This window comes from Folsomia candida, unplaced genomic scaffold (assembly GCF_002217175.1).
Source record: "Folsomia candida strain VU population unplaced genomic scaffold, ASM221717v1 Fcan01_Sc029, whole genome shotgun sequence".
In the NCBI taxonomy this organism is placed as follows: Eukaryota; Metazoa; Arthropoda; class Collembola; order Entomobryomorpha; family Isotomidae; genus Folsomia; species Folsomia candida.
The window spans coordinates 265,182-337,270 of NW_019091221.1; the positions used below are offsets into that span (position 1 = coordinate 265,182).

The 72,089-nt window shown below is 37.5% G+C and overlaps 5 protein-coding genes across 5 annotated transcripts in view; 3 read left to right on the forward strand and 2 right to left on the reverse strand.

Moving 5' to 3' along the window:
- Window positions 1-16,916: 16,916 nt before the first annotated feature.
- On the forward strand, window positions 16,917-17,876 carry LOC118439013. Its single transcript, XM_035860020.1, has 2 exons — window positions 16,917-16,995; window positions 17,082-17,876. Exon 2 carries the CDS (start codon window positions 17,084-17,086, stop codon window positions 17,549-17,551), a length of 468 nt encoding a protein of 155 aa, XP_035715913.1. The 5' UTR covers window positions 16,917-16,995; window positions 17,082-17,083; the 3' UTR covers window positions 17,552-17,876.
- Window positions 17,877-20,217: 2,341 nt separating this feature from the next.
- LOC118438996 lies at window positions 20,218-21,612 on the reverse strand. The gene is made up of 4 exons (XM_035859991.1): window positions 21,325-21,612; window positions 21,132-21,228; window positions 20,620-20,702; window positions 20,218-20,548 (listed from the first exon to the last, which is right to left on the reverse strand). The coding sequence occupies exons 1-4, from the start codon at window positions 21,376-21,378 to the stop codon at window positions 20,300-20,302; spliced, it is 483 nt and encodes a 160-aa protein (XP_035715884.1). The 5' UTR covers window positions 21,379-21,612; the 3' UTR covers window positions 20,218-20,299.
- Window positions 21,613-48,320: 26,708 nt separating this feature from the next.
- On the forward strand, window positions 48,321-53,214 carry LOC110860065 (dynamin). Its single transcript, XM_035859950.1, has 8 exons — window positions 48,321-48,393; window positions 48,752-48,985; window positions 49,515-49,675; window positions 50,019-50,156; window positions 50,218-50,483; window positions 51,149-51,770; window positions 52,772-52,936; window positions 53,012-53,214. Exons 1-8 carry the CDS (start codon window positions 48,321-48,323, stop codon window positions 53,135-53,137), a joined length of 1,785 nt encoding a protein of 594 aa, XP_035715843.1. The 3' UTR covers window positions 53,138-53,214.
- A 10,936-nt stretch (window positions 53,215-64,150) lies between these two features.
- LOC110860066 (trypsin) lies at window positions 64,151-65,457 on the reverse strand. The gene is made up of 2 exons (XM_022109131.2): window positions 65,292-65,457; window positions 64,151-65,220 (listed from the first exon to the last, which is right to left on the reverse strand). Exons 1-2 carry the CDS (start codon window positions 65,448-65,450, stop codon window positions 64,474-64,476), a joined length of 906 nt encoding a protein of 301 aa, XP_021964823.1. The 5' UTR covers window positions 65,451-65,457; the 3' UTR covers window positions 64,151-64,473.
- A 4,291-nt stretch (window positions 65,458-69,748) lies between these two features.
- Window positions 69,749-72,089, forward strand: part of LOC118438963 — a 3,077-nt gene continuing 736 nt past the window's right edge. Inside the window, exons 1-5 of the mRNA XM_035859941.1 lie at window positions 69,749-70,247; window positions 70,349-70,447; window positions 71,044-71,479; window positions 71,549-71,677; window positions 71,766-72,005. Coding sequence (XP_035715834.1) covers window positions 69,815-70,247; window positions 70,349-70,447; window positions 71,044-71,479; window positions 71,549-71,677; window positions 71,766-72,005 — 1,337 coding nt within the window. The 5' untranslated portion in view covers window positions 69,749-69,814. The remainder of the gene's footprint in view (window positions 70,248-70,348; window positions 70,448-71,043; window positions 71,480-71,548; window positions 71,678-71,765; window positions 72,006-72,089) is intronic.

The following is a 72,089-nucleotide window of genomic DNA, read 5'->3' on the forward strand; positions in this document are numbered from 1 at the left end:
CCAATGCAGGAGATGGAAGTGGAAATGCAAAAATATTTTGGTCCATTTAAATTGCTTCTTTATCTGGCAGGTACTGTTTCACTTTTTGTTAATTTCTGGTGTTTTTCTACTACCACATGATGTACACTGCATACATATATCTCGCTGACCTCGAATTCGTCGATTTTGAGTCGGTTTACAGTCACTCTTTGTGAATAACCCTCTCAGGAAAGCGTTTTCGCTACCACTTTAGGTTTTGACGTATGATGCTTCTTCATTTTTTAAACAAAATTTTTGAAAAAAATTAGGAATACAAGATGATCGGTTTGTTGACAACATATGCAAATTTCGACGAATTCCGTCAACCCATACAAATTTTAGAGCCATACTTAAGTGGTCTTTTTTCGCCCGTTCAGCCTCTGTACATTACAATTTAATTCCATAACTAAATAGGCATATAATGTTGTATAACCGACCAATTCAGTATACATACCCAATGGAAATCGTAATCAGTACAAGCCTGGTTATCGTTCAGTTCTTCTCAAGATAAAGAATAAACACGGCAGAACGTTTCGCTTAAAATTAATTTGTGCAGAAATGTTTATTAAATTTTAATCATTATATGTAAGCTCTGTAGATTTGGGTTAGCTATACATGCCTTTTCAATACGTTTCTTCAAGTGTTCAAATTACACAATTTAATGCAAAGCCAGCAATATTGTTACGTATGTACCATATGAAAAGTATATAAGTTCGGATATTTAAATGAAAAATATATATGAACCCATCAGCTGTGCAGAATAATATTTTTTAAATATTTGAAAACACTTGGGTAAAATATGACAAATCAACTTCTTCCAGTCTTTGCGAAGAGTGCATACATATATTTGATGACTTGCGATTTCGAGTATATGAATGAATACCGGAATCACTTTAAAATTTCGATTTAGATAAGATGCTATGATATATCTATGGATAAGATGTTTGTAGAGCTGATTTTTTACAACGGTCCAAGTCTGGCGTTTCTACTCCGCCCCCCTCGCGGAGTGGGATGAGCTCAAACTTTATAAAAATAGGGGTTTTCTGCGATTTTTAGCTTAAAGGCAGATGAATATTTTTCAGAACAGTTTTCGTCAAAAGTTTCCTAATTTGTTTTCCCTACAACCTTTTGAAATTCTTAAAACGGGTCACGATTTTGGACTTTTTTAGGATTTTGGACTTTTTCTCAAATGACTCTAACATGTCCGGGAACTCTACCAACTTATGCTAAACAACATACAATTACGAAATTTAATGGTTTGGGGTCCACCAGATTTGCGATATGCGTGAGAATGAGAATCTGAAATTCTCCAGAATTTAACATTGCAAAATATTGGGAGCTAACATGTTTGTATACCAAGATGTCCTGCCATTAAATATTTGTTAATGTTTGGCATGATGTCAAATAAAATGCTACATACATATGCCAATATTCGCAACAAGTTGAAGTTGTCGGGCTGTGAATACATCGTCACACGGTGAACTTTTTTCACATTAAAAATTAAGAAATCTCAACCACGTCCAGACTCTGCAATTAAGTGCACGTGTACCAAAAATAATTCCAGACCGTAATTAATCTGGTAATGTGAGGATCAAGGTTTTACTTTTACACTCTGCAACTTTTGTCCTAGCCAAGTTACAAATATGAGGGAAATTTGTGTTATTACCCGTTTTTTAAATAAGCAATATTTTGCATGCACCGGAGTTACAGTAATGTCCGGAATTTCGAAAGACAGAAAAAATTGATTTTTTAAGGTTGACGCAAATTGTAGAGCTGATTTTTGTGGGTACAACGGTATCCCTAATTTAGTTCAACTCTGCCCCGTACTTCAGGGGGAGGGGCAGAAAGTATACAAATACAACATCAATGGCTGTCGTATTTATACAAAGTTGTGAAACGAAACTTAACAGGACATGACGTGTCGCATGAAAGACGTCACGTTATCTTCTCGAACTTGTCATAAATTAAATGCACCCCATTGTTATTTAAAAAAACACTACACTTAAATATTTCCTATTTCCCATTTAAGTAAATCGAAAACAATGCGTAATAATTTCTCATGTATGAGTAAGAATTAAATAATTCGACAAGCAGATCCGCCGACTATTTCAAAAGTGGAAATACTCTATTGCATTATGTTCCCCACATGAAAAGAATTAAAACTTGCCAATTTTTTCGGGCGCCAAAATTTCCCTTGGGGGGTTATGAGAATAATGGGAGATTTATATGGTGCACATAGGGCACAGCATAGCTATGGGACGGGTTGATGAAATTTTAAAAACAAAATTTTGTTAGACTCTCTGGATCAGTACACCGATAGGTTTTTCGAACCGAGTTGGAATTCCGACTTTCAGGGGTTTTTCGCAGCGACGCAAGATTGACTCAAAAATTGGTTTTTCGCTATGAAGAAAAAGTATGACGAAATGTTCATACGTTAGCGTTTCACCAATTTTTACTACGTTGCAAATTATTAGTAGTAGAATAAAGGTTAAATTACCCAAAAAGTTGAAATCGACCTGCGTGACCGTTTCCGGAGATCCAAAGGTCACAATGTCAAAGGTCACATTGCCCGATAAATGGGGTATCGTTGGAAAGGTATTGGCGAGAGGATTCAGAATATGTATACCTTGTGGGGTCTGAAATCACTCCCCGCAAACATAGAGCCAGAAGAATATTTTTGAGTTTTTCCCATGCATGCTTCCGTGTTAGCTCCCAATCCACTGCAGTGTTAAATTCTGGACAACTGTCGATTTTCGCTCGTTTGCCTCTAGACTTGCAGGGAGTGATTTCTGACCCCACAAAGTATACATATTCTGAATCCTCTCGCCAATACCTTTCCAACGATACCCCATTTATCGGGCAATGTGACCTTTGACATTGTGACCTTTGGATCTCCGGAAAAGGTCACGCAGGTCGATTTCAACTTTTTGGGTAATTTAACCTTTATTCTACTACTAATAATTTGCAACGTAGTAAAAATTGGTGAAACGCTAACGTATGAACATTTCGTCATACTTTTTCTTCATAGCGAAAAACCAATTTTTGAGTCAATCTTGCGTCGCTGCGAAAAACCCCTGAAAGTCGGAATTCCAACTCGGTTCGAAAAACCTATCGGTGTACTGATCCAGAGAGTCTAACAAAATTTTGTTTTTAAAATTTCATCAACCCGTCCCATAGCTATGCTGTGCCCTATGTGCACCATATAAATCTCCCATTATTCTCATAACCCCCCAAGGGAAATTTTGGCGCCCGAAAAAATTGGCAAGTTTTAATTCTTTTCATGTGGGGAACATAATGCAATAGAGTATTTCCACTTTTGAAATAGTCGGCGGATCTGCTTGTCGAATCATTTAATTCTTACTCGTATACGAATAAACTTGAACTCATGGAAAATGCAAATATGTACATGGACAATTTCCAAATCTTGTAAATGTTTGCATGTTTGTAAATTCTATTATCATTCATGAGTTCATGTTAATTCGCGAACTCCACATAGATATTTACAACTTGGGATTAGATAACTTTAGAGCAAAAAAGTCACTTCCTTTAGTGGCTGCTTACTGAATTTCGGTTTAGATAATCACATTTGTATAAAAAATATCCAAACTCCATGTTGATGCGACTTTTGGTGGACTCACAATGAAGGGATATGTGTAATGGGTCCCTCAGAGGTACCCTTGACATGTGGATTTTTCTAGCACGTTTTTTCCCATTATTTGGACATACTTCACTTGCTAATGTTAAAAATTATAAAAATGTAAATACAAATGCTTCAGGGAGTCCATAGCAGAAAAATGTCCTCATATATTCATATTGCTCATTACTACATAACTACGTGACAAATATCGCAGAAGAATTTGCGTCACATTCTTCCTTGTTTTCCGACCAGACTGAACATTTATAAGATTCACACATTTATCGGTTGAAGATGCATTTACTAAGGAGGGGAACCTCACTAGTTGCCACCCACAGATCTCGATGCCCTTTGGATATGTTGGAGCACCCCATGAGTGAACAACAACCCCCAAGTGGTTTGATAGCATGGCCACATTTGCGCTCGCCACACCCACTTATGGTTAATCTAACAAAACCGCAGCATTTTCTTGGTTCGAGGTTATGTGGCGCATGATGCAATGCTTATAAGCATTGGAACTTTGATTGTCAGCCATTCATGCAATTCTCCATGGATTTTCAAAATTAAACATGTTTTGGAAACATCTGACCCTTCCCTACAATATATAATTTCAAATTTTTAAAATTTGACCTACGTGACCTGAAATCAAGGTCACAAGGTCAAAAAATGAGAATATTTGCAAAGTCCTTAAAAATGTGACTTCGCAAATTTGATTCGAAATTTAAAAGTCAGGCAACTCAGGGGAGTGGCAAAACATTACCCTCCGGTCATTCTAAAAATTGTGGGTGTGGCAGGGGGCGTGGGAAAATTGAATCAGGTTTAATTTATTAGAGTTTTAACACCTGGGAGCGTTAGAAATATCAGTATCCAATCAGGTCACCCCCCTCAACAATGGTTACATTATCACATTAAAATCTTCAATCCCCACCCACAGGGGGTGTGCCCATCAACGTTTTTGTGGTTAATCAACTTAAGTACATTGCGCGACACAAATAATTTATTGTAACGGAATGGCGACCCCAATGGTCACCTGATATCGCAAAAAAATACACCGAGGTTAAAATCTTGAATCCCCACCCACAAGGGGTGTGGTTATCAGCGGTTTTGCTATCTTTTAGAGAAAGCATGTCGTGTGACATATCGTTTTGACCAGAAACATGAGGGCAACTTAAAAATAGAATTAAAGTTACCAAAACCACACCCCCAGGTGGGTGTGGCTTTTAGCGCTTTTGCCATCTTGTCGAGAAAGCATGTCGTGTGACATATCGTTTTGGCCAGAAACATGAGGGCAACTTAAAAATAGTATCGATGCTACCAAAACCACACCCCCTGGTGGGTGTGGCCTTCTGTGCTTTTGCCATCTTTTCGAGAAAGCATGTCGTGTGACATATGGTTTTGGCCAGAAACATGAGGGCAACTTAAAAAATAGTATCGATGTTACCCAAACCACACCCCCTGGTGGGTGTGGCCTTCTGTGCTTTTGCCATCTTTTCGAGAAAGCATGTCGTGTGACATATCGTTTTGACCAGAAACATGAGGGTAACTTAAAAATAGTATCGATGTTACCCAAACCACACCCCCAGGTGGGTGTAACTTTTAGCGCTTTTGCCATCTTGTCGAGAAAGCATGTCGTGTGACATATCGTTTTGACCAGAAACATGAGGGCAACTTAAAAATAGAATTGAAGTTACCAAAACTACACACCCTGGTGGGTGTGGCCTTCAGTGCTTTTGCTATCTTTTCGAGAAAGCATGTCGTGTGACATATCGTTTTGACCAGAAACATAAGAACAACTTAATCATAGAATCGAATTTACCCAAACCACACCCCCCAGTTGGTGTGGCTTTTAGCGATTTCGCCATCTTTTCGAGAAAGCATGTCGTGTGACATATCGTTTTGACCAGAAACATGAGGGCAACTTAAAAATAGAATTGAAGTTACCAAAACCACACCCCCAGGTGGGTGTGGCTTTTAGCGCTTTTGCCATCTTGTCGAGAAAGCATGTCGTGTGACATATCGTTTTGACCAGAAACATGAGGGCAACTTAAAAATAGAATTAAAGTTACCAAAACCACACCCCCAGGTGGGTGTGGCTTTTAGCGCTTTTGCCATCTTGTCGAGAAAGCATGTCGTGTGACATATCGTTTTGACCAGAAACATGAGGGCAACTTAAAAATAGAATTGAAGTTACCAAAACCACACCCCCAGGTGGGTGTGGCTTTTAGCGCTTTTGCCATCTTTTCGAGAAAGCATGTCGTGTGACATATCGTTTTGACCAGAAACATGAGGGTAACTTAAAAATAGTATCGATGTTACCCAAACCACACCCCCAGGTGGGTGTAGCTTTTAGCGCTTTTGCCATCTTGTCGAGAAAGCATGTCGTGTGACATATCGTTTTGGCCAGAAACATGAGGGCAACTTAAAAATAGTATCGATGCTACCAAAACCACACCCCTGGTGGGTTTGGCCTTCAGTGCTTTTGCCATCTTTTCGAGAAAGCATGTCGTGTGACATATCGTTTTGGCCAGAAACATGAGGGCAACTTAAAAAATAGTATCGATGTTACCCAAACCACACCCCCAGGTGGGTGTAGCTTTTAGCGCTTTTGCCATCTTGTCGAGAAAGCATGTCGTGTGACATATCGTTTTGACCAGAAACATGAGGGCAACTTAAAAATAGAATTGAAGTTACCAAAACTACACACCCTGGTGGGTGTGGCCTTCAGTGCTTTTGCTATCTTTTCGAGAAAGCATGTCGTGTGACATATCGTTTTGACCAGAAACATAAGAACAACTTAATCATAGAATCGAATTTACCCAAACCACACCCCCCAGTTGGTGTGGCTTTTAGCGATTTCGCCATCTTTTCGAGAAAGCATGTCGTGTGACATATCGTTTTGACCAGAAACATGAGGGCAACTTAAAAATAGTATCGATGCTACCAAAACCACACCCCCTGGTGGGTGTGGCCTTCTGTGCTTTTGCCATCTTTTCGAGAAAGCATGTCGTGTGACATATCGTTTTGGCCAGAAACATGAGGGCAACTTAAAAATAGTATCGATGCTACCAAAACCACACCCCCTGGTGGGTGTGGCCTTCAGTGCTTTTGCCATCTTTTCGAGAAAGCATGTCTTGTGACATATCGTTTTGACCAGAAACATGAGAACAACTTAATCATAGAATCGAATTTACCTAAACCACACCCCCAGGTGGGTGTGGCTTTCAACGCTTTTGGTAGCAACTAATAACATAGGTCATGTGATACGAATAATTTATCGGAATGGAATGGGGACCTCGATGATTACCTCCTATCGCATACAAACCACACCCCCAGGTGGGTGTGGTTTGTACATATGCAATCACTCAAAAAATCATTGGAAAAATCAAGGAATTCAAGGAATTCGGTACTATGATAAATGTGTACAAGTTTAGACATGCCATAATTTAAAAAAAATTACAAATTGAACAACATTCCACGATTTTACAATTAAAACAATTTGGGTGAATAGTTATTGTAGAAATTCGTGTTAAGTGGAAAATTGATATTAATTTCCCAACGTTTTGATAAATTTCGGTAATAGTCGTCAGCTTATATATTTATATATAAGCTTATAATATATTTATATACTAAGAATAATATTACTATTTAGAAATTTAACTTAAATCATATGTTTAAACCGGCAGAGGTAAATCTCGCCGATTGCATGCCGGTAGTACTTAACTCGCCGCCGAAAAACCGTGCAAAATAGGCACCGCAGACAACTCACTCCGGGTTAACCTCTTGAGAGGATCCCATTAAAATTTACTTTCAAAAATTTGCTTTCAAGTTAACACTATCAATTACACGTTCATACTACTGAAGTTGAACGATCTGCGAAATGTTATTCAGAAACGCGACGTGTAGCATCGAAACCTGGGCCGCGACGCGAAATGTTTGTTTAAATGCGCCCCGCCCACAAGAGCATGCAAATTTACGCCCAATTTTGGGTGGGGTTATTAGGAATTGGATGTGATCCTTTACAGTATAGGCGGGAAGTCTTTCCACCCTCATAATTTTTTCACTTAAAGTCTTATATTTCTCGAGAAGCTTGAGGAAATGAACTACAATTTTGCACAATTACTTATCATGATGCAAGGTTTTCGGAACCATACTTTGGATAACGGCGTGGCACAGGAAACGACAGGGTGAAATTATATGCAAAATTCCGACTGGAAAAAAGTCTTTCTACCTTTTAACATTTTCGTTGTTTTTGTGTAATTCTTAAAAACATTCTTGAAAATTGTTCTCCACCCAGTACGGGATATATCATTCTTTAAAAAATAACGCTTGTATCATGTTCAAATTATTGGTTGTGATCAATATAAGCTCATAATGAGAGGAAATCGCCTTGTCACAGATCTTGGGCAAGACGTCGTAAGATTTCGTGAGGAGGGGTTTCGATACCAAACGATTTACAATAAACTACTCGTGAAGAAGTACATAGTTGGCAGAATAGTCCAAAAATACAAAAAGATTTGTACGGCGACGAAATTCCTAGCTTATGGACCGCCAAGCATTACGGCCCCAAGGATCGATCACGCCATCCTCTCCTCAATTCAGCTAAACCCTCGGCGGCAGCACCAAAAACTAACTGGAAACGAAGGAAGACTACGACCTTCAAATTTCTGTGCGAACTGTAAAGAATTAAGTAGAATAAGTTGGATTTGAAGACCCAGCAGTGCGGAAAAACTTTTATTTCCTAGGCCCATATGACCAAGGGTATGAAATTGGCTAAAAAGTATCGAAATTGATACATTCAAGACTGGAAATGTACAACATGGAGCGACTAGACCAAGACCAACTTGTTTGGCTCAGATCGGGTCACTCGGATAAGGAGATGCCCAGGAGATACAGACAAAACTAAGTACCATAAATCAACCATTAAGCATGGGGGTGGAAACCGAAACGTATGGGCGTGAATGTCGTAGAAGGGCATCAGAAATTTTGAGATAATCAAGGGAAGCATGGACCCCAACTGCTGTTGCGACATTAGGGGTTCGAATTTGATGGTGACGCGAGAAATAACCGCGTGGTGACAATTTTATTTCAAACAGAATGGTGAATTTAAGCATAGGTCAAAGTTTTTGAGAAGTAGATTTACGACAAACGAGATTTAGTTGTTGGATTGTACTCTAATATCACCGGACGGAATGTTAATGAACATTTGTTGTCAATTATGAAGCCTAAGATTTCGTAGCAAAAACTGTCAAACCCGAGTGGACTGGGCGAAGTCGTTAAATTTGAATTGGAGAATTTAGACACCTTATACACAATCTTAATTTTTGTGTTGATGCCTAGAGGTGTTATTGCCTTCCTAGAGGACCTGGGTGAACATGGCAAATGATAATTTGACTATTACATAACAAACAAAAATTTAAAATGAATGTTGCATTAAACTTAAGTCTGGGTGGAAAGGCTTTTTTCCAGTCGAACTTTTGTATATAATTTCACCCTGTCGTTTCCTGTGCCACGCCGTTATCCAAAGTATGGTTCCGAAAACCTTGCATCATGATAAGTAATTGTGCAAAATTGCAGTTAATTTCCTCAAGCTTCTCGAGAAATATAACGCTTTAAGTGAAAAAATTATGAGGGTGGAAAGACTTCCGGCCTATACTGTAGATCACTTATGTTTACCCGTAAATTATTGGGGTTGCATGAGATATTTTGCTAGAATACTGATTAAAAAACGCCTAAAGCCACACCCACTGGTGTGTGTGGTTTTGGTCGCTTGTAAAATGACCACTATGTTTCTGATGAAAATAATGTCACACGACGTGCTTTTTCGAAAAGATGGTAAAATCGGCGAAAGCCACACCCACCAGGGGGTGTGGTTTTGGTAGCATCGATACTATTTTTAAGTTGCCCTCATGTTTCTGGTCAAAACGATATGTCACACGACATGCTTTCTCGAAAAGATGGCGAAATCGCTAAAAGCCACATCAACTGGGGGGTGTGGTTTTGGTAGCATCGATACTATTTTTAAGTTGCCCTCATGTTTCTGGCCAAAACGATATGTCTCCACGACATGTTTTCTCGAAAAGATGGCAAAAGCACTGAAGGCCACACCCACCAGGGGTGTGGTTTTGGAAACTGCAATTCTATTTTTAAGTTGCCCTCATGTTTCTGGTCAAAACGATATGTCACACGACATGCTTTCTCGACAAGATGGCAAAAGCGCTAAAAGCCACACCCACCTGGGGGTGTGGTTTTGGTAACTTCAATTCAATTTTTAAGTTGCCCTCATGTTTCTGGTCAAAACGATATGTCACACGACATGCTTTCTCGACAAGATGGCAAAAGCGCAAAAAAACAAACCCACCTGGGGGTGTGGTTTTGGTAACTTCAATTCTATTTTTAAGTTGCCCTCATGTTTCTGGTCAAAACGATATGTCACACGACATGCTTTCTGGAAAAGATAGCAGAACCGCTGATAACCACACCCCCTGTGGGTGGGGATTCAAGATTTTAACCTTGGTGTGTTTTTTTGTGATATGATGGGACCAGTGGGGTCCCCATTCCGTCAAAATAAATTATTTGTGTCGCGCAATGTACTTAAGATGATTAACCACAAAAACGCTGATGGGCACACCCCCTGTGGGTGGGGATTGAAGATTTTAATGTGATAATGTAACCATTGCTGAGGGGGGTGACCCTGATTGGATACTGATACTGATATTTCCGGTCCCAGGTGTTAAAACTCTAATAAATTAAACCTGATTCAATTTTCCCACGCCCCCTGCCACACCCACAATTTTTAGAATGACCGGAGGGTAATGTTTTGCCACTCCCCTGAGTTGCCTGACTTTTAAATTTCGAATCAAATTTGCGAAGTCACATTTTTAAGGACTTTGCAAATATTCTCATTTTTTGACCTTGTGACCTTGATTTCAGGTCACGTAGGTCAAATTTTAAAAATTTGAAATTATATATTGTAGGGAAGGGTCAGATGTTTCCAAAACATGTTTAATTTTGAAAATCCATGGAGAATTGCATGAACGGCTGACAATCAAAGTTCCAATGCTTATAAGCATGGGCCAGATCCGCCAACTCGTTTCAGCAAAATTGAATAGGAAAATGCTGCGGTTTTAATAGATGAACCATAAAGGCGTCAAAAATACGAAAAAAGCTCTGTTTTCACTCAATAAAACCCTCGCCAAAAATCCAATTTCTATAGGATTTTGAAAATATTGCACCATTATACTCCTAGATAGTTGTGTTATCATATCCAATATCAAACTCAACTTTTTTGAAATTTTTATTTTTTCGAAGACGTACCCCTGGTCAGGAAATTTTCGAAAATATTCAAAAAATTTGAAAAATATATTTTGGTATCCGATATTATAAAACAACTATCTGGGAGTGTACTGGTGCAAAATTTTGAAATTGTGGCCAAATTTGAATATTTGGCGAGCGTTTGAAGATGGCGATTTTCGTATTTTTGACGCCTTTAAGTGGGTGTGGCGGGCGCAAATGTGGCCATGGCATCAAACCACTTGGGGGTTATTGTTCACTCATAGGGTGCTCCAACATATCCAAAGGGCATCGAGATCTGTGGGTGGCAACTAGTGAGGTATTCCTCCTAAGTAAATCTCATAAATTTGCTGAATTGTCTTTTTTTTCAAGCAAAACACAGACCGGTTTTTATATATGCAAAATAAGTATGTGCACAAAACTGCAGGTAGGGGGCCGTCCATAAATTATGTCACGAAAAAATCGCAAATTTCTAAACCCGTCGCCCCCTTGAACATGTGTAACATAGGCACGATATCATTGGAGCCTTGTACCCCTCTTCTCCCCTCTTGCGTTACGTAATTTATGGACGGCCCCCTAGACAATTACGTCAGTCTCTCTTACTTGTAAGAACTAAAGGAGGATTCCTATTTCTTGGTAATTTATTTGCATATCTACGTAATTTGGCGAAATACTTACTGAAAGTATTATGAACTTTTGTCAAAATGTTGTACATATCTTATCAGATTTTTGCCCCAGTCTGGGTGAAGATCTTGCCTGAATATAAAACCAGTTGCACTCTGCTTCTTCACAAATACTGACTTGGAGTTTGAAGTACTAACAAAAGTTCAACAATTCGTCGTCAAGATTAAAAATAATATTACACTATTATACAATTTCCTTCGAATTACACGGAAATACTAGAGGAAAAAGAGCTTTGTTATCAATACATACTTATTTTCAACGCAAACTGCCATACATTATCAAAACATTTCTAAGAAAATTTGTCACTAGCTTCCATATCTACAAGAATAAAATCCTGCACAAAAAGCATTTAAGGTGAGCATTAATTAAATTATAAATATGCTTAATAACTAAATCGATACTTGTCCCAAAATATTTTTATTATACAGGGTGGTTCAAATGTCAGGTTACAATGGGATATTTTTCAATGCGAAAAATTCGCAAATCTCCATTAGTTACCGATATTTTGCCTCCGAAATTCAACATTTTAACAATTTTATCATCAAAAGTGATCCATAAGTTTTGATAAAAAATAATAAAAATCTCAATCCCAAATCCGTAAATAATGGAAATTTACGAATTTTTCTCATTGAAAAATTTTCCATTGTAACCTGTCATTTAAACCACCCTGTACATTTATCATTATTAATTATTATTTATACATTTGCATTGCACATTTTGAAGTACTTGGATTGATACTAATTTATTTTCTTTTATATTTATCTCGTCTTTAGAATGTTACACCCGCTACTTGTCACCCTCTCCACAATAATATTTACCTCATTTCGACGGATATTCTCCCTCCTTTCCTCCCAAATACCTCAAAAAATTCGAAGCAATCTCATCATTCCTCCACCCTCCCCGAACCATAGATCGGAGTACTCCGGGCTTGGAGTACGTACTCCGGGCTTGGAGTACGTACTCCGGGCTTGGAGTACGTACTCCGGCCTCCGGAGGCCGGAGTACGCAGCTTTTTCTGGAGGCCGGAGTACGCGGAGGCCGGAGTACATGTGGCCAGCCGGAGGCCGGAGTACGCGGAGGCCGGAGTACGCGTGGCCAGCCGGAGGCCGGAGTACGCGGAGGCCGGAGTACGCGTGGCCAGCCGGAGGCCGGAGTACGCGGAGGCCGGAGTACGCAAAATATCCGATCTATGCCCCGCACCCCACAAGAAACCATCCCCCGAATTGGTTACCCGGTTTACCAACACTGCCCAAGTCTTCATCCCCTTCCTCCTACCCGGCCTTATCTCTCCCTCCGACCGACTCCATTTATACTCCCTGTATAAACAAGCCACCTCCGGGAACTGTCCAATATCCCTGCAAAATCTCCGCCGTTCTAAATTGACCTGGCTCTCGCTCCGCGGAATGCCCGCCTCCCGAGCGATGGAAGAATACGTAAATTTCTACGAAACCATGGCACGCAAAGAAGTCGAGCATCTCACCCAGCTCAATTACGCGGGTGCAATTACCCGGGATTTTAAAACCTTACATAACTTTACCCCCATCCTCCATCTCGGGCACATCGTCATCCCGCTAAACCAGCTGCCCCCTCGTCTCTTGAACGAGTACAATTCCGCCGTTAAGACGAAATACATGGCGGCCGGGCGGGGCAAGGTGGCCTATGACGAGGGGGCAATGCGCGACCCGAGGCCGATCAGTGACCCACATTTTCTCTCAATTTGGACGGAAACCCATTTCTCTAAATTAGTGACACACCTTTCCCCGGGTAGAGTTGAGTTGGCCCCATACCGGGAATTATTCGGACTCTGCGCAAACTCAGAAGACTATCTTATCGTAGACTTAACCGGGGTGCAAGCCATCCCATTAAGAAAATCGGATAACGCAGTTCTCTCTCCGTGCGTCGTACTTTTAAAACTTTCCCCTTCTTCCCAACAATTAGTAGCTATCGCAATTGAAAATCTAGTTGAAACACAATCAAATTCTAGCAATTTAAACATGCCGCCTTTTCCCTCTGTTTTAAATAACCTTCGCCTCCTCCACCCCGCCGATGGGGTGGCCTGGGAACTCGCCAAGTTACACGGGGCCCTTAATGCCAACTATATTTCTGGGATGGGCCTTCACACCGTGTTATATGCCGCCCTGGCGGGCCCTATTTCACTCACATTTGAATCCATGGCGGGATCCTTTTCCCGCCCAAATTCCGTGATTCGCCGAATTTTTGAGGTCCATTCCTACGTCCATTGTGGCGTGGATTCTAACGCGTTCGATTTTAAGGAGAGCGTCCTCTACGCAGAAGGCTCGCCGTACTATCCCTGGCCGGCTGACACGTCAAACGGCGGGATTTACAATGTGGCCCGGCTAATTTGCGACGGATGGGGGCAAACTGAGACGAACTCTCACCCGATCTACGACACCTACAATAATTCCAGGAAGGAGAACATTATTACTTACACGGAACATGAGGATGTCCTCCCATTTCGAAAATTTGTTAATAGTTTTATCCCACCGATTAAGACCTTTGTCACGAAAGTGGTCTCCCTTGTGGGGCGGGATGAGACTGAGATGGTCTATATGTCCGAATTCCTGACCACCTTAAGGGACAAACTACCCTCAGAAAGCTGGGTTAGGACGGACCTAGAAAAAAATTGTTTCGATCTAAATGATAATTTTTTGGAGGGGGAAACGCTTATCGCGAAACTTTTGAACTTTTTCATCTTTAATGCCGTTCTACATTGGTGGAGCATTTTCTCCTGGAAAGTAAGCAGATGAAAGATTTTCATGGAATTATCAGGATCGGGGTGGATTTTGAAAATACAAAAACCCGTCGCGAAGATATTTCTGAATGTATGAGGAAAATCAATAGTGTGGCTGACAGGTCGAAAATGTACCTAATGAATAACATGGTCTCGTATCCGCACTTGAGTAGGAACTTTGCCGATTTTTTTGCAAAGGAGGGAGGATATTTTGGAAGTGGGGTGTTTTCCAGTAATAATTTTTCTTTGGATAGGTTAAAAGTATTGAAATCTTACCAGGATGAGTTTGCCGATGGGTTAGAACGGGTGTTTGAAGGGAAGGGTAACACCGGGGTTTGTGCGAATATGACCCTGTCCGATTTAGGGGTTAGTGTTCAAAGTTAAACAGAAATAAATTGTTAACATTACATATAAATACGTGGTAAAACTTGAAAATTAGATATATTAATTGTATACATATATATGAAACATGTTCTAGACTAATTCATTTCAAATTTATTTAAATACTTGATTCAGATGTTGTAAACTTTTTAATACAATTTATTTAACTCGGAATCTACAGTGTAGATTCTACACTCCTAATAAATACATTTTTGGCATATTATTGATTATGTGTGCATAAATTAATATCAATATATTCCCTTATTATGATCATCAATTTTAATGTAGAAATCCCAACGGTTTATTATATTCACCTGGAATATTCATATCCGGTCTAATCTCTCGTTCAACGAGGCGACTAACGAAGCCGGAATTATCATTCTCCAGCAACTTATTTAACTTGCCAAGTTTGTGAGATATGCGAGATTTCGCAAAATCTTTGTTGAGGATTTTACTTCGCAACTTTACCAAACTAATAGGATTTTTCACACACAGCAAATAGGCAGGTTTCTAAATATTTTGCAAAATTATTTCGCCAAACTTTGTTAAATAAGGTTGCTATGCTAAATAAGACGTTGTCCTGAGTTCGTTTATTGTCAAAAAAAAAATTAAAACTATTTCTCATGTGTTTTCTGTTCTTGGGTGGCAATTATGTTTAGGAAGAGAGTATGTTTTCGTGATTTTAGTGAGGAAAAAAGCAATCCACATAACTTTTGGCTTGTCGAAAACTAGTGTAGTGAACCTTGGTTTAATCAAACAACATAGCTATGTCTCTGTGTTGAACGTAATCAAATATTTGTGCATTTTTGTAAAGATATGTATGTATGTATCTGGGTGCATAAATACCTGGTTGCATTCCACAGTTTATGCACGGAACAGTGTTCCTCAAACATGTTTCTTGTATCGGGGAAAAAACGGGGTGATTTTTGTGTTTTATGTGCACCTTCTACGAGATATGCAATACACGGTAGTATGTATGTAAAAAAAAAAAAAAAAAAAAAAATTTACCCATGAACAAATGATGAGACAAAAAAACACTCCGTCAGGAACACTGACACGCAGGAGCAGTGTGAGAATCAGATTCCAAATATTGGGTAAGTCTGATGACTAGATTCACTTCAATATGTACGAGTACGTAGGTTTGTGGTGGCAGTGGCATTGTCGCAAGAGAGAAGAAAAACGAATAAAAGTTAGCATTTCTTGGCAGTTAAAGAAATGCGTTGAAATACAAAGGTTGGAATTTCAGAAAGATCAAATAAAAGTTTGCCTTTCTTGGAATTTCAGGGAGATGCGAAACTGTGTAAGTTATTGGCTAGGTTAAGCGAGGTTGGGGTTGAAGACGGGCAGGGTTCCGGTGAGTAGAACTGATGATAATGAAATGGAAAAATGGTGAATGTTGGTCTTGTACTATTTTTTGCATGGTTTTAATCGACAAGAAAAAGTAAGTATCTGTATTTGTATTGTGCAAATTTTTGATTTTACAATTTCTGCTAGTTTTTTTAACACTTAATGTCACCAAATAATTGTAACGTAGGCGTCCTGGTAAAAAAGCGTGTTTTCATTGTTAAGCTGCTTAATGACCACTTTGTAATACAAAGTTTGTATGTATACAAACATCAGGTAATAAACGGTATTGTTGAAAAACACGAAAAACAGGTAAACATAAATTATGGCACGAAAAACACTATTTGAGGAACACAGTCTGAGTCACTTTCTTTGTGACTCGGACGGTTTGTATGTGACAGAGACTGTTTAATAGCGCGACATGGTTTACAAAAAAAATGCACCAAAAAATTTGGCACAGTATGAAGTTAAACTTGATCTAATCTATTTATACAGGGTGGTTGTTATGTCTCTTTACAATGGAAAATTATAAATAAGAAACATTTGTGAATTTCAATTTGTTCCGTTACGTTCTCCCCGTGAAATTAACCAAATAAGATTTTTCATATTGGTAATTTTCCTAAGTCCTTGGACTTGATGGAAATTCCGATTTTTTTTACATTGGAAAATTTTGAATCGTAAGGAGATATAAAAACCACCCTGTATGCATCAATGAAGCTTGGGCTAATTAAGTACTTTCCAACGAGTGTGCATTTTTGTGCAAATTTGTATTTATTTAATGCCGAGATTTTAACAGGATTCACTCTTTCTTCACCGCTTTGTAAATATCTCAAACTCTTTGGGTTTTCCTTTTCTAAAAACTTTTCTATTTTCTAAGAAATTTTTGATTCAGGTTATTTCTCCTCAACATCTTTTCCATAAACATAGGTATGAGTAATAAATATGTTGAATTTAAATTTTTTGCTCACATTTTTCCAGAAATGAATAAAACCCCAGAACAAGAGAAAGTCGAGGTGGAAGCTGCCTTCAAGAAAATGGAATCCTACAACCCCACCGATAAAACGATTAAGGTCGCCGACTTTGAAAACTTGTTGGTGAAAGCGCTCAACTATCCGACTACCCCGGAACAAGCCGCCATTTACAAAAAGATGTGGGACGGCCCGTTCGGCGGGGTAATTCCGCTCGACGTCTTTCCCGACAAATGGGTCGCCCGGGGGGACGACGTGGAAATGATGAGAATCCTGATTCACGCGATGGATCGAGATAAAAACGGATTTGTCGACAGCGAAGAATTGCACACGATAGCGAACGCTTTATTCGCGCACAATCCAAGTTTTCGCAAAACCGATTACGGCAAGTTTGTCGTGGAAGCGGATACGAATCAAGATGGGAAAGTGAGCATTGAAGAGGCCGTCGTGTGGTTTGCGAAGGAAGGGGGACGCGCTTGAAGATTTGGGGAAGTGGGAATAATGGAAAATTTAAATATCTATGAATCTGCCTCGAATCTATTTGCATGGAGGTTTCAAATTTGGGAAATAACAGTTTAGAATATTGGGAGAAATTTAAATTTAATGAGTTTTTTGGAGGTGGCAGCATTTACGAATTTGCGAGTGGAGAAAAAGCGTAAGGGAGTAGAATAAATTTATATTTAAAAATATAAACATTAATTCTCCGGTTTCGTAATTAATTTTAAATATGTCATAAACTATTTATAACAATTTCTAACATTCTTTAAATTTCATGAGCCGTTCCGAAAAATGTCTTCCACATACATAGCTTGTTTATGCTAGTAGTTTCTTATTCATAGGAGAAAAGAAAAGTTTTTGCAAACAATAAAGGCTACAGGAAATTGACATCAATAAAAAATTCATGATTATGCATTTTATGTAGAATAGGTAATTACACCGGAAGGCGATCCTTACAGTAAGCAAAAATTTAAATCGTACCCTTTTCGGTGATGTCATAAATTAATGGATCTCCGCTTTATTTAAATCGTTTCGGCTTATGTAATACATCCGTCTTATAGGAAATTTAATGTAGATTCCGAAAATCATATTCATTTTTTGATTTTCCTCTCCGATTATGCACCATTAATTAAAAAGTTGGTCAGCATTGAAAATTCATGCAAATAATTAAATCGTACCCTTTCGCTTTTTTGATCATCTAATTCTCCCACACACTTAAAAACAATAATTCTTAAACAAAATTCGATTGATTTACAGTTTTTAATATTTTTATGTAAAAAGTTTCAAATTTTTTGACTTTGGTGCTGCTAGACATCCTGCAAAGTGAGGAGAAAATAGCTCTATGTTGTGGAACGATATAGGGTTTTTTGCTGCATTGGAAAGGACTATACAACTACGAAATTGCATTCTGGGCGAAGTTTTAGGAGCCTACTATCCAATTCATTGACCAAACATGGAAGAAAACTGGATTCTTGGGTAATTATCCTAGACGCTGACACAAAACAGCAATAACCAAGGGCGAGCATCGAAATATAATCAGTAACATCTTGACCAACTGCGGACTTTTGGTCCCGAAAATTACATCTGAGTTGCAAGAACAATTCAACAGAACGGTTTTTACTCAATCAACCAGAGCCTGAATCGGGAAAGGGGCTTTAAGGGTCAAAGTGGGAACAAGAAGCCATTCATTTATGAGTTAAATATGGGGCAACGTCCTAAGTGGATCCTGGACCTAAGCGTTAGTATTCTGAATGACTGAAAACGTGTCAATCAGCATGACACAATCATATTCAACATATTTAGGTCAAATGCAGTCGTGAAGATGTGGAGGAAACCTGGAGAAGACCTTAAACCCAGATGCATGAAAAAGACCGTGTAACGTAGTGAGTGAATTGTGATGGTTTGGGCCCTAAAATTTTGGAATTGTGTTGGAACTTTATCTTTACTGAGTCAATCATCAACAAGGAAGGCCAGCAGACAATTCTGTTGGAAAACCAAGTCCACAGAGCGAGAAAATTGAGACTCATGTTGAAAATAATTTTTCACTTCGATGCAGATCCCAAAAATGTGCGAGGTTTGTTAATCGGTATCTCGAGTGAAAGGGAATTAATGGTCTTCCGTCAGTTGCCTGACCTACTGGGGTCAACCCCATCGAAGAATTATGGGCATAATCGGTGATTAGGATTTCGAACCGAAAATCGAAGCCCAAACATGACTTGTATGTTATTTTAAGCGAAGTGTGGGTAAATGTCTGACCGGAAGTGACAAAGAATTAGTAGAATTCATGCCTCGGCGTGTCAAAGTTGTAGTTGTAGTAAACCGAGGCCTTTCAAAGTGTTAATTAATTATTAGACACAATTGTCATTAAAAACCCGCAAGGGTACGATTTAATTTTTTGCATGGATTTTAAATCTTTCCCAACTTTTTAATTAGTGGTTCATAATCGGTAAATAAAAACACAAAATGCGTGCCATTTTCGGAATCTACGTTAAATTTCCTATAAGACTGATGTACTACATAGTAAGGATCCATTTCCATAAAGCAGAAAACCATGGATTTATGACATGACAGAATAGGGTACGATTTAAATTTTTGCTTACTGTACATACAAATCGTAAGCTTGGACGGAAATGTGTTCTAATTTAGCTTGTCTAAGGAGGTCTAATTGTCTACCACTCCCTCCCAGAATTTGACGCCCTTTCAATAAATTGTAGTAGCCCATAAATTGACAAAAATCCCCCCAAGGATTTTACCCCATGGCCCCATTTGCGCCTGCCACACCCACTCAAAGGAGAGTCAAACACTAAACTTACTGGATTGAAACCTTCATCGTATCCGATATCAAAATCAAGTTTTTGAAAATTTTGATTTTAAAAAAAAATATTTCCTGACCAGGCTTCGAAAAAATTGACATTTAAAAAAAAGTTTAGTTTGATATCGGATACGATTAAGCAACTATCTAGGATCCAAATTATGGAAATCAGATCAAAATTTGTATGGGTGAAAAGGAGGCTTTTTCGTGCTTTTCGGCCCTTTGATTACATGATATCTATTTTTATTTTATCGATAAATATGAATGGATAAATGTATGCATACAGAATGATTTGTGTTTCGAATAATTACTGTACACCCAAAATGTGGGATTATTTCAAATAAGAATTTATCATTTCTTTATTATTTGGCATTTCTTTTTCCTTTGATAAAATATCTTTGCTTTCTTAGCAGCAGAACTTAGCGATTCGTAACAATATGAGTTGTTTCTATTGTTTCAGCCTCGGCCAATATTGTAGCTAATTCTCCGACAAATGTATGCACCACAAAAATCCCAATTAGCCGAAGAATATTGAAGAGGACCGTCATCCCTCCGGTGTACCCTTTCAGTCCGAGAGTAGATGCTCCCAGAATGTTGAACAGAATTACCACAACGGCCAAATTTCTCCAATATTTCCCTCTTCGTATCCCTTCATCTAGTCGAGTTTCCTTAGTGCATTTAGAAAAATAAAATTTATTGCTGGCTAATTAAGTAATATTAAAAGTCATTATCTTAGTACCAGCCGACAAGCCTTCGCCATTTTGTAAGCGGTCCACAGCGCGGCAAAATGAAGTATGAATGCGGCAAAAACAAGTGGCACGGCTAGCAGTATAAAATTCGAATTATTTTTTCACTAATCAATTAATATTAAAGTTATTAAATACTAACAATGCGATGGTGTGAAGTGTAACTCTCCGATTTGGTTGAAATTTTGAAATTATGTGGTCAATATCAATACAGCCAACGTTTTCAGGCAGTTTGTTTGCAGAATTTGCCAAAATATTTGAGGGCAAAGTTGAAAAACTTTGCCTTTGACTTCGAAAATTGCAGTTGAGTTTGCTTCCTCTGCTTGATAAAAATTGCATATTTTTCAACTTTGACCTCTCATTTTGCCAAATTTTGACCATAGCACAAACTTCCTCAAGAAACGTTGGTTGTATTGACGTGGACCACATAATTTCAAAATTCCCACCAAATCGGAGGGTTACACTTCGAACCATCGCATCGTAAGTTTAAATATGCCCTCCTCACTATAAATCGGACTTGCCACTTTATGTGTTCCTAAGTAAAATCCAATAATGTGAAATCCTACTTCCCCCCATTTGAGCAAATTAACCGTCGTCATTACCTGTTGAGGTTGAGATTTATGCAATAACGCAATGAATGAACCATGATAAAGATGTAATTTTTAATTTAAATAATTTTGTGAATTGAATTGACTCACCAAATCCGAAACGACAGCAAAAATTGCGGCATCTCGATACCTCGCGTCTTCCATTGTCGTTTGTGCAATTAAAAACAATTGATGTCTCTTTTTCTTAAAGTCCCAGGTTAAATGGAAAATTTAAATTATTTGAAAATTTGGCACATTCGATGACAAATTTGTATCTTTCAAAATATCAGATTTATTTATATTATTGGAAGACAATTATATAAATACATTTTAATTCAGAGAACCAAATAAACAAATATTTAAATGAATGCAGCAGCTGACTGATAGATGGATCTATTTAGAAGCGAGAGGTAGAGGGAAAGTGGAAAGTATTTACATGTGGAAAGTTAACCTGTGTAAGTGAAAATCAATACTTGTGGAAAAAACCCGGAGAATATTGGAATGTCTTTTCAAAGCCCATTACATATTCCTCGTGAAGTGGGGAGCCTCTTCACGAGTGATTGATACATATGTATAAGTTCAATTCGAATTATGTAGAAGTAGAATTTTACGTAGTAGATAGCTTCAGTTTGGACCAAATGTCATATTCCAGAAGCTTGAGGTTCGGCGACAGTGAATTCTGTTCTTGGTCCGAAATGGAGTCAGAAATTTTGGAATTCTACCCTCTTTTTACGATTTTGGCCTTATCAGAAGGTCCTGAGCCCTGTCACCTGTTGGAATATCTAGTAGCTATTTTTTAGTAGTGTGTGGTTTAGTGGTACTCTCATTCGCTCGATTACCTCAAAAAATAGTTTTTGACAAAAAGAGTCACCTCCGGAGGAAGAAAATTCACTTTTTTTAACCAAATCCAGTTTATGCCGAGTAAAAAAATCAGAGGAAAATTTCGCTAACTAATGGAGATTTACGAATTTTTCTCATTGAAAAATTTTCCATTGTAACCTGACATTTAAACCACCCTGTATACAATGCAAGGAAGGTACATAATTCAAAATTATTTTTGAGCCTGTAATTAAATCTAACTTTAGCAACGATTTATAGTCAAACTTTACCAATAAATATGTTGATACATTTCCGACATAAAAAATACGTATCTAACAAGTCTTGTATAATCTTATTAGCTCACCCTGCGCAGCACGGGAGCTATTGAATTCCCCTTGTCCGTCCGTCCGTCTGTATGTTAACGACCTTTTTTTTGCAACAATTGATGCTAATTAAAATGTCCCTGGTCCATTTTTTCATAAATTAATAGCACAGTTGGTATCTGACACTCGGAAACCACAAATGATGCGAAAGAATTGGGGCTTTGATGCATGACGCACCAATAATGCTTACTACTCGGTAGATTTTATTAGACAATTTTGACATAAATTTTTCAAAATTATCGTTGCTCGTTGGTAGGTAATTCTGCACCAGTGATGCACAATTTTTGGACTCTTCTCGATGCATAATAATTATTGATCTATTTTGTTTAATTTTTCTGCACCATTGGTGGAACATTGCATAAACATTATTGATCCACTTTGGTGGATTTTTCTGCACCATTGGGGCATAATTGCAAAAAATTATGTATCTATTTTGTTGCATTTTTCTGCACCTTTGGCGCAAGTTATAACCAAATCATTATTACAGGGTGAGCTGCTTCTAACGTTACTACGGTTTATTTGTTTATCTATATGCCTGGATATTTGGCAGTTTGCGGTAACTAATTACATATGTATTCATAGTTATACCACTTATGTAGGTATATTCGTTAATTACATATCCACCCAAATTAAGCTTACTTACAATATCTATATATGTTAGAATAAATGTAATTTGTTTCCAGGAACACATTTTTCAGAATACTAATTAAGGTATATATGTAAGTATCTCTGCTTACGTAAAATATTCTCCGAATACCATTAACGTTAAGTAGTCTAATAGAGAATCTAAATAAAACGCAATATAAAAAATCCAATTCCAAAAGTTGGAATACCATCTACTTTTTATTCGGTTATATACATATATCTTTATTCCTTCGTCCCATTTAGTATTACCACAGCAAGACTAAGGGTTCAAAATATTTTTGAAATTTAGACGAAACATTAATAAATATTCTCACATTTAATATTTTTAAATTGAACCATTTTAATTAGTGAAATCCCCAAACCCCTTAAACTTGGCTCACTGTAAAACCCTAAATTCAGTTCAAATCAGGCAAGAAAGCTCCCTTGGTACAATGCTTCTCCAAAAGAAATGTGCCCCAACCCCCCATCTCTTTATAATTATTTTAACCTTAATAAACAATTTCACGATATCGATAGGAAAAAGTAACGACAAAAGTGCTGCAACTTGGCCTTCATTTTTAAAAACATTGAACTATTGCACAATTCAAATATTTTATTCTTACTCAGACTACCAAAGTTGGGACATTATTTCAAACGAGATACAAAACTTAAAACTTCCCAATGTTAATTTCGTCTTGGAAAACACCCTCCCTCCAAGTAATAGATATTCTCAAGTCCTCCATTTAAAACTTGGTGACTACTCCATCTATAAAAATTTCCCATTCCCTGACCACAATTTCGCCGAAATTTATTCCAATTGCCACACGGCCATGACCTTATCACGGATAAATCCGCGATCCATAATGACTGCAATGGTAGCATTTAACGAAGACCCCAATTACATAATCCACATTAGCCCGTACCACGAGAGACGAAGATTTAATTCCTATTTCCGCTACTATTATAAAAACATGTTGACATCAATCTTGCTCTATGCTAAAGTCTATCCTTCAGGGTTTAACACCTTATCAATCGTATGCTATACTTGTACGCCCCCAGTAAAATCAAAGGGTTTGATTGATGTACAGAATTACGTAAAAAAATTGATTGTCGTGACAAATGTGAGAAACATCTCCAAGTTATATAAGCAATTAACTAAAAACTTGAATAAACACTTAGTAGAATTTGTTACTCGTCACAAACTGTGGGACGATTTTCCCTGTAGTTTTAAACATTCCGGCCTACACACGCCCGGATTTACTTGTCCCATGACAGAATTACGGTTTAGATACAACTTCACAATATTAAGGGTGCCGAGCTCATACCCAAATAGGATAGGGTGGGTTGAAAATAACAGGTATGTAGTTAAGAGCGATATCGAAGAGAGATTCACATCTCCAGGTAAAGCGATCAGAGTGACGTGGATCAAACACGGCGTGGACATTAAAATTTATCGGTATAAACTTTACGCTTTACCTGAACCAATCAGTGCAGCATCGTTTCTTAATATTTTGGATGCGTTGGTTTTTCCCCTGCTAATATTTTTTGGGGGTTGTTTTAGTCTGATACTGTACGTAAACAAAACCTTTGTTTTCGCCCCTTTCCTCTGGACCGTTAGGATGTTCCTTCAACAGGGCGTGGATATCATAATTGATCCAGAAAAGGGTGGAAAAGTGTCAAAACTGCGAATATTTTCGGCCCATTTGATCATATCCCTATGGTTATTTACGGCCTTCATAATGAGCGGAATGTTTGGTGGGGAGTTCTTCTCTATCTGTTCGACGCATAGTTTGCCACCTTTTTCCAAAAATTTAAAACAGTTATCCTTAACGGAAAATATTCCCATATATACCTTTACAATTTCTCTTTTCAAAAATGAATCAATGAACAAATCACGACTTACTAGTAGTTTGAGGGACGTTATAATTCCACAAAAACTAGACACGGATGGGTATTCTCCATCATATTTGAAATTGTTGGAAGATATTAGCACAAAAATTAAGTGGTATCGATCTACTGCTTTTTATCTAGCGAAAACTGCCGCGCTTAGGGGAGTGTTGTACATTAATGAAACCCATAAGCACTGGATACCCAAGACATTTGCGGTTATGGATGTTGACAGATATTTGAATTGGTTTGAAATTAGTTTGGGTATTTTTAGGAAGCACTTTATAATCTCTAATAGCGATGCCAATTTTGACACGGATCATGAACCTTGGTATGTCAGCCGAAATTTGTTTGGTGTTATTTTAGAAGAAAATCTAGCCTATTTAGAGCAATCTGGGGTAATTGGCATGTGGGAAAATAATTACGGCGATTCGCAATTTCTAATAGATGTAAAGCGGCAGCATAAAAATTGGGCAAAGTATGGTAATCCGGAGAAGAATTATACCAATTATTTTCAAAGAGTGGTTGTTGCAAGGAATGAAAAAAATTCCGTAGAACTCAGCAGAGAAGGAGTCGCGATAGGATTGGAACAAATTAACATGACTTTTATAATTTGGGCAGTGTGTCTTTCGATTTCTGGGATTGTGTATATGCTAGAAAATCTAAGAAAGTTGAAATTTCCATTCAAGTTGAGTAAGGAGTGTTTCATGTATCAGTTACGAAAGGCTGGACAAATTAGAATGTTCAGATGTAAAAGTAAATGCAGGATAAGGTGTGGACGCAAAGTTTGGTTCCCTTATTCTTGCCCTCGATTTACTTGTCTTACGAGTAAAATTCAATTTCAGGCTGGTTTTGTAAAAAAGTGGAATTTATTTAAGTGCGGTTTACCTTGTGCAAAAACTGGGAAAAAAGTAAAAGGAATACCGGTAAACGGTAAGAAATTACCAAATCTTATTGATATTTAAACAATTATGTATTCTGGACAGAAATTTATACATTGGGAATTATAGAGTAGAATTATTCATAATTTGAAATGTAATTTAACTAATATTTCAACTGTCCACTACAGTGTGAAAGTAAGTTTTGTTAATTTTATTAGTTTGTACCTTCTGAAAAAATGTAAAGACAAATGGAATTAAACTTTATGACAAAGATATTTAAATATTTAAATACTTATTTAATTGTCGAATCCCTCGCACTCGTAAACATTTCTAGTAATCGTGGCCTAATATGACTTTATATTTTCTTTAGTACATAGTTCAATTTAGTTGGATATTATCGCCTCTTTGGCATCCAACCGTGTACGACGTGTCTCTCTCTCGCTCTGCAACTGGATCCTCTTCCATCTGGGTCGCGGGTGTGCCAGGGCTAGTAAAGTGTGTCCCAAGGCCTTTTCGCCCTGTGAGCCTCGTCCACTCACACCCCCCACCTGCGTGCCTGGTGACACCCCCTGCCACACCCGTCCCAGCAACGACAAGCTGAGCCATCAGGCGAAGACGGATCTCGCAGGACTCAGTGCACGGGAGGATCTACGCCAGGAGGACTCCCCCAGGTAGGTCATTGTTTGATATATCGGGGTGGTGACCATGGGGGTGGTTGGTGGAAGAGTGGGAGCGGGGTCGTGCATGGCGGTGGGCAGCGTAGTCGGGGCTACGGGGGTCCCATGACCCGGTTGTGCTATAAGGGATGAAGGGGCAAGTGGGTAGTGTCGATCGGCCCCGGCTGAGGCCATGTGGGGACACTTAGCCCGAGCCCGAAGGGGCGCTAGGGTATTTTGTGGTCCGTGGACGCCCCGCCCAACAACCTTCATTCGTCTTGCTTCCGCCTTCACGGTGCCGTCCTCATTTGGATATCACCACTCTCCCGTGAGATCTACCTATGATCTCTATCACTCATTTGTCCTGCCTGGGTGTCTCTGTAGTCAGAGCCGAATGGACCTCTGGGCCACATTCCCAGAGGTGATAGTGGTTTTCCTAGCTCTCCATCCTAGCTAGGTTTTCCCACTATTCCTCTGACTACTCTCTACATTACATTTACGATTACATTCACATTTACATATCTAGCTCTGTAATATTTAATGTTGATGAGGGCTGCTGGCCATATATCAATAAATACTATACTATACTATACTACTAGTTGGATATTATCGACTAGTCTTAAATTTCCTAAATATCACATCATCCTCGTCTAAATACATACAGTGGTTGCCACGTTTAGTCGTGCGAAAATTCAACGATTTTTTTAACCCGCAGGCAGATCTTTCTACGTGTGACGTCCCTTTTACGTGTATCAGAATGAATCGCTTTAGGAATGCATCGCTTTTTGCCCAATAAAAAAACTTTCCTAGGGTGATTTTGTTCGACTAATTATTTTAGTGTGCCAAAATACGTCAAAAATCGTAACTTCGTAGGTATAAAAGTTATTGCGTCACGATGAAAAATTCGAAAAAACAAAACGGTCAATGTACCTAGTCAGATACGAAATTCTTTGATAAACGTTTCTTACTGCAGAAAAATAACAGCTAAGAATTTTTAATTAAAATTTTCCACATGGATGCATAATATACCTGTGTATAATATAAAAATACTAAATATCCAAATTTCCTCTTCTGGAGCACACAAACTTACAAAATCTGATGGTAAACTGATCGCCTGGATTATGCACGGCTTCCTGTGGAAACTTATCCCAAGCCTTGCGTAAATTTAAGAAGGAACATTAAAGAATTTGCACTAAGCAAAATCATACATACCCCTGGTAAATAGAAAACGTCGAAGATCTCATCCCCCTAAGTCTTTGATGGTTTGGATTTTAATTAATCTGCTGGAGAAAGCGAAACACTGTTTATCTCTAGAAAGGATTACAGCGCAAGTCAAGAATCACATTACCAAAGTTGCCAAACTTAGTGTAAAACCTTTGAAGTCCGGCCTATTGAAAAATAGAAACTGAATTTCTTAAAAGGTCAAAGCTCAGCTATATGGTGCATACATAAATTGTCCAAAATTGACTATGAGCTCATTTCATCGATTTAATTTGGTCACAAAAATTCGATTGGTAATAGCAGACCTTAATCATCTGGATTATGACTTACGGCTTAAAATTGAGACCATGGCCTGCTCTAAAACTTCCACTGGTGCAGAAGTTCTCAAATTTTGTTTCTCAACGCTTGTGACCATTTTCCGGTAAAAACCGTGCTTGCTCCAAGCGACCGGCCGTCCATCAGATTTCTCAAGCGTGTGTACTCCAGGAGAGGAAATTTGGAAAGGTAGTATTTTTATATTACACACAGGTATATTATGCATCCGTGTGGAAAATTTTAATTAAAAATTTTAATCCGTTATTTTTCTGCAGTAAAAAACGTTTATCAAAGAATTTCTTACCCGACTAGGTAGAATGACTAAGAACGGATTTCATGATTTCTCGTGACCGCAGGATCAACATCATTGCCGTCCGTTTTTGGGCACTGCTGAGTGTGGGCGGAGATGATGATGTCGCCGTGGGCTCGGTGGGGGAATATGGGCGAGTCTCATCGAGTACCGGACGTCAGGGTCCTTGGGGGACGGATGCGACACGCTTCTGATCACGGGACACCTTCACTGGCCACAGGGGGGTAGCCGGATGAGAGCGACGACGGGCACGGGGAGGATGAATCTGATGCCTCTCGCTTAGCACTGTCACACCGACAAAATTATGTCTCTTTTTTTCCACTACGGAAACTTTTTATGCACGATAGTTCACTAAACTGCCAGATAGTTCTTCCGACTCACAAGGAATTATTATTATGGTTATGTGCTACAAAGAAGACCGACTGTTCAATACGCACCAAGATATAGCTTGACAATAGTTTTTTGGATTTATTTAACACCAAATTTCAAATGATAACTTGTGTAATAATGTATGAAATGTGAACTTGTACGAGGAATATAATTTTCAAAATGGCAGCCACGCAGACGGCGTGGTGCAAGAAAATAGGGAGAGAAGTGTTGTGGAGGTGTTCACGCTGGGAACACTCGGGCCGGTCTGTCTGGACTGGAGAGAGGTTCTTCCTTTTTACAGTCGAACTCGGCCACGGTGGCTTCCGTGTGCCGAGTAGTAGGATCGTCGGGTGGGGGATATCCAATCCCTACATGAGGTTATTTTTTCATAAAATCTGTATTTTCGACTGACTGCTGTATTCCCCATGTAAATAGTCGTCTTTTTGTGGGTGTCACATCCCCGGAAATCTAAACCCTTGGAACAACGGAAGTCAAAATACTGTATTTTCATGAAGTATTTTGACCATCCCTGTTCTGTACCATTAAACAGCACGACTCATTCCTTTGTTAAATTTTAATATGATTCTTATCGGAACGATTCAGAGTTTCTGTTGGGTTTAACGTGCTATTGTATGCGGGTTTTGAATTTGAATTGGTGTCTCAACATTCCCTTCTTCCATGTACACAAATTGCAAAAATTTTGAAAAATATTAAATATGTAAATATTATCTAGCCTATGAGCGAATGAAATTACTTCGAATAAAAATAAATCCTTGTCGTAAAACTTAAATTTTTAGATGCCTAAATTTATGGTGGCATACTAAATTCCAGGGCACGTAAATTCTCACCTGCGTAAATGTTAAATAAAAGCTGTACCAAAAATACTGACGTATGGATAAAAATTAGAGACCAAAGTTGCAACCCCTCATAAATGCATTACCTGTTTACTTATTTACCTAAATAAGGATTATCAAACTACCAAGATAAATTTTTATATGTTTAAATTAAATATTGTTCTGGCTGGTGCAATCATCGCGTTTTGACCCATTAACATATCTGGAATATAAAATGTATATGGAAAAGGATTTAGCAGAATTTAAATATATCGGTGGGAATGCCGGATTATATGGATAAAATTGTCCTAATTCCATAAAATCCAATAGATTCCGTATAAGACAATACCAGATATATAGAATTTGGCCGGATCGGATACACCAACCCAACACTCTCACCGCGATGGCGACATTTTCCGGAATTTGGGGAAATCAATGTTTCTGTAGTGTTAAAAAATATGGTTTACTAATATGTTCTAATATGAATATGTTCATCCTTATTATTAATATCGATTGTTGGCAAAATTTAATCTCGTTAGTGCTCCAAAACTTCTTAAAAAATTACGCCTGAGAAACTAACCACTTCCATTACGAAATTAAAGTTATTAATTTTGTTATATGTATATCGTGTCGAGAAACTCACGATATCAGTAGCACGCGATACAGGGTTGGCATTTTGAATTGTGAACGTGTGACTTGACTCAGGCCTACATTGGTAAAGGTTTAAATAATGCAAAATGGAATATGGAAGCGGGTGGCAACAAAATGCGAAAAATAGGCACCAGGACAGTCGATTCTCACTGCTGGAGAATAGACATCGCTAGCAACGCCAGGTTATTGGTAACCTTGTACATAAAGTTCCATCTCAAGATTCCGACCTCAGGAAATAATTGCATAGCCTCTGCCAACAAAAATGTCCAAGCCAAACTTTATTTCACGGATCCTAGTCGCAATTGTAACACTGCCAAATTTCTTAAATTGCAAAATATGGAACAACCTATTTCTCGAAGCTGATCTAACGTTCGCATTCACTACCGAGCTACACAAGGGAATGAACGTGGATACAGATTTTCCGTATTTTCAGGTCGTAAGAGCTGGGCCCTATTTCACCAGCTCTCCGCACTCCGTACTCCACACAAAAAATTGTGGATTTGTGGAGTGGAGCGTTTCACAAAAGTAGTATTTTGTGAAGTGCGGAGTGCAGATTGTGGAGTCAAATTTTGGGGAGTGCGGAGTGAAATTTGACCTTCCCCGTTTCACCAAATTTTACTCCGCGAAAGGTCATCGCTCGAAACTCCGCACTCTACATATTTTTTTGCAAAGTGCTCGGACACTCTGCAATTGGCTTTTTAGCCCGAGTCAGCGCTTATGTACACGTCATGTCCGTCTGTCTGCCTTGCGATAACTGTCGTAGAATAATCCGATCGACTCGAAATTTTGCACAAATGTAGAAAAGGGGCAAATGAAGAGTCAGGTTCGTAGATGGGCGAAATCGGTCAAGTGGTTGACTGGTGGGGGTCATCTGGGTGGTGGGGTATTATGCACCAAAATTTCAAAATTATTGTAGAAAGCTGAAATTTGGCATAGAGATTGACAATGGTGTGTAATGAAAGAATATAAAGTAAAATTTTAGTCTACAGGGACCCTAGGGGGTGATTCATACCGATTTTTAAAACTCATTCAATCGAGCTGAAATTTGGTGTTTGGATTTCTACTGACAACTAATGGAAAAGTATGAATTGAAATGGGACCTATTTTCATCTGGACGGACCCTACGGGGTGACCCATACCAATTTTTCAAATTCGTCAAATCGAGCTGAAATTTGGTAGAAAAGTTGGTAATGGATGCTAATGAAACAATATGAATTAAAATATGAAAAATTCTCATCTGGAGGACTCAATTAGGTGACCCATACCGATTTTTTTAAATCGTAGTATCAGGCTGAAATTTGTCACATAGGCTGCTAATTGGTACTCATGGAAGAATATGAATTTAAATTTTTAGATTTTTTGATACACATTTCAGATAAAATTTCATGCAAAAAAGTCGGATTGAGTGATAACTCTTGGCATGACTCGGGCTATGTCAAGTCTGCACTGTTGGTTTTTTGTATTTCTCTTTATGATTTTTGATCAACCATAAGTGAAGTGAAATATATTATCTACAATCCAATATTTTTGTAATTAAATTAACTGATTATATTATCACTTGATTGGACGATCACGGGTATAGAACAATAAATTTATGAAGGTGTCAGTCGTGTGAGAAGAAGAGGATGAAACAACATTGAGAAAATTAAAAAGTTCTGAAATTTGAGTGAATGAACTCCGCATTTTCACTCCGCAAACCTTAATTTTTGTGGAGCGGAAGTTCGCGGAGTAGGTCGCCACTGTGAAACGCCCCACTCTGCACTCTACAAATTTTGTAAAGTGCGGAGTGCGGAATCTGGAGTGCAGAGTAGGGTGTGGTGAAATGGGGCCCTGCTACAGTGTCGGACAGATGTCTACGTCCACATAGTCGCGTCAATTTCATTTTCAAATTGTCACTGAACTACTGAACCAATTTTCATCATTGATATATCAAATTCTCACAAATTTAACGTAATTTCATAGCAAATTATTAGTTTTCCGCTAAAAAATTTATTTTAGGCCAGAGATGTATTTTAATTCAAAATGAAAACAATTGGATGGACAAAAATCAACGTCCAGTCAGAGAAAACATACAAAAAAACTGTAATTTATAAGGAATGTTATAACAATTAATTTTTAATATTTGGTTGGGCCTCCGTTCGCTTTAAGGACGGCTTCAAGGCGTCGAGTCATAGAGTTTACCAAATTCTTGGTCACATCTTCAGAAATGGTTTCCCAAACTTCACGAATTCTGGATTTTAGGCCCGGAATTCCTGAAAAAGATTTTTTTCTTATTTCTCTTTCAATGTGGTCCCACAGATGCTCAATGGGATTCAAGTCTGGAGATTGGGGAGGCCATTCTAGCTTCGGAATTTTTTTTTCTTGAAGTATTCCATGGTGGACGTGGCAGAGTGTTTCGGATCGTTGTCTTGTTGGAAGGCAAATCGTCGTCCAAGTCCAAGTTTTCGAACAGATTCCTGAATATTACGGTCAAGTATTCCCTGGTACTTGTATTGGTCCATAATTCCGTCAACAAATTCCATTTTTCCTGCCCCACTTGAAGCCATGCATCCCCACACCATTACCGACCCGCCGCCGTGCTTAACTGTGGGGTTGAGATTTTTTGGATTCAAAGCTTCTTTTGGATATCTCCACACTCTACGACGCCCATCTGACCCAAAGACATTGAACTTTGACCCGTCAGTCCATAAAATATGTCCCAGAATGTTTGTGGCTTGGAAATGTGGTCTCTGGCAAACTTCACTCGTTTGGTTGCATTCCTCGGTACAATAAGAGGCTTCCGGACTGCTCTGTGGGATTTCAAATTTCCCTTATTCAGTGTTCTTTGGATGGTCATAGGACTAACCTGTTTGCCGAACATCTCCTTGATCTCGGTAGATAGCTTTGGAGCACTAAGTGAGGGTGTAACGTTGACTTTGTTGAGCACGTGGCGTACTTCTCGGTGAGCCAAAATGGGTTTTCGACCACTTCTGACCTTGTTTTGGACTGAACCATTAGCTCTAAAGTTCTTAATGATTGTCTGGATGGTTGTCCTTGCTAATTTATACTTGGTCCCTATTTGTCTCTGCGACAGCCCCCCTTTTTGTCCACCCTTCCAGTCCTGAATTACAAGATCTCGAATAGCGATAGGAATTTCCTTGCGTGTCGACGCCATCATATTTTTCTGGAAGAAAATTATTTAAAAATTAATGCGGCATATGTTATTGATAGGTTTATTAAGTTACCTGATTTTATAAATTGGAGAGATTTTTGTTGTTGACAATTAAAGTGAAGTGGACGTAGACTTTTGTCCGCTCAAATTTCATCCTCTCTCGCTCTGCACTATGATTCTCAGTTTTCCCAGAATTTTCAGAAATAACTCATATGTTTTATGAAATTACGTTAAATTTGTGAGAATTTGATATATCAATGATGAAAATTGGTTCAGTAGTTCAGTGACAATTTGAAAATGAAATTGACGCGACTATGTGGACGTAGACATCTGTCCGACACTGTAATTCTCAAACTCCTTTGCGCAATTTCATCGTTAATCAAACCAGCATTTCAACGATAAATAGCAGCCAACTGTTTCTCGAACTAACACGGTTACACGGTTATCCAAAAACGGAGAAATCTGCAGGCCCAAAGCCATCTTCGTTGATCTAGTCACGTCAGTTACATGGAGGTGGAAGTGCGACGACTTGATCATGTTATCGGATAGAGCATTCCAACAAGAATTCGTTTTTGGGCACATCCCACACAATCCTTGTTTTAATTTGGGCGTAATATCTTTAGCAAGCACTAAGCTAATCTTATTTACGGACCATAGCGCATCAAACTTATTTCTTCTTTGCTTGACGTGTGAGTGGATAACGTACTCTAAATTAAACACCCTGACACTATTTGGTATCCGCGAAGAATGGGACGATCTGAATAGTAACCTTCCCAATTATCTAATCTGCCTGGATGATATGCCTATAGAAGGTAAGTGCTCCCAACTTCAGGAAGGAATTGTTAATTTAATGGATTTCGACTTCTGTCAAGTTGCAACGATCACAACAAAGTATAACTTGACTCTACTGTCCACCGACGAAAGGATATTAGGTTTAAATAGCTTAGGCCACGCTTTAATGGAGGCTGCCTATACTACCCACGTCGACTATATCGTTTATCGGACTAGCCTGCGAATAATTAATTTCGTAACTATTGCTAACCCACCATCTCCATCAAGTTAGGTAGCGACTTTCTTATCACCTTTCGACCTGGAGGGATGGTTCTGTCTCTTTGCAAGTGTTGTTGCCGTTGCAGGATTCTTAACTCTGTTGGGAAATAAGAGAGGAATCCAAGGCGACAATGTATCAAACTTAGCGGTGGAAGATAGCTGTAAGTCATGGATTTTCTGGACCGCATTAATGGCGGACAAGGTAATCGTGGTAAGCTGTATCTTTCTCGGTCAGGTTGGGGAAAGTTCTGGAACGTCGTACCGAACAAGAAAGGTGGCCCTCATCTTAATCACCATATGGTTATTTGGGTACTTCTTTCTAGTCGTTAATTATTACCAAGGGTCAATATATTCGTGTCTGGCTGTCCACCTCCCGCCACAAACTCCACGTGGTGTAGAGGAACTAATTGAACTGGATCTACGTATGGTGGCCCTGTATGCTTATGTTGCAGATGACAAGTCAAACAAGTTTTTCCTTCTGGAAAACGTTATTCCTGAATTAATTAACAGTACTATTCAGAATCCATTTTTTTCAAGTTGTTAACCAAATATCAAGCAAAGCTATTGCGAAATAGCGATCTTGTGCACGAAATGTGGCTAAATATTATGTTCGAAAATTCAAAACGTACTCACAGTATAGTTGTGTTGTTTGACTTTGAAGATAATTTGGAACGTCACATGAAGGTTCATAAATATTTTGGAAATCGTTACATTGTCCGAAATACTGGATACTCGCCATTTCGACTTACATTTTTCATGATAGGGTCAAGAAATGTATTTTCTCCTTACCTGGCGAAGGGATTGCGACACATGGCACAATCCGGGTTGACTCAGATGTGGAAATAGCTGAATAACTTACCATATATACTAAGGAGTAAAGAATTATTATTGGCAAAGCGTAAGTATTTTAGAGCTGTTCAAGATTTCTTTGGGAATTTAAAGAAAGAGGTCACATTTCACGAGTTGAATTCAGTCTCGCTTGAGCTGACCTTGCCCGCTTTCTGCCTATGTAGTGTTATAGTAGCGTTTGGGGTGGTTGCATTTGCGGTGGAAAATTTGAAACTTCTTGTATGTTTTCTGAAGATTGCTGTCAATGTCATGAAAGGAATGATTCCTCGAATGTTTCATATAACAATTTGGATTACTGGTAAATGCATTATTATTAGAGCAATATTTAAAAGTAGTTAGATTTTTTATAATATGTAGGTTTACACTAATAATTTTGACAACTAAATACATAAACTAGCCAAACAAATTCATATTATTCGTACAAAAATTAAAAAATTACCTTCAAAAACTGCTTAATTTATGTAATTATTTTGATTTCCATTAATTGAACTTGGGTCCGATTAAATATATTTTATGGTTCCAACTGGTTTCCAACTTGATACTTTATGGATCTAAGAAGACGATATGTCAATTAGAAATAGCAATGAAATACATACATACGTACTAACTTGGTTCTCTTTCGTATCCTTTTTTGGAATAAACCTTGCCCAAATATTGAATCTCTGCGAATAGTTTATTCTTGTAATAAATATCAACAATATATGTATATACAAAATCCTCTGTATACCAATTAAAAAAAGTAAATAAGAAATGTATATGAAACTAAAATTACTTACATTGGTACAGAAGAATGTTGGAAAAATTACACTCAAAGTATCGACTTTTACGGAGTGACTCTTTCACCAGGTAAGTAATTATCCAGTAACGACTGGTGATGTCGAGCATCACCTCATGATGGTGTAATCACTGAACCCGATTCATACATTGGCATCCATTGCCGCGTATCCCCTCACAAAATAAAGCATCCGGGCAGCAGAAGAGAAATAAGTAGAAATGAGAAAACATGTATTTGCATATTAGCACTATAATGTTGTGACACGTTGGCAGTGTGTAGTACTACGCAAATTAGTTAACTTAGCACATATCCCATTTCTCATCATAGATATGTGCATTTAAGTTGAACGTTGTCGTATAATTTGTTTATGTTTATATACAATCTAAGCAAAGTGGTAGCAAAAACTTGGAGTTGATTGCTACCGAGCCCTAGTAGGCAGCTATTCTTAGCGCCATTGTGTTAAAATTGACTCCAAAGTTTACACTGGGCCGGTTAAGATTTTCCAGGGTAAAAATAAATACGTTTCTACATTAATTATACCAAATTTAACAAAATCCGGTAACGAATCTTCTCTCCATTATAGCATTTTAATTCATAAAATCTTCACACTTTTGTGTCAATTATGTTGTTGGCCGTCGTAAGGATTTCCACACAAATTTTTGTTTGATTCTTACCCCACTGTTTTAGATTCACACAGAAGGTAAGAATCATGGCATCACTTTTTTCTTTCGTTGGCAGTTACACTATTTTTATACAGCGATGGAAATTTATTCCTGACAAAGAAATTGATTGCTATCGGCTGGGATTATTTTGATTTCTGGGAATAATATATTGAAATTTGGGAAATAAATTTTATGTAAATTTTATGGAAACAAATCTATAGCAAAAAAAGTTCCCCAATTTCCCCAAAAATTCGTGTTTATCATCATAAAATCATATCAAATCATAACAAAAATTGCAACGTCGTCACGGAATAAAAAAATGATTGGGAAAATCGGGGTGGAATTATAAATGCCGAGTTTTTTTTCTATTTTATAATCACAAACTTTTTAACTAAAAGCTTTACCCAATTTAGCGTGGAATGTTAATCGAAGAGAAATATTCGCATGAGAAGTTAGATGGTAAGTATGTGCATAACTGATTCTGATGGTCATATGCAAATCCCACACACTTTAATTTTGCGAAATACAGATACATATTCACATATGTCATACGTTTTCATAAAAATGTTTATTTATTAATACTGCAGTCTGGGTTTTAGTTTTGGTTCAACTTTTCTGGGAAATGTGATACTTTGTTTTTTTATTGATTTTCTATTGATTTCATGATTCGTATTTATTTTTAGAAAAAATGTAAACAGGTGGTGAGCCATCGTATGTACCTAAAAAGAAAATATTTTAAATTGTGCTAAAACATTTCTTCTGAATATTTGGTAATGATCCAGAATTGGCTGGTGTACGTATCAATGAACTAGATAAGTTATCACAGTATCCTGTTATTAATACATAACACAGTAATGGTGACCGCTAAGTTTTACGCGGTGATTTTCATAACCGGTTTTGGGTAAATAATTAAGGTTGTAGTGACAATCTTAGTTGTAAAATTCTGCTTTATTTGATTTAATATTAAATAAAATCCCACTGAATTAGTCAATATTTTAGCAAATTGTTCAAATAATTATTAACTCAAATTTAATAATACGATTCTTTCAACAGACAAGGGATATTCCTTGCAAGGTAAAATTGTCACGATTGCTTTTGCCAATAATTTTTGATCTGCTGGCGAAAGCGTCTCTCTCTAAAAGTATAAAAGAAAAATATTTAAAAATATGGACATTGTGGATTTATGAATTCAATGCGGGTTGATTTTTTACCCTTTGACCTCTACAAATTAATCGATAAATGCGTATTAATTATTAACATTATCTGGTTAACACAGCCTTTCCTATTGCAATCCGCGAGCAATTGGTTTTGGTCAGGACTAATGTCTGGAGGGGTCTGAAAAATGGTCATTTTGCTTGACGTAATTTATGGACATTCATTAAAGCCATTTAGCAAGTCAAAATTCGAAATTATCAGTTCAGCCTGAATTGTTTTTGTAAATAAAAAAACAGACAAAAACTAGCCACGACTGAAACTGAAGAAATATTGGATAAAGGAGTTTGAATATTTAGCCCGCTCTGAGCCACCGGAAATTTCCAAGCATCACCTAACAATATCCTGGACACAAATACATTACACACAGAACCAATCCATCAACCGCCACCACCACAAAATCCAATAGTGTTTCACTTTTTTTAACATTGCTATGGAATTTTTTGACGTTGCTAAGGAATTTTTGAACGTTGCTAGGGAATTTTTTTATGTTGCTAAGGAAATTTTATAACGTGGCTAAGGAAATTTGTTAATGTTGCTGAAGAAATTTTTCCCCGAAATCATAAACGAAATCATAACCATAATCATAACCGAAATCATAACCGAAATCATAACCGTAATCATAACCGAAATCATAACCGAAATCATAACCGAAATCATAACCGAAATCGTAAACGAAATCATAACCGAAATCATAACCGAAATCATAATGGAATTCATAACCGTAATCATAACCGAAATCATAACCGAAATCATAACCGAAATCATAATGGAAATCATAACCGTAATCATAACCGAAATCATAACCGTAATCATAACGCTATTAAACAATCGTAATCGTGTTCTAATTGGTGGAGCCGGAATGCTGATAGCCAATCAGAATGCAGGAATGTCACGGAAAATTGCACGGGACGGACTTTTCGAAATTATAATATAGATGTATTTTATTGTAAACTCAACACAATTCTGTACAGGTCTTCAAAATTTTTCATCAAGCGTTAAAGTTTTCTCTATTATCTATTCTTCCTATAACAGAAATACATTCTCTGTTTCATCCTAGCAACTAGAATTCCTCCATATTGACTACCTCTCTCTACAATCTTTTTCCTAAAGTTATCTTCAAACCCTAAAAATTCAGCAATTAAAACAACCCCGGTAAACAAGTGTCCACAAGCCAAAATATAAAATATCATTTGTATATGAGAATTTAAGGGTATTGGGGCATAATCCTTATCTCCAAAAGAAATTCCCTCCTCACTCCCTTTAATAAATTCGTTATAAAGCCTTTGCCAATTTTCCACTAACTTCCAATACCTATAGATTCCCGCCTGCTCCAAATATTTGCTTACCATTCGTATCTCACTCTTCCAAAAGTGGAAAGTTATGAAAAGTAAATGTTTAATTTGTCTGTCCCTCTGGTCAAATAGAAAACATCTGATGGTTCCATTACTCGTGTCGAAATACTTCCCACCTTCCCTAAGGTGAAGGAGTTCCCCTAAAATCTCAAACACATCGAAACCTTTGACCTTCCTCATTACCTCGTATTGTGAGACGGAATATTGAGTAAAATTTCCAATTACAGCATACGCATTCCCATTATTATCTGACTTGTAGGGGGATGTAAAATTTATTCCATGCTCGATATTATACCTTTCTTCTGCTGCGGAAATTATATGAATCCAATTCCGGAACTTGTAATTTATCAAATGCCTGAACCCGTGTTCATAGAGGTTATTCCAGTCATAAAATTTTTGACCGGTAGGCAACACTAAGAAATCGCTGGTTACAATGCCAAAATAAACATTTACGAGGATAACTAGATTCAGAGCAATGAAGGACAAAAGCACACGATTATTTTTGAGGTTATAAGATAAATACCCGTTCGTAAGAAATGTGTAGTTAATACTGTCCAAGAAGATTCTGAACATGTTGTAAATTTTCCTATCGCCTTGCTTTACAAATATATTGAAGAAGGTTATTAAGAAGCAAAATACGACAATGGTGCACCACACCCAAGGCTGGAATGGAGAAAGAAATATACTCCATCTAGGTTCAAAAAACAAACCGCTGTTATCCGTACAGTAAAAAAATGTATTTTGTCCAACCGAAAGGAAATAAAAGTCTGCATTGTGCCTATAAATGGAGTTAATGTCCTCCTCCGTCAATAAGTCTAACGGGATATATTTTACTTGAGAGGAGAGCATGCTACTGTCCAACAACTCGTCGAAACCTATTCCAGGTAAAAATGTTATTTCGCTGAAATTCAAGTAATGCATCCCAATTACTGTGATGACAGAGATGGATCGGCAGTGGTTAACGTATTTTTCAACTTCCCCCCTTTTCCGACATGGATAGGGTACGGCATTTTGGGTACCAAAAATGTCGTCGTAAAACAATTTATCTCTCAATGGATCCCGTACGTCTAATCTGTTTATCCAGTAGAAATATTCTTGGGCATATTGGAACTCGGAGTAGTCCAGGGGCAAAGTTGGTTTACTCTTTTTGACTGGGTAGAGGTGTTTTTGTACTATGACGCTATAAATTTCCCAGATTTGTGACGTTTCTTTCTTATAATTATAATTAATCGCAACTTTACTGATAAGCAAAGGTGCTGTGATGCGCAAATTATTGAATTCAGCGTTCCCATTAAACGTTTTCGTCAATTTATTCCTCATTTCGTGCCATAATTTCGGGTCTGTGTAGAGTAGGACAAAAACTGCATGTTTTTGATTAAGGGCGTCGTGCGAAGTCCGAATTGTTGAAAACGTTTCAGTCAATGGGATATTGATGTAGTAGTAAAAGTTACAAGGATCACTAGAATAAATTTTAAACTTTTGTTAGAAAAAAATAGATTTTGCAATTAATTTACATTAAATTTTTTTTCACCTTTTACGATGTAATTTTCTAGTGACTGCCAAATCATAGCTTTCTTTAGCCTTCGTAAAATTCCCATGCCACAATACTGTTGGATACCTGACAAGAATAAGTGTGTGCACTTTATTGCTTTCTTCTAGAAGATTTTTTGTGGTGACAACTTCTTGAAAGCATTTCTCTAGTGATTTATTTATTTGTGTGAAAATAATAACCCAGGTAACAAAATTCCTCATTTTTTGTTTTAAAGTCTCAATACGAAATTTGCATTAAACGGGGGACAAAGTTTAATAAAAGATTCGAATTTTATCTTGCCAGTACATACGAACTCTATTGGCCAATATCCTTAAAAGGGTTGTTAATAAATAACCAACATATACTATAATCTCTAGGAGGTTGGATCGTCAGGCCTTTAAATAATAAATTTCACTTAGGTAACCTTCAAGATTCCTAGACTTTTCATTTTGTTTCCGTGAATTGAATGTATTAGAATTATGTATTATGTATTACATAATTCTTATACATTCACTCCACGGAAACAAACTTAAAAGTCTAGAATTCTTGGGTAACCATTAACCATCTGAAACTTTCATTTAAAGTCACGCCACCTTCAAGTAAAGAAAAATAGTCTTACGAAACTATTGAACTACGCAACTACTACTATCCTCACAGCACAATTTACATATTATATTATTGAACTACGCAACTCTGTCGATATCTCCCTGCTCCATATGACTCTTTTTCACTTACTATACATAAGTTCATAGGTAGATTTATGTAAGTATTAACTATTAAATAATTAATACACCGTTACAACGAATGTAACCAATGGGTGAAAGCGGTGTGTTATCCGTCAACCGGCATGTTGTGTTTGTCCCTTCGAAATTTGTTAACATTTAGATGCCCAAAGGGTTTCAGCCCTTCTGACAAACGTATCAAATTTAACTGTTAATGACCATTCTGTTACCTTCGAGGTCAAAATCGAAGTCAGCATTGAATTTGGGGTTAAATTTTAGTCAAAATTGATATGTACCCAGTTTAACCGTTGGTGCCCTCTCTGTGACCTTCAAGTGACCTTTAGTGACCTTCGAGGTCAAAATGGAGGTCATCATTTAATTTGTGGCCGAAAATGGCTGTAAATAATGTGCCACATGCCAAAACTGATACTTTTTCGTCACTTTTCGTCTTTTAGACGACGTCATCGTCACAGGTGACTATGAAACTGTACATCTTCAAGATCGTCCTGTCTCTTGACGTTTGGAGTTTACGTTAAAAATTTGAAGGTTCTCTGTCTTTCCGTCGGTGCTAGGAATAGATAAACAGACAGAACGGACAGACAGACGGAACCGACAGACAGACGGAACGGACAGACAGACGGAACGGACAGACAGACGGAACGGACAGACAGACGGAACGGACAGACAGACGGAACGGACAGAAAGACGGAACGGACAGACAGACGGAACGGACAGAAAGACGGAACGGACAGACAGACGGAACGGACAAAAAGACGGAACGGACAGACAGACGGAACGGACAGACAGACGGAACGGACAGACAGACGGAACGGACAGACAGACGGAACGACAGACAGACCGACGGACAGACAGACGGAACGGACAGACAGACAGACAAATGGACATAACGATCTTATAAAGGGCTTCCACCTATTAATAAATGGGTTCATATAAAACATTCTAGCATAGAGCCTAGCAAATAAATATTATAAAACTGCTTAAGATAAGCAGAGTTAGGTAATCCACAGATTACTTTAATTGAATTACGTAATCGGATAGGTAAGTATGTATGTAAGTCTAAATTTCAGCATTCAATTTTTCGTAGCGGCAACAACATTAGACATGAATCCTGTCCTTAGCAAATAAATCCGTTTTCGTCAGAATAATCGTACACTGTCACGGTGTTAATAAAACTAAACCCATCCCCCCACTTCTAGCTTGACCCTCACCCAGATCCCATCGCACTCCACCTCCCCTTCACCCTGATCCATACTAATTAGCCTAATCAAATTAAAAGATATATATTTTTTTAGTTTTTTAGCAGATACACACCGCCTCATTTAAGAGTGATTTTTTATGAATAGATTGTATCTAAGCAAGTATTTTATTTCTCTTTTTGATTTTATGCAAATTAGAGATTTTCCCTGTATTTTATTAAACATCAGTATTCATCACTCATGGAAACTTACGAGCCTGACTTGGCCAGATCCATTATTTGAGGGGTTTGAGAATAAGTAGAATTAAACCACTTAAATCCAAATATACTTTTGTGTATAAATATGTACGTATTTTCCCATTTCAATTAAACCTTTATTATTACGTTATCCCGAGTCTGAATTCATATGTGTTACTCCATAAATTATAGTAATGGACCTAAAAATATGCATCAAAATCATTTTCCCAGAATTTTTGAAGTTTCAATGGACCTGATAGGAGGGGGTGTGGCTTCCATTGAGATACCACTTTTACGCAGACGCTCCAAATTTCAATGAAAATGAGATTTTCACTGAAATTGAATCCATATATGAAATACAGCGGAAAGGTGAGTTCAGAATCCCAACATAGTGACGACGGCGAGAATGTGCCACCCCTTAAAAAGTAGCATCTGTGAACATATGTTAATCAAATTCATTATAGCCGCAAATGCACCTGTACAATTGTAACAAATCGTAAGTCAAGGAAGATAGGAGAATACTTTAGCCATAGATTTCGTCCTAGTCATTTTCCCTTTACAAACTTCTCCCAAAAACCAAATCAGACACAACTGGCACAAACGTAAATAAATTATCAGGATAGATGCCACATTGGAGTTGAGTTCCAATCTCCTCACACCCTTATCAACCTCAGCGGGTTCGCTGTTATTAAAACATTTATCATAATCCTGAAATAATTTCGTCGGCTTAAATCTAAAATACAATTCCTTCCAATAATTAAAAATTCCTGACGCTATAATTCCGTGTTGAAGCTGAATCAAGAATTCCGCCTTACTCGCATCCCCTGCAGTAAAGCACGTCCAGCCCGTCATTCCAACACGGAGTGGATCCTTTCCCTTGACAAATCTCACCCCGTTGCTTAAATCTGCCCCCATTTTATTAGCAAATTGCAGAATTGCATCGATATGCCGACCCGTATCCGCATAGGCTCTCCCTTCACAGGATGGCGTTGTAATATTCCCCCAAAAGTAGGCGGGGTATTTATAGGCTAGAGGTTTAATCCTAGTGTACCCCAAGGTTGGAGAAATCTTCAGGATATTTCGAGCCATTTCTGAAATTTTTTGAATCCTTGAATTTAGCAGATTGCCAAATACGAATATCAAATCCGGAAATGGTTCCCCAAGTGAGGGGTCATCAATTAGGGCGTATTCTGAGGTGGGGATGGGGCTATAAAAGGTAAAATTCGAAATATCCAAGAACGAGTTGAACGGTGACGAGGTGTTGATCGGCCGGATTATTTGCGTCGTAAAGTTTGCTTCCCATCCAGTCGTAATGACAAGGCTGGTTCCGACCCATACGGAAAAGAGGAATATTTGCGTTTTTGTTGGTTGAAATTGAATTAAGATTGGTTCTTCTAGCAAGGCACCGGCCAAGTCGAGGAGAATTGAGAATCTCCATTTACCCCGGCGATTCCCGATTATGGCGGTCATTGAGATGACGCATGCCGCCAGAAGAACCCAACACCAAGGGTCCATTGGCGACAGGTAGATGTGGGAATACAAAATATGTTTGTGGACACTAGCGCAAGTTAAGAAGTTGTAATTTTCCGTATCCACCGTAAGTACGAAAATATTTGGTTTCTCGAGATACCGATAGATTCTTATTAATTGGGGAATTTGATAGGAAAAACCTTGCTTCCAATTTGGAGACGCGTTTTCCACTCTGGTTATGAAATCATGCAGTAAGGTCAAATCTAAGATCTGGCGAAAGCTAAAGGTTTTAAGAGCGACGTCACATCGAGTAAAGTGAGACGGGTCAAGTTGAGCTTGACCTTGCAGTTTTTGCAGGTATTCCCGCATATACGGACCTGTTGCTACTGGAGTAACATATCTGACGGAAGTTGGTTCTTTCACATCGCTTGTTAGTAAATTTAAAACTGTCGAGTATGAAAATGCTGCCAGCGAAATCTTCTCAAGGTCTACAAGATTCCGCCAAACTGTTCCGTGCCTTTCACTTGTCGCGTTTTCCAAGATGATTTCAGAATTCGTAGGGCAATGAGTACAAAAATAGGGGAGATTACCTCGAAAATCATGACCTGGTTTATCTCTAACCAGGAAAACCTTAAGATCTGGGGTTGTCATAAATTTGCCAACGATTTCCGCAAATATCGGAAACGAAATAGTTGGAACGACAACAACCACAAATTTGTACGACGAGGACAAAGCCCAATTTCGAAACTTTCTGTAATCATTAAACTTCGACGTTATTTCGGTCATGTTATATTCCTCGAGCCCGAATACGTATTCCATTAAGCATATTCCTTTAGTTACCTGTGAAACATATCTTACAAATTTAGGTAGGGAATAGATCGGCAGAGTTGTGTCAATACGAGGTGAACGTAATAAAATAGGTAGCTTCACGTCTAGTTCTGATAATACATCGAGATAACCGTGTCGATTTATGACGTCCGAATCCACTGTAAATGTTGGGTGACAGGTTGTAAAAGTTTTAACAAATTCTGTAACATTTAACGTGTCGATTGTAGAAATAATTAGGATCAAAATTACGAATGTAAAACTAAATTCATTTAACCGCCCTTTAGACCTTTGGACCTTCATAATTTCGACCTCACAAAACCTGGTACTTGTGGAATATACCAGTCCCCTACCCGGTGAAAGATATTCACTATAGAAACTGATCAGATCAGTCGCACTTCCGTGGCATATTTAATTAAACTAAATGCAAGGAAACGATGGCCCTCGAACTCTTCCAATTAAACACCTTTAATTATTTATTTCTCACCAAATAATTTCAAATAAGAGAAATAATCACACCTTACAATTATGTGTTTGCGTGCTGAAGAACCTAAGAGAGAAGTGCAAGCAGCTTAAAAAACTCCTGCTTATTAAACAATTCACGTTCCCTTGAACACGTACGCAAAAAAATCTAATGTACAAAATATCAACTAGATGGCTGCTCCTATATTATTTTTACGTCACGACGGAGCAATAATATATTCTCATGAAAGCTAACAGTACTGTTGCTGTCTAAAAATATTTATAAAGTTTCCTTCACATTTAACCGCAGCTAAAAACAAAAACAAAAGATTCTTAAAATGTAGGAATTGTTGTTTTTGTAACATTGTTTGTATTTGTTACACGTGGCACTTCAGTTCGTTATACACAATATCAGAACCAAGAATTGTGCAGTGGTGTGTGTGTGTGTGTGTGTCTGTGTGTTACCAGTTGAAGTTGGCGCTTGATTACACACGTGTCTCACATTGTCAAAGCTAACGTCACCTAGCGGCAGTTCGGGTACTATGTTGCATTTTTCGTTTCTAGAGGGCGTTTTTCGCTAAAGTGTCAAAACGTTGACGAACACGAGAACAACGAAAGATCCCTTTAGATCGGCCGAGACTTGATCAAATGAACGGGCTCACCCTCTAGAGTTGATATTTGAGCCTAGGAGCCGTGACTGAACGTTTTTCATGGTCAACCCATAGAGTTGTGGCTGAACGTTTTCGTTTTCGCGGGACCACCCCTAGATCGTAACTGAACGTTTTTCGCTTTCGTGGTCACGCCCATAGAGTCGTGACGGCACAAATTTTGTGGCCATACCCTGTAGAGTCGTGACCAGGCCGCATAAACTTTTTGTTGTCGGTGGTTTCCTTAGGGGAAGCCACGGACAACGAAAAGTTTATGCGCCCTGAGTCGTGACTGAACGTTTTTCGTTTTCGTGGTCATACCCTTTAGAGTCGTGACGGTACGATTTTCGTGGTCAAATCCTTTAGAGTCGTGACTGAAAGTTTTTTGTGGTCACACCCAATTAGAGTCGTGACTGAACGTTTTTCGTGTACACACCCAATTAGAGTCGTGACTGAATGTTTTTCGTAGTCACACCCATTAGAGTCGTGACTGAACGTTTTTCGTAGTCACACCCATTAGAGTCGTGACTGAACGTTTTTCGTAGTCACACTCTTTAGAGTCGTGACTGAAAGTTTTTCGTGGTCACACCCTTTAGAGTCGTGACTGAACGTTTTTCGTGATCGCACCCCTTAGAGTCGTGACTGAACGTTTTTCGTGGAAACACCCTTTAGAGTCGTGACCGAACGTTTTTCGTGGTCGTACCGTTTAAAGTCGTGATCGAACGTTATTAGTGGTCCCACCCATAGAAGCTGACCGAGCGTTTTTCGTGGTCACACGCAACATAGAGTCGTGACGCCACGTTTTTCGTTTTCGTGGTCATGTCGAAAGAGTCGTGACTAAAGGTTTTTATTCCACACCCTTTAGAGTCGTGACAGCATGTTTTTCGTGGTCACGCCCTTTAGAGTCCTGACTGAACCTTTTTCGTTTTCCGTGGTCACGCCCAGACAGTCGTGACCGAACGTTTTTGGTGGTCACACCAAAATAGTCGGTTGAAGGTTTTTCGCGGTCAGACCCACAGAGTTGTGACGGAACGTTTTTCGCGGTCACACGCATAGTTGTAACGGAACGTTTTTCGTGGCCACACCAGTTAGAATCGCGACGTAACGAACTCTGTTATTCAACATCGTGCTATACAAAGTGACAATCAAGTTAACGCTCCTTTGCTCTGTGTGAATGTAAATGTGTAACAATTATTCAGCAGACATTTGTATCGCTAACCTAATTAAAATCGTTTTGCTTAGAGCCCGCATTGCGGGCTTAAGAGACTAGTAGGAAATAGAAAAAAGTGGGAAAATAGGAAAACAATATTTTAAATAACCCGCACTTGAAGTATCTTCAATGTGATTAAGTAAATAAGCCATACTTAATATTGAATACTTAGGGTCCTTATGTACCTATGTACACATAATACTATAGGTAAAACTTATGAACAAACAAGGGCAACTATTCAAATAAAAGGTTTCATTTGACGCTTTATTAAGCGCCTCATTAATAATACGTAAGTCAAACATAACTGACATAGCACATGGCATTGCTTTTCATCCTGCATGAAATTACGCCTGTAATTCTGTGGTAGTTATTATACTTTTAGTTAAGTGGATCACCCACAAAAACTTTGATCGATCTCCTATTCCAATAACATTACCTCCATCCCATTGGAGTATACAGAACCATAGCAGCAAAATATGTCATGTGTAGATATGTAAATAGATAGGTACATATGAAAAAGGAGAACATTTCCATGATTTCCATTTCTTCGCATCTCTGCATCTCTGCACGTTGCTACTCGTTACCCTTTGTTTAACGGCGTCCCTCATGTGCATGAGTCACAGGGCGTGAATCAGAACTCATTTAGTGATAAGAAATTCTTGGGAGACATTTTTAAGTAGAAATTGAACTCTGCTGTTTCAACTTGCAAACTCTAAAAATACACATTTTTAAATTTACTTACAAATAATTAATAGTTTGTGATTGTTTAATTTATCTAACTGAAATGGAGGATTTAGTTCCATTCATTTCGAATATAAAGGAAGTATTTGCTCGTTGTGACAAGGAATTTGCGTTTGGTAAGTGGTATTTTTGCCTTCAAGAATTATTACTAATTATTATCAAACTTTGCTTAATTACATGAGTTTGTAATTAATTACTACTTAATTAATTACATCTGTCGAAAGAAAGTAATTAGTTACTCAATTATTAATTACATCAGTCGGGTCTAATTTTACAAAATAAGCATTTTAATTCGAAGAAATCGAGTAATTAATTAGTCAAAGTACATAATTAATTACTTTGTTACGCAACTGAAGCCAATTAATTAATTACTATTTAATTACAATTATGTACATTGCCACAAAGTAATTAAAGTCTAATTGCTAATTATTTTCTCAATTTTTCTTGTAATTAATTACAGTCTTATGGTCTTAGATCTGCCACAAATTGCTCTCGTGGGTGGGAAAGGGACCGGAAAGTCCAGCCTACTTGAAACTCTGGTCGGGAAAAACTTCCTCCCCCGTGGCGCGACAAGGGCTCCACTCGTTTTGAATTTGCAGAATTCCAATTGTCTCGAGCATGGAATTTTTCTGCATCGACCTGGGGAAAAGATACACGATTTTGCTCGGATTAGAGAAGAAATTGCCAACCAGACAGTTTTTCTCGCAGGTGAGGGACGAAACATCTCGAGGACTCCACTCACGTTGACGATATTCTCACCGGAAGTTGCGGATTTAAATTTGATCGATTTACCAGGTTTTATAAACTCAAATATTTTATAAACTTTTCCCTTGCCCGTTCCATGGCCGTAATAATGTGGGTATTCACGTCAATTTCATAAAAGCCGTAAACCTCTTCGCAACAATATCTTCGCAAATTTGCCATGTGTGCGAAGAGTTGTAATGCGACAACCAATCAGATTGCTTTATTTTTTTTACGAAACATGTGAAGCAAAAAGGCATCTATTATCGTCGTAAACTATTTATCGCAAACTTGTCGTACACAAAAATTTTAATTTCTCCTCCTCATTTTCACAAATGTTGCCAGAAAACCTTAAACTAACTCCGTCAAATGAGTTATATAAAAAAAATTTCGCAAGCACCGCAAAGTTGCGAAGATGTGTTGCGAAGCGAAGTAATTAAATGACGTGAATACCCACAATGTATTTGATTATGTAATATTGTCCTATAAAATATAGGAATTGTCGGCGCCAGGTTAGCCGGCCAACCTCATGATTTTGTGGAACAGGTAAAATCCACAATACTGAAGTATATCTCGAAGGCAGGAACTATTATTCTCGCCGTTAGCGATGGGACTGAGGGCTTGGCCATGTCTCAGTCACTTGAGCTGGCAAAAATGGTGAGCAAATGCCACATTTTGTTCCACCAAATATTATTACCTGTTCAAGTTACTACGAAACGAAAAATGAATGGGTGAATAATGGATTGAATAAATGAATAATGAATGAATAATTTAGCATTTTAAAATGAATAAGTGGTTTTTTTATTCATTCAGTTTGTCCCATGTTAAATACCTGGTACGAATGAATGAATAAATGAATTTTTTATTGGATGAATGAATAATGAATGAATAATTCAAATTCATTATTTTCAAAGCAAAGGAATTTTGGACGAAGACAAAAATTTTAACAGGTGTTGTTCTGAAATTTAAGCTTTTATTGGGTTTTATTAATTTTGTTTAGGTGGACCCGAAAGGAGAAAGAAGAATTGGTGTCATTATCAAGCTTGACCTCTCCCAACATATCGCGATGGCTGAGTTGGACAATAGGGTTGTCCCTTTGAAGTTGGGCCATGTCGGGGTGGTTCTTCGCTCAGAAGCCGTTAAGTGTTTAAAATAGTGAATATTTTCTGTTCTTCAATAATTGTTTTATCATAATTTAGGATATTAACAATGGGGTGACGATAGAAGAGGCCCGCGAGAAGGAAGAACTTTTCTTTGAGGAACGCAGTGAATTTGACCACCTGGCCGGGAAACGTGGAACGCGCTATTTATCCTCGGTCATGGACGAATTGGTAAAGTCGCAAATCTTTTCTCGCTTAGCAGGAGTAAAGGCCGAGATGGTGCGAGGGCTTAAGGAGGCAACGTGCAGAATTGAGGAACTTACTCCACTCTATAGTGCTTCACACCAGCGAAAAAAGATTTACAAGTTAGTCTGTCACATAAAAGGAGTTTTTTCATAATTAATGTGAAATTTCTATATGCTGGTTATTCGCTTGCACAAAACACGGGTATCTTACATACAAGGTAATCGTGCCCGAAGGGGTCATCGCTCATTGTCAAACTTTCTTGCGAACCGGGGGATGTCGAGACTACACTAACAATAGAACCTTTTTTAAGCTATACCGGGACCGACTTGCGAGTTATGTCAAAAAATCTAGCCAAAAATTAGGGGTCACCTGACACATGTCTTCCCCTTGAATGGTATTGAGGGTCAAAGTTCGTAGTCCTCCCTGGTTTTCGCCCCGTGGAGGAAAAGGCAAGAGAACATTTGCACAAAAATTGAACTTAACCGTCAATATTTTTCTTCAAAGGGCCCATTCAACGGAAAGATTTGTGTCACGTGACGCCTAATTGTTGGCCTGATTTTTTGACATAATTCGCTAGTCGATCCCGGTGTAGCTTGAAAAAAGGTTCCATTGTTAGTTTAACTGTAAGAATTCCCATCTCCCAACCCCTTTAAAGTTTGAAAATGTGTGATAAGACTTCGGACACGATTCCCTTTTAAAAAAAACATATTTTGTTCAAATCAAGAGCCAGGATGTAGTAATTCAACATTTCTAAATACAATAAATACAATTAATTTAAAACCAGGTTAATGGACAATATCAGAAACTCCATCATCGTCGACCTGACTGGAAATTCTTCTACACTTTTCCCAACTACTACTGGTTGCAGTTCAGGGTCTAAAATTGCCCAAACCGTGGCACACCATAAAGAAAAATTGAGCTCTGAAATCTGTCATATTAGTGAGGAAACTATTGGATACGCCATTGTGAACTCGGCTGGGGTGCATTCCCTCCATTACAATCTAAACTCTGCGCTTGAAAAAGTCGTACATGACGAGCTTGAGAAGCTCGTGGAACCCACGACCGCGGTCATTGATGAAGCTAAACTGCTGATGGTTAACTGCTGTAATTTGGCGAGCGCGAAAATTGCTGATTACCCCGTACTAATGGCAATGATTCAATCAAAACTGGAACAAAGTGTGGAGACACAAGCCAAGAAATGCAAGAACCTGATGGCTGCTATGATTAAATGTCATCAGGTATTCCTTGATCCAGATGTCGTGTCCGATGCCTCCCCAGCTCATAAGGCGATCCATAATAAGGGCTCGAAGGTATTCTCTCCGGTCAGTAAACTTTTGGGGGGCCCCTCGGTTTCTTTGGACCAGCAAAAATCAAACACGAATGACTCCAATCCGATAGAGAAGAATGTACTTATTTCTTTATTTTTGACTATTTCATACACTCTAAGAAACCCGGTAACTAATCCTAAGTTATTACCAGTCAGATAGAGCAGAGCTAGATAATTATTAGTTTTTAAGGGTGTATTATGGATTATGGATTAACCACAAAATTATGTGGATTGTGATTAAATTATTTTCGTGAGATTAATTCGTGTCAGGATTAATCCGGATTAATCCATAAATTCTCGGAAATTCGGGATTATGGATCCGGATTAATTTGGTGATTAATGATTTTTACACTATTTATATCTAGCGCAACAAATTTCAACTATGTGGTTTCACATAGAATATTTAAAACGCCAGTTTCAATTGATATATGTAGCACAAGGCATCAGAACATGCTGACTCTTCAAATGGTAGCTGACACTGACAAGACAAAGTTGTGAGAACTTGAGACTTCAAGCTACACAGTGGGATGAAATGGAGCTATGGGAATTCAACTGAGTAATCCAGATTGAGAATTAATCATGATTACGTAATCATGATTGAGATTAATCAGGATTAGTAATCCGAAATCACGATTATGGATTAATGACATCTAATGGGATTATTCCCGGATTAATTCTAATTATAGAAGAATTATGGAAAAAAAATTATAGAATAACTACAAAAAAACTCTCATTACCGGATTACGGAGTAATAATCCATAATCCGGGATTAAAATCCATAATCCTTAATCAGGATTATCCCAGCTCTGGGAGAGAGACTCTATATGCGCGACTCTACCGCATGCTAATTAATTTATTATTGGGTGCTAGAAAATTAGTTGCCAACTGGTAATATTTTCAAATTTTTCGACCTGGGTTATTACCGGTTTGGTAGCAAAATGTCTGCCACTCAATAATTAATTAATTACCATGCGGTAGAGTCACATAGATACTCTGCATGGTAATAACTTAGTTACCGGGTTTCTTAGAGTGTAAATTAAATTATGCACCGATTTCATAATTTTAAAACTATTCCCCTAGTTGCAGGAGAAAATCCAGAGTGTAAAGAATTTCGCCGTTCGGCATGTAACTGCTTCCCGGTCAGTAATTCTTGCCATGTTGCCGGCAACTATTAATCTTCAAATGGTGGTGAAAATCTTACAAGAAATACTGCCCAACTTAATTGCTGAGAGTCATGATGAAATTGTAATAATTTGTCACAATCTAAATCTAATCACATGCTCGTTTTGAATCTTGGAAAATTTTGCTATATGTTTTTAGGAGGAATTCATTTTGGAGAATATGCCGGATGCTGACGACCTTTCAAGATATCAAATGCTTCAGCAGACCTGCATGCAATCCATTGAACACATTTCTAACCTGCAAGCTGCCCACCGTAGCAAGTAATTGGGGTCACTTCGGTGTTAATGTCAGCGTCATTTTTCTTTTGTAAATCTGACCCCATTATTATTTTAGCTTTTTAATTAGCCACATTCATAACTAATTAGTAATTGGAAATTATAAGGAAAATATTTCGTTTAATTAATTGGTAATTAGTAATTAAACTCAAGTTGCTAAGTAAGCCAATTAATTAAGTAATTAATTAGTATATTGACCAATTAATTTTTATTTTTGAGTGATTTTCTGATCAATTAGTAATTAAAATTAGCTTCAGTACTGCCAGTTAACGTAAATTAGTAATTTATAATTAGTTTTAAAATACTAATTAATTAGAGAATTAATTAGATTAATTATTTAGAATGCCCTGTTTTCACTATTTTCTTATCACCAATTCAGAGCCGTTTTCGCAAGTAAGTACTTATGGCTAGATGGACGTCATCTAACAAATGTCATGTAATCGAAGCCTGCTAAATTCGTATGACCTGTATTTGATAAGCATGCACTTATCAAAACCTATTTTCCATCTCAGAATGCCGAGTGACGGGTTCAACGTGTATTTGATCCCGGCTGCAACGTTATTCGAGTGGCCATGTGCTAATGACGCGTAAAAATTCGGTCACTCGCCATTCTTAGATATACAAGAGATACGTATTTAAAATATGCAAAAATGTTTTATGACATAGATAATCATTAATTTGTTATCAATGAATAATTTATATCTGTACATATTTTCAATAATTTCAAATCATAAAATAGTTATCTTTGTTAAAAATACATGTGTAATAAATATTTTAACTTTTAAAACAAGATTTAAGACACAATTTTAATGCATAAATAGCTAGGGTCTACGCATAGTTTGATGTATTATTACATTTTTCAAATAATAAGTCATCAGAATTTATTCTATATTGATGACGCACGCAATTAAATACTCTCCATTCGCACACCGTAGAACTTTTACAGAAATTGAGATTTCTCGGAAACTACGTCACTGTCAGTCTCAAATTCCCTCAAATTATTGAATTGACTTGAACTTATTAATCCTTTTTTTGGCCACTCGGGCCTATAAAGGAGCGTATAATGAATATGGGTAAATAATGATAATGCTAATCCTAAGATTGCTTAATTATTAGGCATAAAATTGTTCGTATATGAATTCCAATTTTTATTTATATGCAATTTATTTACTGCGTGGAGTGTACGGAAAAGGGTTAGTTGTGTAGAAGAGAATGGAATGTGAATTCCCTCAAATTATGCTGACGGGGTATTTTGAGACTGACAGTGGCGTAATTTCTCAGAAATCTCAATTTCTGTAAAAGTTCTACTGTGTGCGAATGGAGAGTTCATAAAAATTACAAGTTTCTTCTCGGAGTAACAAAGGCATTCCTGTAAGCAAAACTAATATAACACAAGCAGCAGAGGTATTTTTATCTCATTCCCGTTCAAATTGAAGTAGGCAATTGTTTAGACTAGATTATGTTTATCTAATAAAAACCATGGGGAGGGATTAGTGATAAAAATCATTTCGGATAGTGAAATCCATTGTGTTAGTATGTATCACTAGGTAGCAGTCCAATTTTTTTCGGGGTCGACATGAAAAAAATCCGTTCCTCTCATAATTGAAGTAATAAAAAGTAGGTGAAGTAGATAAGTGCCCTCGTATTGTAAGTGTAACGATTCTCATTATTGGTTCAACCAGTTAACAGTTTATTCACATAAAAATTGGTAAATTTGATAAGCTTTCTAAAACCGAAAAATTATTTTGCCACTCGGCCAAAAAATCAGTTTTCTCGAATCGGAAAAAGGCGCACGACCATTTCATTTTTCAAGGGGTATCTGGAACCAGACTGAAAATGATTCTAATAATGGGAGTCATACTCAAATTTGCAAAATTCCATTTTTCTGAATCCAATAAAATTTTGAACATTTATCGTAATTTACACAATTTAATTTTTTTAATCATAATTTCTAAAATTTGTGTAAAAGTTTAAAAAAGTACAATATTTCAAAAAGATTATATATGTACATAACTCAATCAGATTCAAAAAGTGAGTATCACATAAAAAACATTCCAGACTTTTCGCAAATTGTTTAAAATTTACAATTTTTTAAATCAAAAATAAAACAGTACTTAATCTAAATACATACATATTACAATTTTCCAGCTCTTCTGTCGAATAATAAAAATTTAGAGGTTTAGTATTTTTAGAATTTTATCGTGAAATGTCATACATTAAATACGGTATGTACATATTTACATACATTATTTATTGACTTATTATTTTTTGACTTTATTTTAAAGTTTTCAAGGGATGCGTGCCAAGAATGTATGTATATTTATATTTACATGGCTGAACATCTTATATAAAATGTTTATGCCATGTCGACCACACTGCTTTGATGGGACAGTTGGCTATGGAGTTTTGCATACATTGAAACACGAAGAGGAATGGATGGAATATTTAGTTAAGAAGAAGGGTGGAAAATACAACATAGTTTGAAATATACCAATCAACATTAAGAAATAATCCATCGGGATGGATGCGATATAACAAACGTTCACCAACCGGAATACATTCTTGACACGAATCCTTTGAAAACTTTTTTGTTAAGTCACGCTATCATTTCTGTTTACATAAATAATTAAACATGAATCCATGAATCCACACATTGGACTGTTCTTTAATATACGCCCCCCGAAGTGGTGAATCATCTACGAATTGGGGAACCGCCAGACAAAGTCGATGATCTTTGTCTGGTTTTCCTACTTGGTTCACTAACATTGCTTCGATCTACATGTTTGAACAGTGAGATTAAAGGTTTAAGAATAATTTGTTGCGTTTCTGCATGTATGTATAATTGGGTGCTGCTCTTTGTTACATTTAAATCATTTTCGAAATTCAATCCTCACCCGCGGGAATTAACAATTACATACAATCTCTTGTCCAAAACCATCAGAATTGTACATTCGTGTGTGAGGATTTTCAAAAGTATTTAAAAAAAATCTTTTTTCTCTTGAAATTACCCCAAATTCACCCTACCCCCCCGGGCTGTCATAAGAGTAAATAAACCGTAGTAACGTTAGAAGTAGCTCACCCTGTAATAATGATTTGGTTATAACTTGCCCCAATGGTGCAGAAAAATCCAACAAAGTAGATCCATAATGTTTATGCAATATTGCACCAATGGTGCAGAACAATTAAACAAAATAGATCAATAATTATTATGCATCGAGGAAAGTCCAAAAATTGTGCATCACTGGTGCATAATTACCTACGAACGAACAACGAAAATTTTGAAAAATTTATGGCAAAATTGTCTAATAAAATCCGCCGAGTAGTATGCATTATTGGTGCGTTATGCATCAAACCCCCAATTCTTTCGCATCATTTGGTGTTTCCGATTGTCAGATACCAACGGTGCTATTAATTTATGAAAAAATGGACCAGGGACATTTTAATCAGCATCAATCGATGCAAAAAACTCGTCAACAGACAGACGGACAGACAGACGGACAAGAGGAATTCAATAGCTCCCGTGCTACGCAGGGTGAGCTAAAACCGTAGGAACGTTAGAAGTAGCTCACCCTGATGGCCCCAAAAGTGCAGAATAATCCGACAAAATAAATCCATAATTTTTATACACCTATGCACCAATGGTGTAGAATAAACGAGGAAAATACAAAATACAAGATAATGTTGCACCACTGATGTAGATTAAGCGGCAATGGTCGCTTAATGCGTACCAATAATTTTTTGAAAATGTATGTCAAAATTGTATAATCATATCTCTCGGCTATTCTGTACTATTGGTGCATTTTGCATCTATTCCCCCAAATTGTTCGCATCATTTTGTGTTAACCATTGTTCGATACCAACAGGGCTATTAACTTATCCAATAATGGTCAAGGGGCATTTTAATTAGCATCAATTGATGCAAAAAAGTCGTTAACAGACAGACGGACGGACAGACGGACAAGAGGAATTCAATAGCTCTCGTGCTACGCAGGGTGAGCTAATAATAGAAAAATTGAAATTATTGCACTCAAAATGGTCAATAGATGTATACAATAAAACTTGAGCTTTTCAGTCCTCAGTTAATTCTACCGGTGTAGCCAAAATTACTCGGTAACTTTAAATCCGTCAGTTTTAAAGTCCGTTATTAAGTCAGTTTTGTTAACAAATTAATAAAACCTATTTTACTTTATAAGGTAATACTTTCACAATGGAGATTACCAACTTGGCCACGTACATCAACATATTTACTGGATGTATGGTGAACCTAATAAACTATCAGAATATAGATCTTCCGTCCGACATCTCATCTCCAATATGGACCACTAGATTTAGGGAAATTCCGTTGTGTACAGGTGGTGCTCAGGGTGGTGAACGTTTCGTCATGTATTCTTGTTTGGTTTTACCAGGTGAATCCGTTACCATAAAAACTTATGGTAACTCGTTTTGCACCTATGAAAGTAGAAACACTTTACGCGTGTTAAGAAACCCGTATCAGAAAAGCGGCTGGAGATGTTTGACCAGATTTTATATTCTTTCTTTAGACAAGTACTATGGCATACTACCTTCTGATTACTACGAGGAATACGTAAAGCGAAAATATGACCTTGCGTCAAGAGTGAGCCAGGGAAGACCACAATATCACGCGTTGGTGAAAGATGTAAATACAAACTCTGAACATTGGATGTATCAAATGACGAGAATATTGTCTGATAACACTCAATTGAACATGATCCTATTAACTGTCCCCTTATTGAAAGTGTCAGTCTATTTTGACCTGCAGAAAATGAATGCATGAATCAAATCAAATGAAACTTTTGTGGAATACTAACGATGAGCATACCGAAGTTTTTTAATCCTTCAGTTGTGCAAATACCCCTTCCGTACCAGTGAAGAGACGATTTTGTCGCACACCTCTCATGAGCGCTTCGCCACTCGTTTCATCAACTTCTATGGTAGTTTTCTCCATAACCCGATGAAATTCTTCCAAATTTTGTGATATCATTTTTTTATGAGAGTATTATTTCTGAAGTACATAGTCCATTCATAAGTCCCCGCACAAGCATTTCTCGTGATAAATCCAAAAGTATTAGAGCTATCGGTTAGAAATTTTTATGGAAGAACAAGGTACTAATATGGTTTAAAAATCATAACTTCTTTTTCAAGATTTCCTCCAGGGGCTCATACGGAAGACATAAGTCGGGACGGCGGCTGATCGGTCCTGGCACGCACCTTTTTCATGGGAAAGTGTTCATGCCCTTCAGAATGGATGCCTTCAGTGAGGATCCCTTGATTTGACAGGTATTTGCTCTACGGACGTCTGACATCCCTTTAGGTACGCGGAAGTAAATAAGAAGTCACCAATATGGTGTGAAAGGGAGCGAGTTGGCTGGAGAAAGGAAATCCCTGTTTTTCACCGGAAGGAGTAAAAATTCAGGCCAAGAATTATTTTCAGAATGCTCCTGAGCCAATGGTTAAACCCCTGGACCATGAACTATTCGAAAAATAGCATTTGACTTTCAACAATGCTCTGCTAATGAGAATAGTGCAAAAATTGTCCAAAACTGACTTCGGTCGAATTTTTATGAATTTATTACATCGATGGAACGACCCTCAACATCTGCAGATCTTAATCCCATAAATTATGACTGGTGGTAAAAATTATAGATACAGATATGTTCTAAGTCTCATAAAAGCCTGAAAGGCCTGAGGTCATACTTACTGAAGATCTGGGCGCTTTTCCCATGAAAACCGTGCGTGCCGCGATCGTGCAGTTTTCGTCACGACTTATGTCGTTTGTATAAACCCTTGGAGGAAATCTTGAAAAAGAAGTTATGATTTCTAAACCATATTAGTACCTTGTTTACCCATAAAAAATTCTAACCGATAGCTCTAATACTTTGGGATTCATCACCAGAAATGCTTGTGCGGGGACTTATGAATAGACTATGTAATGCCCAAATTCTTTTAATAGGTCGACACTGAGGTAGTTTTTGAGCCTTGTCTATTTTATCGACAAAATCAATTTTTTTCACTTCGAGGTACCTGGTCATTATTTTGGCATTCTGGTACGTACCCATACCAGGGAAAAATAAAACGTGTTTGTTTTTGATGGAGGGGGTCAATCTCCTGATGATACACTCTTTGAAATAAATCCAAAAGTTCAAATTCTTGGTGGAGGCGAATCGATTTGAGACGTTCCCCATTTTTGTCGATCGGCAGCCATTTTATATATTTCATCCGAAATTTTGCTTGGTTTTGAATTGAAATTTCGAACGAACGTCATTCTTACTTCCACATGAGCAGAACTTTACACGATTGACGTTTCGAGGTCAACGGGGTCGTAGTTTTAACAATTCATGACATTAAACTTCGGGGTGTCAGTTTTAACATTTTCTCAACAAGTTTTTCACAAATAGCTTTGGCTCCTCCTTTTTGATCTTGATTGTACTTTGGCACGGTTTTAATATTGTACGTTTTGAAGCCCATCTTATTAGCATTGATCCTGCGAAGATAGGTTTTTGAAATTTTTAGTTGTCTGGGTGCAAGCCTCATGGATATGTTGGTGTTGCATCAGAAAGATTTTTTCACGTTTCGCGTGAGTATATTCGTGTCCTGGCGGACTGGTTGACAAAGCCAAATTTTATAATTTGCATTTTCGCGATCCTTGGATATGTCTAATGTATGACTGATTTTGTCCGGCCCATCCCTTGAACAATGAAGTGGTGATGTGCTCTTTTTCGATCCGAGAAATACACTTTTTTGATAAAGTGGCAAACTAATTTTTCCACTTCCTCTAAATTTTGTGCTGTCATTTTTCAACGAAAAGAGATAATCAAATTCTGTTTTCGGTTTTAGAAAGCTTACCAAATTTGCCAATTTTTGTGATTTTTACATGTGCAAAATTCATTTTTAACTGGGTGAACCAATAGTGGGAACCTTGACACTTTCAATATGGGGACAACTCATACTTGACGTTAAGGACAAACTCATACTTCAATTACAACTATGTTTTCGGTCTTGCTTATGTCATAATCTTGGAAGTTGGGTACCAGATCTACCCCAACTAGACAAGGAGATAGCCAACTTTAGAAAAATTGATTCAGGTGTCCCCACATGTGTTATTACTGAAACAAAGTGGCCATCAAGTGTCAAAAATATTCATTTCTCAGAAATTCTAAAGGACACAATGACAGTGGATATAGTACTACTTCACCTGGCGGCGGGAGGTAATACAACCCTTGAATTTGGTAATTCCCGGTGTTTAGGTAAATTGAGTGGTAAGTTATCTACGCCGAGGGCAAATTTTTTTCTATTCCCCAAATGTAGAATGTGGGTTAAAAATATGCCAACAATTAAGACAATGACGAAATTCGCAGTCAAAATTGTTAAGGGAACAGAGTCTTTTGGATTTCTGACATGTGCTCCACACCGCTATCCGAAAACGTCTTTAGATAAATTGATTACCGTCTTCACTCCTAATCTTTGGGCCTGGATATGTCACTGACATATCCAGAGCTGGGAAATTAATGAGTTTCGAGATTAAAAATTAAGATTTGAGATTAAAAATCCCCGAATCAGAGATTAAGATTAAGATTAAAATTATTCTTCCGCTACTAAATTAAATTATTAAGATTAAATTAATCTATTTTTATGACACAGATTAAAGATTAAAGATTAATTAATCTAGATTAATATAATAGTCATTAAGAATTATTTTATTTTATCGCCGTTTTTTATAGTTTGCATCGATATTATAATTATATCGTAAATTCTAAAATTTGAGAAAAGTATGAAGTATCGGTGCTTCAAAATTGTTATTCAAAATTATTAAACTTTTATCAGCTAAATTTAAGGCGAATACAATAACTTGTAATACGAGTAAAAATTAGTCTCACCTCAAATGCAACGCGTTTTTAAATTTCAAAAAATAATAACTCTTAATTTGTTTTAATTAAATTAATTTTTTAATGGCAGCAAATTTTTTAATCTTTTTAAAGAATACAGTTTTAAATAACGTTACTTTCAAAAAAAGGGAACCTGTCAGAAATTTAGAATTGTTTTGATTTTTAAAAATTGTTCCAGTGTTGAAAGACGATCGTGCGTTGAAATTTAGAGATTTACAAGGAGTCGAGTAACAGATGGCGTGATTTTAATCATAATATAAATCGTGATTAAAATTAAAGTCGAAGATTCAAAGATTAAAAATTAAAAATTAAATTAATTAAATTGACTTGTGAGATTAAGATTAAAATTATTGATTAATACGATCAAATTTCTTGATTAAAATTATGGATTAAGATTAATTATTCTTAATCTTAATCTTAATCTTGATTATTTTAATCTAGATTTTCCCAGCTCTGGATATGTGGCACCTCTGTCTTATTGGCTTTGTTTTTATTGGTTACGTCACGCAATCGTATTTCCACAGTTGATGGGTTAACCACGTCATATCGCATCTTGCTTGAACAATCCGACCCTCATGCTGTGAATCAGGAGAATAAAACTTTTCTCTATTTTGTTTGTGCACCCTGGATTTTAACAGGTTTGGTTATTACGAATTTGATCCGGGGTGACAATGTGACAAATACCGTATCACCATTGAAAGTTGTCCCATATGAAAATTTCAGTCAACTATTCGAAAATAACTTCACGTTTGTAGACGGCGGGGCTCCCGCAACTTGTCAAGATTTTCATCGATATTGCGGGTCAATTAACGCCCAGGCTCACTCCGTCGCGGTGACCTTCGCTCTAACTAACATGGGAATGTTGATTAGGTTATCTGCGTATAAAAGGATTTCTAAGCTTGTGAGAAAATTTTATTATGAAACACGACCCAACAAATTAGATTATTGGAATTCTCCAAAAGAATTTTCCTGTTTGGGACACAAAGTAGCTATATTAGGCTGGCAGGGGAAGCTGCAGGAAGCAAAGGATTTTCTTGAGAGGGTCCATCCTGGCCCTGCATATGCCCTTGGCAAAGAAAGCATCGCCACCATTAAATTCGGCTGGGCAACGAGGAACATTGTGGATCCTTCATTTGTCATGCGGTTTAAGGCACTTGACAGTTCAAATATTGCAGAGAAATGGGTGTGGTATGCTACAAGAACAATTAAGCTACGACAGCGCGACAAAAACGAAAGAATAACAACAGGACCGGCTCCCTTGGTCATGAAGGGAAACATCACTGAACTATTTAAGGTCCTGTTTATGGGACTACTTATAACCTTTGCATTGTTTTTAACCGAGCATATTTCTTCTAATCTTGTGGTCAAAACTGAATGGCGAAAGGTGCAGAAATTCTTAATCGTTTGTTATCTTGAGCTACCCTCTTTATTGCGTTACCTCCCTTATAAAATTCTATAGTACACTTACTTTTTAAGTGAAAATGTCTTTTAAACAAAATTGTGGGGTAGCACAGAGGATGGCATCGGGATTTATCGTTACAAACATGTTTATCGGGGTCAGAAGTCTTATCAATTTCTTACATCCAGTTACGTGAATTTAGTATAACATCATATTTGTTCAATGACTAGCCAAATGAAAAACAAAGACGTAATTCTTTTGCGTAACTCTAGTGTGAATTTATGTGGTGGCTGTGTCAATTCGTTCACAAATAAATGCGAAACATTTATATACATAATTTTGCCTTTCAAGACATGTACAACAAAAGGGGATATATTTGTAGGAGATAATTTCTTCGCTTTGCGAATATAAATGTATTCACGCCTGGTAACTATTTATTAGATCAATGGTTAAGATTAAGAAAGAGATTGTGATATAAAATTTTTTAACTTCAATTGACTAGAAAAAGAATAACTAAAAATATTCAACAAAGAAATCATTGTCCAAAAAAATTGTGGCACAAAACTTTTCAATCCGAATAGCCATATTCACCTTCAGAGTACAATTGAAACCGGAAATTACGTTTAGGTACGAACAGTACTATAACTTACACAACTTATAAATCTTTTAAATTATAATTTCAAAAATTTGTGTAAAATTTGAAAACAATTATATACATAATTCAATCAATTTCAAAAATTGAGTACCACGTACATAAAAAACATTCTAGATTTTTCGCATATTGTATGAACTTTTTAAAACCAAGTTTTTAAAATCAAAAATCACCAATCACGGAAATGATTACGGTTATAATTTTAAATATTTAAATCAAAACAAAAAAGCCGAGAAAGAAGTTTGAAGTTCCTTGCAGAGAATATGTATATTTATATATTCGACCTGCATGTCCAACGGCCGACGCTTTTTAACGATTTATGCTATTGAAGGTCATATATTGTGCATTTGACTTACATATGTTGACCGCCGCACAAATGCAGCCACACCATAACTTGGGGAAATATGGAACAAGTGCCGTATCCCACATGGTCTTTGTTTACTAAGTAAGTGAAAATTTAACGGCAAACAATATCTGCATTACGGCACTGTGCAAGTTGGAGTGATTTTTCTCACAAGGCGGGAAGATTTGAATTCAAAATTTGGTCATTAGAAAAGAGATGGGGAATACCATACGCTCGTCATAAATATTGTCAAAGTGAATTTTACATGGAAATTCCTTCGGTTTGAGGAATAAATCATGTGTTGTGGTCATTTTGGTATAGGTTTCGACCAGCGGCGTAGCAAAGGGGCGGGAGGGTATCAAGAGAAAATGAAATACAAAGAAAGAAAGAAGAAAGAAAGCTGGCAATTTTGACGAATAAAATCAAGTAATAATCTTCGAAAACCGCAGAAATGGCTGATCAAAAATAAAAATACTTAACAAAATTTATTTAAAAAATTAAAAATTAAGTTACGTATGCATGAAGTCATGTTTATGTTACATTACCGAAATTCGTTATTACTTCATATCCTTAGTATTTTTGAAAATACATAAGTTACGACAGCTAACAGATTTTAACACTGTACTAAGAAAATAATACTAGTTAGTATATGTAATTGTATTCGTTAAGAGTAAAAAAAATCACGTTAATGCGTAAGTACCGAATGGTTTTCTCCGATTTTAATCTCACAAATTTTATATTGGTGACGCATAAAAATAAAAATACCTACATACATATGTACATTTTTGCATTTTCGTGGATGCACGTATATTCTATGACCTTGATGCGATGGGAAATATCAAATAAAGTGTGATATTTCGAAACACTGCTACAAGAAGGTGCTGCAATGCCAACTTCATAAAATTTATGCCTACTTGTAAATTCAATTCGAATTTAAATTTTACTAATGCAACTAAGTGAATCTACCACATGCATGGCCTGATAACAACAAGTCAAATTAGAATATTAAATATGTAATGGGCATATTTCAAGCTTGACACAATTGCTCCCCGAACTTTCCTGTAATATCGACAATCCAATCCAAATGATTTGACACTCTGGTAAAGATATTCGGATAGTTAGTGTCGCATGTTGCATGAACTATGCTCGTTATTCCGACAGCGTACGATCTCCCATTCACGACCAAGTCGATACTGCCCCCCGAATCGCCAAAACATGAAGTTGTTCCCGTCCCACTTGCACAAATATTGTTACCTAGCATTGGGTAATTTGTGAATGCTTCTTGACAGGCAGCATATGGCACAATGGTCATCACTGCCTTCATCAATGAACGAGAAATCGATCCCGAATAATTGTTCCTACCCCAACCGGAAACTGTGACTCTATTAGACTCCAAAGTTTGGCCCTTCAAAGAAAATGGGAGACATGCCGGTTGCATAGAAGGGGAAAATTTGAGCGGAAACAACAAATGGACCAATGCAATATCGTTAACGAGCGTGTCTGAATTGTAGGATGGATGTTGGACGTATGAGTCGGCGGCATTCCATTGCCCAGAAATGGAGTAATAGTCAATGTAACCGACGAAAACACTAATCTTATCAGAACCCGTGTATCCGTCAAAGCAGTGAGCCGCACTCATTACCATGCTTTCGCTGATTATAGTGCAGCTGCAAAAACGGTGGTTTGTTGGAGAGTAGATAGCGCACCGCCATGGAATTTCGAGAAAGACGGCGGGTGATCCGTTAATAATTCGAGAGCTACCTTGCACCCTGGACTGCAAATAGATTGAATATTAATTAACTTTTTAAGCATTTTTTTGCATTTAGAGAAATTAGTGTAACTTACGACCCCACAGAAACAGGCGGACTGTCGGAGTTTCGTTTCGTTGAGGGTACCACCTCGAACAGGAACAATTTGTCCCGAAACATTCCCGAGAGTGGTGACCCACAAGGTGAAAATTATTCCAATGAAGGTAAAATTCGCGGAACCATGTTTGCCAACCATGTTTGAGTTTCTAATGTTAGACAAAGAATGATTGAAATGCGAAGAAGCATGTCAATTTATACGCGATGTTTTAAATTATGCATGTGAAATATTTTCGAGTGTGAGGTCATATTTCATGGGCTTTCACGAGATTTGGGGATATTTGATTATAGTACCAATTACAATGCATTATAATGCAAATTAATCCAATTAAAAAAGATATGATGTCATTTAACTTTTTGACTTTGTCAGAAACCGGAACTGGCCAGATTCACATGAGTTTTTAGAAGTCTCGGGGAATACTAGCAATGGAGGCGCAAACCATGTTCAGCCCAGATAATTTTTGGACCTTATTGGTTTGAAAGAGCAAGTCTTTACAAACAAAATTTAGTTCGGCACTTGGGCAGATGCGCAAATTTCAGCACGTTATGGGCGCCGCAAGTTTCGCAAAAACGCACGATTTTTCGGGCAATGCCCAGCGCAAGCTCAACTTCGTGCGTTTTTGCGAACTTGCGGCGCCCATAATGTGCTGAAATTTGCGCATCTGCCAAAGTGCCGAACCAAATGTTGTTTGTAAAGACTTGCTCTTTCAAACTAACAAGGTCCAAAAATTATCTGGGCTGAACATTTTCAAACTAATAAGGTCAAAAAATTATCGGTATAATACGGGCAGAAGGACCCCTCTCCGATCGGGGAATGTGATATGTCAAAATGTCGGGTTTTTCATGCTGATCAAGAATATATAAATTTTTTGACCGGCAAATGTATATTAAGGTCACAAAAAAGGTCAAAGGTCAAAATTTTTTATTGCATTTTTGGACGTTTCAGGGCATTCTAAGACTTTGTCTCACTTTTCCCCATGGCGGGAATTTTTTTGGGGTGACATGAGATTTCTAGTTTTTTGTCGAATGTCGAATGTCTATCATTTTTCTGCAAAGTGTAAAATTTTTTGGGCACTATGAGATTTGGGGCTAAGTGGATCATCGATTATCGTAATTTTGCCCAATATTGGGGTATTGTTCGTTTTTAAACGAGCGAAGCGAGCAGGTCAGGTTAGATATACTAGGTACGCGGAAAGCGTTCCAGCTAGCAATCCTAGCTAGCGGTCCTAGCTAGCAGTCCTAGCTAGCAAACCTAGCTAGAAGTCCTAGCTAGCAATCCTAGCTAGACACTAGAAATCTCATGTCACCCCAAAAAAATTCCCGCCATGGGGAAAAGTGAGACAAAGTCTTAGAATGCCCTGAAACGTCCAAAAATGCAATAAAAAATTTTGACCTTTGACCTTTTTTGTGACCTTAATATACATTTGCCGGTTAAAAAATTTATATATTCTTGATCAGCATGAAAAACCCGACATTTTGACATATCACATTCCCCGATCGGAGAGGGGTCGATCGGAGAGGGGTCCTTCTGCCCGTATTGTTCCAAATTATCTGGGCTGAACATGGTTTCCGCCTCCATTGTAAGTATTTTTTATATTACGCGTGTATTCGTCTCTGCAATAACAAGTTTAACCTCGCGGGTCACGAGGTGACTAACATACGTTGGGCAGATTTAATTAAATTATTCAGTTGGAAGGATACAACCAAACAGTTGTGATTATGGTAAAATTAAAAAAATTACAGATGGTTATGGTTGTCATTGCATGTTTAATGTATAAATTGGTGAATAATTTCCATACCCCTGTGTATGTAGATTGTAAAAAAGAGCGGTATAATTCGCAGGTGTTTCGCTTAAATGCTATTGAATAATATAATAAATATTTATATCATTAGTGCTGGCAGTGGCAGTATGTATGTATTTTATAAACATTATTTAAAACTTTGTTTTTCATATAGAAAATATTTTGGATACAATTTTAGCATTGAAGTTAATAAAATTATCTATTAACGTACGAATGATACATATGTATTACCTGGTGCGGCCAATTGTTATGACCAATACATAAATTAATGTAGGGAACCCACTTGATGGAATTTTGGAAAACTAATGATACCACGAGAAAGCCCATTAAATTCCCTTCAAAATATACTAACTAGTTTTCAAAATTTCCTCCTTTTGAAGCTACAAGAGCCCGAAGTCTTTGTATGCACATCTCACTCGCGGTACGCACTCATTCCAAGGCATATTGGTTTCATTTCTAAGCGATAGATTTTTTCTCGGATTCCAAACTTTTATGTGGTTTAGCACATGTATCTAGCCTCAGTTTGGACCACATGTCATATTCCAGAAGGTTGAGGTTCGGCGACAGTGAATTTTTGTTCTTGATCCGAAATGGAGTCAGAAATTTTAGAGTTCTACCCCATTTTTACTATTTTGAACTTATGGGGAGGACCTGAGTCATGCTCGAACATCTATTAGGTATTTTTTAATAGGGTGTGGTCCAGTGGTTCTCCCATTCGGTCGATAACTTCAACAAATATCTTTTGACAATAATTTTCACCCCCAGAGGAAGAAAATTCACGTTTTTGACCAAATCCAATTAACTCCGAATAAAAAAATCACAGAATCTAGATGGTGGGTCTGATTACTACTTTTATAATTTTTTGTGGACAAAGTGCTTTTGCTGATTTTATGTAGCCTCAATTATGAAAGTTTACTAATTTTTCAAAAATACTTATTTCCATTTTTCAAGCGCGTACCGCATGATCAGTGCCCGGCTTTTGAGGGTCCTATTTTTACTTGGCGTGAAGTTAGCAAGTGTTTCTCTTCACACCTGAAAAACATAAGTCCAAGGTCGAGTTTAGGGGCCTGGGACGTAGTTTTACTTGGCCCGTTCATTGGTAAAAAAATTTTTGTTTGACTCCGGCATGGATTCTGTCGAATTCAGGTCTTCCGCGCCTTCGTGATTTTTTGTTACCCTTTTGACCGTTCCCTTTAACTTTTATTTCACTCATTAACACTGCTAGTATTAGTGGATCATTTTGTACAACGGTTGACCATTTTGCTATTATTTCCGATTTTTATTGAGCTATTGAAAAATGCCGGATTTTTATGTTTACCAAAATGTTTCAGAAAAATTGCAACACGTCAGTTTGGCTGATCTGTCATTTTAGCACCTCGGGTCACAAAAAATTGCTGAACATGGTTGCTGATAGACAATTGCATGGGCATTTCAATAAAAAATACTACAATTGTCTAACATAGCTCCTACTAATTTTTTTGGCGCGCGGAAGCCGTTGGTCATTACAATTGTCCCTACTAGGTATAGTTACATATATTTTAGTTATATTATATAGTATTATAATTATTTTCTGTATATCCTTATGCAATTTGGTTTTCTCTTGGAAATCTCATAAGAAAAATTGGTGATTTCATGTTCTATCGTTATTTATATGTAGTTAACATTTGCTAAATTCTCCCTAACTTATGCATGTACCAACTCTCGCTATATTACTTATACGATCTAGCATTAAAAAGGTTTATGTACGCATGGTTCACGCAGTTCGCAAAGACAAGTAGCCTCAGACTCAAAAACCCAAACCACATCAATAAATCAAGTTAGTATTTCATATTGTAATTCTTCTTAATTCCCAAACAAAACGGATCACATTCGAGCTGCACTTTTTTATTCTTTTTATCTACCTTATTCTTCCTATCATTGTCGTTTGATTCAAACAACTTATCACACAATGACATGTTTTACTCAATACCAGGCCCCGAAGTTGCCCGGGGAGCCAAATCCTAAGGGGAAGTTCTTCAAAAACTGCCCACTTTTGAAAAACAGCCTGTTTTTCACACAATTTGGATTATTATATCATTCAAAACTAATTCGAATGAATCCACACGTCCGTACTTTATGAAGAGATAAATTTGAATTTCAAAAACCCGCTCCATTTCACTCACTATCCAAATCCTGCATTAAATTTAATTTTCCCGAAATTTCGGTGGGGAGGGTGAAAGTTGGCTGGAGGGATGGGGCAATGTGCCTTATGGAGATTACACCATTATGAAATCGAACCTTAAACACGTCAGTGCATAGGTCCGCACTTATTATTTTCATGGAAAAAACGCTTAATGACGACAAAGAGTCCAGCCCATCTCCGCCACCACCGCGCGGTGGTGGCAGTGTTGGATGTTCTTCAGTATAACTCTCTCTTCGCCGGTTGCCACGAGGCAAGGGCTCGTACACAAATGACGTCAACAGATTTAAATCCATTTCATTTACCTATCCACCCAACTTTTACATTATGGGATAGGGAAATTTAACATGGACAGTATATGTTACGGGGAAAATCCCCCTAAATTCCACGTGATATGTGCACCTCCCTCAAATGGAAGGGTAAACAAAGCTATTTTACGTTTATGTTGATCGACGGAGCATTTATGTATCTTCGAATATTTTTTGTATTAAATTTGAAACAAGGATTATTTAAGTTTCTGAAATGGCCGAACATTTTCAATCACGGAAAGGGACTGGAAATCTGTTAAAAGATTTACTTTCTTCAGTTGTGCTTGTAAAGAAGTGTGATTATTATGTTCCAGCTAATAAGGACAATAAAAAGTTGAAAATCTCGACCCATCAAAATTTGAAGGGTGCTACCAGCTCGGAAATTTTGTGCTGTTTTATCTGCGCAAGTTCTGGGGTGGGAGAAAAGATAAATTTCTTAACAGAGGTGGAACTGGAAATTTTGAAAAATGTCGTGTTATCTGGTTCCGCTGAGAAGAAATTGTTCCAGGACGTGGAAAAATCTGTCGAAATTTGCGAAACTTGTTCCTCAACGCTACAAAAATTGGTTGAGTTAAGAACTAAGATTCTAGAAATTTCGATCTGTTTGCGAACTGTGATAAAAAGGAGGATGGAAAAAATTGAAGATGGTACAATTTATTAAATTTTTTATAAGATGTATCAATAATTTACTGTATGTAGGTTGTAGTAAGCGAGCAAATATTTATTTCAATTTGTTTACAAATTTCAGAACCACTTGGAAGTAATACGTTCGGGTCTGAAGTGAAGGATGATCTCGCCAATAAGCATGTCGATTCCAATCTGGAGTTAAAGCAAGAAATTGAAGATGGTACGCATTTTTAAATAATAAGAATGCTGAAATCTTTAATTCGTAATGAGGGTACGGAAAACAGCAGGGTTTCTCTAAAAAAAATCCAACCCCGGGGTCTTTTCCATGGTTTTTTGGGTTTTCGTGGGTTTTTGTAGATTTTTGGGCAGGTTGAACCACTAAAATTATATATCGGAGACAAACTAATTTAAGTTACGAATTTATCATGAAATTTTAAGCGTTATCATTGACTTGTACATTAGAATCGAAAATTCATGTTTAACAGGTAAACCTGGAAATATGAAACGATACTTGGAAATCCAAATCGCACATAAAAATTCTAAAAATTGTTTGATGAATCCGACAATTTAATTAGAATTGATTTAAATTGTAGCTTAAGGGATTTTGTTTCAATCTGCCCCAAAATCTTACAAAAACCCCGCAAAAACCCCCAAAACCCTACAAATCCCCATTAAGCATTTGGGTTTATCCAGAGATTTTATAACCCAAAAAACGAGTAAAAAAATTATATAAATCAGTAGGAAGCACTAATAATTCTGGATCTAACGTGGAAATGGAAATGGATGAGTTTCTCATCAACGATGATTTATTTACAGTGGAGGAATCCAAAGTAGAATGTGGGAGTGTAGTAGGATCCGATGAGTATAAATTTACACCAGTTGACGATAATCTGAGACGAGAAACTAAGGTGACCACGTGTTACTTCAGCAGAGGTACACGAGACCTCGAAAATAATCGGCCTGTAAAGAGCGCAGTGTCAATTCCACTCATTAAATGTGAAAAGCGAGAAGTCGTGGTGGAGGAGGAGCATGGACAAGTTTCGTCCAGATCCAGAAATGACGTCGCCGTTGAACTGAATTGTCACGATACAAGTCTTTCAACTCCTCAGAATACAGATACACATCTCTTCAACCCTAAAACGTCAAATCCACCAACTTTCTCGCAGAGTGAAGAAAATATTTGGCAAGATAGACACGAAAACCCTGAAGAAAGCCAGTCGTGCAAGAAGACAGCAGCTTCGTCGAGGAGAAAGTAATTTACTAATCACATCCAAAGTGTTACTATGGCATTACTTAATTAATTTTATTCAACTTTGATCAGTAATTCCAATCCAACGAGTTGTTCCGAGTGTGGGAAATGGTTTGAAAATATTTCACGTCTTAATCGCCACCTCAAAAATCCATGGCTAGATATTGCAGAGAGTAGATCATCCAAAGTCCGGAAGAGAAAGTAAGAAGCGTCTCGTAAATATTTACTTTTATGAATAAAAATAACTAATCCTTTTGAAACGTCGGTCCAAAATTTTTACTTGTTTCAGAAGTCAAACTTCTGACGATATTAGTTTCTCAAAAAAGACAAACAATTTCAACTCACGATTACGGACGAGTAGAGCCCTCGCACTGGAGAGAATCCAATCTTGGGCAAGGAAAAGTTACGACAAAAATTACGATTCTGAAGGAGAGGAAGTTTCCGAGTACGAAAATAGTTCGATTGCCAGCGACAGCAGCGACACCATCAGCGAAACCTGGGACAGCGACAGCGATAACGTTGGATTTGGGTAATGTTGCAATTTGCAGCTTGCAATAGCTACACTCTTAGAAATTGGGTTATGATTTTCACCAGAAGTACATAAACGTATAAG

Coding starts and splice junctions, on each gene's coding strand:
- LOC118439013 (XM_035860020.1), top strand. CDS start 17,084: ATGAATAAAACCCCAGAACAAGAGAAAGTCGAGGTGGAAGCTGCCTTC.
- LOC118438996 (XM_035859991.1), bottom strand. CDS start 21,378: ATGGAAGACGCGAGGTATCGAGATGCCGCAATTTTTGCTGTCGTTTCG. Junction 21,229..21,324: donor TTGCTGTCGTTTCGGATTTG/GTGAGTCAATTC, acceptor CAACCTCAACAG/GTAATGACGACGGTTAATTT. Junction 20,549..20,619: donor TGGCGAAGGCTTGTCGGCTG/GTACTAAGATAA, acceptor AAATGCACTAAG/GAAACTCGACTAGATGAAGG.
- LOC110860065 (XM_035859950.1), top strand. CDS start 48,321: ATGGAGGATTTAGTTCCATTCATTTCGAATATAAAGGAAGTATTTGCT. Junction 48,394..48,751: donor TGACAAGGAATTTGCGTTTG/GTAAGTGGTATT, acceptor TTATGGTCTTAG/ATCTGCCACAAATTGCTCTC. Junction 50,484..51,148: donor CAGCGAAAAAAGATTTACAA/GTTAGTCTGTCA, acceptor ATTTAAAACCAG/GTTAATGGACAATATCAGAA.
- LOC110860066 (XM_022109131.2), bottom strand. CDS start 65,450: ATGGTTGGCAAACATGGTTCCGCGAATTTTACCTTCATTGGAATAATT. Junction 65,221..65,291: donor CCGCCTGTTTCTGTGGGGTC/GTAAGTTACACT, acceptor ATCTATTTGCAG/TCCAGGGTGCAAGGTAGCTC.